This window comes from Polypterus senegalus, chromosome 3 (assembly GCF_016835505.1).
Source record: "Polypterus senegalus isolate Bchr_013 chromosome 3, ASM1683550v1, whole genome shotgun sequence".
Lineage (NCBI taxonomy): Eukaryota > Metazoa > Chordata > Cladistia > Polypteriformes > Polypteridae > Polypterus > Polypterus senegalus.
The window spans coordinates 94,213,020-94,285,108 of record NC_053156.1 but is presented as its reverse complement, the minus strand read 5'-3'; the positions used below and the strand labels follow the sequence as shown (position 1 = coordinate 94,285,108).

General features: G+C 38.3%; 1 protein-coding gene across 4 annotated transcripts; it reads right to left on the bottom strand.

Annotated features, from left to right (window-relative positions):
- Positions 1-31,595: 31,595 nt before the first annotated feature.
- On the bottom strand, positions 31,596-61,204 carry vgll2a (vestigial-like family member 2a). Of its 4 annotated transcripts, XM_039747625.1 has the most exons (5): positions 60,897-61,204; positions 58,437-58,743; positions 44,682-45,185; positions 37,156-37,220; positions 31,596-31,703 (listed from the first exon to the last, which is right to left on the bottom strand). In XM_039747625.1, exons 1-5 carry the CDS (start codon positions 60,978-60,980, stop codon positions 31,611-31,613), a joined length of 1,053 nt encoding a protein of 350 aa, XP_039603559.1. In that variant the 5' UTR covers positions 60,981-61,204; the 3' UTR covers positions 31,596-31,610. The 4 variants fall into 4 exon arrangements, with proteins under 4 accessions (XP_039603559.1, XP_039603562.1, XP_039603561.1 ...); XM_039747628.1 differs by lacking the exons at positions 31,596-31,703; positions 37,156-37,220 and adding an exon at positions 41,186-42,006 and having other exon boundaries at positions 60,897-61,202; XM_039747627.1 differs by lacking the exons at positions 31,596-31,703; positions 37,156-37,220 and adding an exon at positions 41,186-42,160 and having other exon boundaries at positions 60,897-61,201.
- Between the last annotated feature and the right edge of the window lie 10,885 nt (positions 61,205-72,089).

The following is a 72,089-nucleotide window of genomic DNA, read 5'->3' as shown; positions in this document are numbered from 1 at the left end:
CCCTTTTGTTTTTTATTTTGGGCCATGTTGATCTCACTTGGTAGGCACTGAAGTTGACTTTATGTTAATATACAGTTCCATATTATCTGTCTATGGGGAGCCCAGGTTAATTCCTATCATGCTCAATGTTTATCAATCAGCTGAAAAAGCAAGATTTTATCTCAACTAGTTATAGTAATTGTATGCTCATTCAGCTATTATCTTGAAGCAAGTGTACACTAGGCTTGTCAGTTCTGCCAAATGTCAATCATTTCTCTTTCTGTGAATAACCAGAAGATGACACGTATGAAATCATCATTCACAATGTTATGAAATAGTTTTAGAACCTGTGTTTCCTGCTAAGTGCACTTTTACAAATATTCAGTTTTGATAACAGAAACCCAATGCTAGCTTTAGTATGTTTTACATCTGAACTACTTCTTCCTGAAACATTGCAGGCACAGCTTAAATCTCTTATTTGGGAAGCCTTTTTTTTCTCCTTTGCAAATTCGTTTTTTCTTAAATGCTGTTACTGGCATGCTTGGCTGCACCTCTGAAAGTGTTAACAAAAACAGAACATCTCACTTTACATCCTTATCATACACCCACAATTCCACCTTACTATGTTACCTACAAGATTCAAATAAAGATTAAACACACACAGGCAGTGGAAGAGTGGAAGGCCATTACAGAAAAAGAATTTCACAACATTCACTCAGGCTCTTTGACTTTGGGCTGCATTTTCTGAATATTATAATATGAGCTAGATTATTGAAAATGTTGGAATTATAATACAGATTTTAAGAAAAAGAAAGCTCAATGCAAAACAAAGCATAGCAAATGCGACTATTAAATTCTAAAAAGGATTCTTTTGTGATCTGCAGAGATCAATCTTTTAATCATGCAGCACCTTTCAAGCCAAACCACATCTTTAAATGACTTTACCAAACATTTTACATAATTTAAATAGAAGAATAATCACTCAGTTTACGGATGTATTAAATGCAGTTAAGACTTAAGATATAGGCAATAAGATGAGTGAACAGAGACACCATATTGAATGACAAGCCTGGCTCTGTCTTGGTCTCGCTCTTAACTTGGGAGCCAGCAAGCACAATGGAAAGTGTAATTTTTCTTTGGCAACTAGGAAAGCATCTGGACACTGTGAGCCCTTCAGAGTGTTTGAGGGTCTATAAATGGATGTTTAGGGAAGAACGGAATGTATAAAATGCTTGTTTAATTAGATGGTGATAATCATGAGTATTACTATGTAAGCAACATGCTAATCAAAAATAAATTGTAAAGGAAACGAGATGGCCCTCTCGGGTGACTACAACAGTGCTAAATATGAAATATTTGAGCTCTGATTTCTCAACTGCTACTTTTCATTTCAATTACTACATATATTAATAAAAAGTAGCTAAAAATTGCTTTATTTACAAAAAATGATATAGTATAAAACAAATAACCTGTATGTACAGTTTAAATATATTATTTAAATGTATGGTGTCATAAAGACACACACACACATACAAACACATATATGTATATTGTGGCCAATAGGGCATAATACTAAGCTCCAAACCCCAAACACAACCACACAAAGGCAGTCCCGGGTTTCACCAAAGATTATTTTTCTTGGCAAATAATACTTCTGCCAGGCTTCTTGAGTGAAAGAATATCTTTAAACTCCGCACCCAAGGGTACTTCCGGTGCTTAATTTACTGTCTCCATAAAGCACTTTTTGATCAGACAGGACTGCAGCAGCTCTTGTATTGTCACAGTTCGAGAGCCCCCCTTGACGACCCTCACAGAACCCAACAGGCCTGGCTCATGGGACCACAACTCCAATGTTGCCCTGTGGGCATCGATAATTGGGCTCTCCAGACAGGTGCTACCACCCATTGTGCAGGAGGAGGCTCTGCCCATAGCAGACAGTCATCCACTGTGCTGTTCTTCCTGGGGGGTCGCTCAGAGCTTGTTAGGCATCCAGCCTCAATGTAGCTGCTGCAATTTCCTTCCACATCTGGGTACTGGCACAGAAATAATATATTGTCACTCCTCCCTGACCTTTTGTTATCAAGACTCTCGCCTGAAAAGTAAGCAGAGTCCACACCGATTCATCCCTCACTATATATACATACACACACACACACTGTGCTGAAATTCCAAACAGAGAAACCAATCCTGAATTATGGTACAAAGTCATTAAACACACGTTTCACTGACCCCATTTAAAAGATGCAGCATAGTGGGACACAAAAGATTCCAAATATTGTTTTTAAAGAAGTTCTGAAATAAAGGTGAAAGAAGTAATGAAATAGCAGCAATTCAAATACAAACAAAATCTTAAAAGTGTGTATCTGGAAAAACAAAAACAGGGGTTGGCGAGCTTGGGGTGAAGCCCCCTAGTGTATATATATATATATATATTGTCACACACGTGCGAGTTGGAGGCAGTCAAAGAGCCTAAAGGTGAGTGAAATCTCGCGAGACAAGAGTTTATCACGTGGTGCTTACCTGAATCTCTTTCTATCTACAGAAAACCGGAAGAAAAATAAACACTTCCAGATTCAATTCCAAAATGGCGCGATGACGTCACTTCCGGTTCCAATCTGATGACGTCACTTCCGGTTCCACAATCAATTACTCGGTCTACTCATGATGATGTTGGTTCCGTGGTCCGCCTCAATCGTCATTTCCTGCCAACCATTTCCTCTCCCATCATCCCATCTGTTATATAAACGCCATTTTGTTGCAATACATTATTCACTTTGTACTGAAAAGTCATTTTGAATCATCTTCTTTTCATTTCTGTCTGACGACAATATATGGGGACAACCCCAAACATTTTTCTATTTTGAAAGGACTCTTTATTTATTACTATATATATATATATATATATATATATTGTCACACACGCATGTTTAGGAGGCAACTAAAGGGCTCGAATATATGTAATTCCAAGTTCATTAATTCTGTCTCTTAATCTCTTGCAGACCATTCTAGGGAAACCCCGCCCGGCTCTGGGGCAGCTAACGACGCCACTTCCGGTTCTGGTATAGATCATGCAATTGAGGTTCTGTTGGTCTGGTGCAGGCCACCACTTGCTTGCACCACCGGTGGGTTACTGGTTGCCTTTGCTGGTTCATGTGTGCATTCACGAATTTAAAAAGGTTTCAACTCTCTGCCCAAAAAAATCTCACTACACAATACTATTCAACAATAGTGCAATCCCACAGTGCAGTGTCCATGTTCATTTGACCTTGGCTTCAACGGGACTAACAGCAGAGCTCGGTACTGTGTTTGTTTGAACTACGCAAAAACCATTACAAATGTGTTGTATTGCATCAGCTTCTATCAATTTTGGTTACTATGTCATTTTTAAATTACCATTACCTTATTGCAGAGGTCACTAACAGGCGGACCTCGGTCCGCATCCGGACCGCAAAGCTGTCTCATACGGACCTTGACTTACAGCCAAAACAAAAGGTTATCATTTAAACATGATGGGGCGCTTCTATTTTTACCCGGCACAGCTTTTGTAATCTTTACGGTAATGGTGAGGAAATACACAGTATACGCGCTAAGCCATTTCACGTGATACCTCTCATCCAATCAAGTCTGCGGATTCTAGTCGGTGAACGTTGTTTTACGAATCCATGTACGCAAACAGAGGAGGGATTTTTCAGAGATACGGTCGAAAAGAAGAAAGTGAAACGTGTGTTAGAGGCAAGGTCAGGAACCGAAACGTTCGAAAGAAATGTAGCGATAAAAATAAAGACTACTGAGAAATACTGTGAGACTGTGCTGGATAAAGAAGAGACGAGTGACACGGCGAAAGGGACAGAAATATACGGAGCAAATGGCGCTCTCTAAAAGAAGGAAAGTGGACAGCGAAAATAGGGTATTTAATCCAGAATGGACAAACTCATTTCTGTTCATACTTCCCACTGGAAACACTAAACCTGTGTGTCTCATATGTTCAGAAACCGTGGCACTTGTAAAAAGTGCCAATGTGAAACGACATTATGAGACGAAACATAAAGATTTTGAACACCTCCACATGTCTATGAGAATGGCTCTGACTCCATTCAAGCCCAGGTTTAAAACCCTGGCAGGACAAGCTAGAGCTCAATTCTCTCACTGAGCAAAAAAGTGTGGCAATGAATATAAGAGGGAAGAAAATGGGCATTTAAACCTGTTACATTGTTAAGATGTGTTGAGATTTGTTATCTGTGAAATTGGTTGAGACTTGAGTCAAAATGTGAAACAGAAAAGGGGAAATGTTAAGCTTTTTCTCCATTCCTTTTGTATTCTTCTGAAGTTTAGCACTTTATTTAAGCATGCACAGTTTTCATAATTTATTTTTGTCTTATTTTGAAGTGCAGCCCTACTTTTGTTTATTAAATTAAAGAAGAAATTATACACTGACAGAACAAAAAAGAACATATTTGCAGTCATACATAAATGTTCAGTTCTGTGTTTGAAAATAAATATTGTCAAAAGGATTATGAATTGTACTAAACTAATTTGATTTGAAAGTCTAGTATTAATTACATGCAGATGTTGATACAACTACTAGGCTACTTAAATAGACATGATACTAAATAGTTAGACAACATGATCTTCAGACGGACCGGACCTTTGCTTCAAGAAATTTTCTCTGACTGGACCTCGATAGATTTTAGTTGAAGACCCCTGCCTTATTGCCTTATGATTTACCCTCATATTGAAATTTTACTTTTTAGCTAGCTCTAGGTTGACTGGGTTTTTGATCTCAGTGTAGTCACTGCTTCTGTCTACTTTGCATGTCCTCTCCATATCTGGGTGGGGTTTTCCTCTGTCTGGTCCAGTCTTACTTTCACTTTTCATGAATGTGTAGATTAGGTTAATTAAAGAGTCTTAATTGACCCCAGACACATGGGAGGTCCCTGCAATGGACTGCTGTGCTGCCCAGGGAGGTTTTCAGCTTTGCAACCAATGCTGCAGAGATAGACTATCTTCCTAGTGAACTGGGTGAAGCAGATTTGATGGTGGAAAGATGAGTGGACTTCAAAAAGTAAAACATGCTAGTGTAGTCTAATGAGCATTGTAACAATAAGAAAATAACAAAATCTAGAATTTGTAAGCATAAAATAAGACCAAATTTGTATGATGCAGACTAAAGTAAAATTAGAATGCCTGTACTTCAAAAGAAGAAAATGTCAGTGCATTTTCGCTGCTAAATACCACCTTAAAGTGTATAACAGAAAATAAGAAAATACAGCAAGTATTAGAAAGTAAGAAACTACCTGATTCCCTGTCTCGTTCTTCTTTTCTTCTTACTCTTACTCCTCACTCCCTTACCTCCTTTAATACTTCATTGAGATGTCTGGTCTGTCTCCTTCCTGCTACCTGAGTTATTGCCAATTTTTGTCTTCCTGACTTCAAGCTCACCTGACTTCTAATGCAGAGGTGGCTTTAAAACTCCACCAGGGGCCACCTCTTGTCTAGCACTAGAATTACTTCAGTGGTCAAACATGGTCCCATACTGCTTCCTGCGATATTATAATAAAAATAATTTGTCTACACTATAGAAATTTTAATTGTACAAGCAATTTGCATTATATCAAATAACCTATGCAATTGAAGGGTTTGGTCATATTTGTGAGTTTTGTTTATAAAGTAATACTTCAATTAACTCAGCAGATGTATTCATTGACTCTAGTTTGTTATAAGAAACTTTGTTTTTGGAGATTTTACATAGGGGGAATATGGACACTCATTGTAATGACCAAGGTGGGGGCAGTTGGGTTTGGTAGTTGGGACCGGTGTCATGTGCTCTCTCCTTATCCACCCTGCAATGCTGCTGCTGTATGCAACTATTGGCAGCTCCTACTATGTACCTTGTGAGCGCTGAAGCCGGAAAACAACGGAAGAACTTAAACCCAATTTAAATAAAAATAATTTCTTTATTCTTAATTCTTGGTGAGTAGAGAAAATGTGAGACTACCTCTTCCCAACTCAGTCGACTGATTTGGGTTTTAGCAGAATCCCTAAAGTAAACCCGTTCTCTCTTTTATATCCTAGAAAAGAAAAAAAAAACCCTAGCAGTTCATTCTGAGGTTATACACAGTTAAAATTAACTCTTAAGTTATGACATACTGGAATGTCCTAAACCATTAAACAAAGAGCCATTTGCATTCCTAAGGAATACACCCTTCTATTTATACACACTTAGAATCAATTTAAACATTCTTATAGTCCAAAAAGATCTTACATTCTTCACTGGGTCTTCTGATAGTATCAAAGGTCAGCCTTTCCTCATAAAGAAATGCAAGCTAATAATGTTGTAAGTCTTTTTTTTCTTTCTCAGTTCCCCCCTTTTGCACAAAAAATGTGCACATGAGGATGAACAGACCCAATATCACCATATTCAGAAGAGGGAGAAAGTTCCGAAAGCAAAGGGTTGTAATCAGGGTTTTGGGAATTGTCAGCATGAAGAAAATAGGCTTTTGTGAGAGAGGTGTCAATAAGCCTCTGAAGAAGGCCAAGAATACAAGGAATGAGGCAGCAACCACAAATAACCATGATTGCAAGGGAAATGAGGACAGTAGTGAAAATAGTTTTACACCATCCAGCCCAAATTCCGAAACACAGTTCAAATAGTTCATCAAGGGGATTGGAGATACCAGAATTTTCTGCAAGTTCTACAGAAAGGGCAGTAAGACCAGCAAGTGCACAAAATACTGAGCCATCAGGAGCAGTGTTATTAGGGATGAAGGTACAGCAATTGTCTCCAAACATGGCACATACACCGCCTTTCTCAGCTAAAAGCATATCAAGTGCTACCCGATTTTGCCAGGTCATAAATACTGTACAGGGTGCGATGGAGAGTCATCAGGAAGGACAGTGGTAGGGAAGGTTAAGGAGGTAGGGGTGACAGAATCGGGTGTTGGTGCTGTGACTCGAATAATGAATTTCCCAAGAGGATCTTTTCCAGAGACATCTGCCCCTAATATGTAAATACCCCCATCATAGGGTGACGGATCTTTTAAAGTGATAATTAACGGGTTACAATTATTATGTGAACACGTTCTGCTAGTATGTCCTTTAATGATAGAGAACCTTGTCTTGAGATCATGTTGCTGAGCCTTCCAGGGCTGATAACCCCAGTCATAGGTACCTGTATTTGCAAATACCCACTGCCATTTTTCACAATTACTGCCATAATGAGTGAAGACAGTAATCACACACACATATTTTTCAGCCCTAGTCCATTGTTCATGGCTGCCGGTTCCACAAGGAGCAACAGTACAAAAGTCAATCTGGAGTGAAGTGGTCTTCCCTACTTGGAAAGTTAGTGTGGGAAGGTCCCCATAAGTTTGTTGTCCCATGTTCAAGGGGACAGAAAAAGTTATTAATAATAGAACTAAGAATGCCATTCTTTGCAATGTGAGACGTGGATCCAGGCAGGACGTCCTTCGACTTTAACAGCTTGAGGTGTAGATAATAGCACCTGGAATGGTCCCCTCCAGCGAGGTTGATGCCAATGTTTCCTTCGGGTGTCTCTGACCAGTATCCAGGTTCCAAGGGGGATCTGGAACTTTATTGGTGGGGGACCGGTCCGCCAAGCCTTGTTAACTTGTTCGTGGACTTCCTTCAGGGAGGCTCGGAGACCTGCAAGACTAGAGAGAAGATCATTGTCCACAGTATGCAGAGTAACATTTCCGATAACCATGCCAACGGGCATGGGGCATCCAGTTAAATTTTCAAACGGTGATAGTCCCAACTGCCGATGTGTTCTTCCTCTCAACCCCATCAAGGCCAGGGGTAGAGCATCTGGCCAGGTTAAGTTTGTCTGCTCACAGATTTTTGCCAATTTTGATTTTATGTTACCATTGCATCTTTCTACAATACCTCCACTTTGGGGATGGTATTTGCAGTAATGATGCACATTTATCTGGAGCCAAGTAGTCAGCTCATTTATTACAGAATTCACAAAATGGGTTCCATTATCGGTATGCAGTTTCTGTGATATTCCCCATCTTGGAATGATTTCTTTTATTAAAGCTTTAGCCACAGTTTTTGCATCTGCATGTTTAGAGAGAAAACTTCCACCCATCGGGAGAACACATCGACAATTACCAAGCAATAACGGTAGCCTTTAGACGGTGTTAACTCAATGAAATCCATTTGGAGGTTTTCAAAGGGACCCATTGGGTTAGGAGTGACGGTGGGGCTTACCTGAGTACCTTTACCTACATTAAACCTTTGGCATATGTAGAGAACCCTGTGGTTTCCCAATGCCACTCGACATCCTGAGTCATAGTGTCTTTTCCTGCATGATCCAGGCTGTGTGAGAATTTGCCATTCCTGGAAAAGAAGCCTTTTGGAGGAAAGGTTTGTTTAGTTAATGGATGGATCTAAATTCCTTTCAGAGCTTTATCTGATCCCTCTTTCTGCAACGTCTTTATCTCCTTTTCCGTTGCTACAGTTCGTAGAGATAATACTGCATCCTCGTGTGACTCTTGTTCCTCCTTCTGTAATAGAAATAAAGAAGTTAGTGGTGAAGTAGGATCCTGGGTAGCTTTCTTTGCCCACATGTCTGCTTGCGCATTTTCCCTACTCACTGGATTCATTTTCCCCTTGTGAGCTTCACACTTCACTATCGCAAGCGCACCTGTCAAATGAGATGTTTTTGTCTGTACTAAGATGGAATGTACAGCATGTGGTACCTTAACAGTTAATAAACTCATGAGAACAACATCTGAGCATGCTAATATGGCCTCTGTTATTGCATCAGCTGCTTTCAAACAGGCCGGGATTGTAGCAGCCACTGGATCCAGTTTTATTTGTTAATTTTTTTTTTTTAGAATAGTATGTGACCGGTCATTGTCTATTTCCTTGTTGTTGAGTTAATACTGCAGTCATACACCCCCCTTTCTCGTCCACAAACAGAGTGAAAGGACGAGACTACCGTAGTCCGGAACTCTTAACGCAGGCGCAGACATCAAAATTTAGTTTATATCAGTTAAAGCCTTCTCAGCCTGCTCCATTCATGAAATTTCATCAGTCAAAACCAAATTAGAAAAGTTCGCTAAATCTTGGAGTGGCTGTGCTTTTCAGCAAAAAAAAAATCTTTTTTAACCCATTGCCAGCAATATCAATATCATAACATTCCAAGAACAGACATAACTTGCCGTCTTGCAGACTGTGCACATTCCCCTGAAGTCAAATCATGACTCAGGTATTTCATTTTCTTTCAACCCGTTGCAACTTTTTCCGGAACACTTTGTGCCCGATTTCCGCTAGGAAGACCAACAAAGCCTTTGTGTCTTCTTTGCATTATTCCTGAGCCTCAGAACATAAAAGCAACTCATCTACATATTACACCAGACACCACCCCCCTTTGGCCAACAGCCTTTCAACTTTTTATCTTTTCTAGTTCTTGTCCATACACACACACACACACGTACACACACTCACATGCACGCGCACAGAGCCTCTGTATATCCCTGCGGCATCACAGTTCAGGTCCAACGCTTCCCTTTAAAAGTGAATGTGAACCAGAACTGAGACTCAGGGTGTACAGTAATTGAAAAGAAAGCATTCACAAGATCAGTAACAGAAAACCACATAGCAGTGGCCGGGACAGTACAGAGAATAGTGGAAGGTTTCGAGACTATAGGAGTCCTAGGGTGTATAGCAGCATTGACTCCACGGAGGTCCTGAATGAATCGTCATGAATCATATGCTTTCTAACTGGAAGAATAGGAGAATATTGGATCAGAATAATGGCACCCCGCTTAACTAAATCAGCATAAACAATTGTAATACCAGTCCCAGCCTCAAACGAAATAAGATATTGTGCACAATGTAAACGGAAGGATGACTTTGGGAAAATGACCAAGGGGTTCAGCATGAGCTATTCAGACAAAATATTATTTCCCTTGTACCCAGAGAAATGAGTGGAGCAACTAAAAAATTTTAAGGGTAAACAGCATGGGTTTAGGTGGAGAAGTGAAAGATAAATGACAGAACGGATCGGGTTACAGGTACAACTAGTTCTGCTGTTATTTTCTTAACAGATCTATCTGGGTGAACTAAATGTTAGGTCCCACATACTCCCAATCCTCACCTTCTGGACATGCTATTACCAATTGTCTCACATTATGCCACTGAAAACGAGAGGATTTAGCAATGAGGATATGTGGTAAAACCACTTTAGAAGAAAAGCGATTGTTGTAAAAGGAGTAATACTGCTCCAGCCAGTTTTGCTGAGATATAACAGTTCGTTAGGCAGTCTCTTTTTCTGAAAACAGCAGCTGAAAAGTCCAAGAGTCAGACTTCATCATAATACAGTCCAAAAATCATGCAATACAGTAAAATGATTTTGAATACTGTAATCCAAGAGGAACCCAGGACAGCAGAGATTGTTGCTGTTTTTGAGACAAACATGAACAATCAAGGAAGCATACAAGCATGTAATGGTGGTGGTCAGTGCAATGGCGGTGTGGTGTTCTGATGCAACCTTCACTTCCTTATTTGTAACTGAAATGCAAAGGCACAGGCGGACCATCAAGTCTTGTCAAAGTTCACTGGGCATTAGAGGGCTGATATATTTTGCTTTTATTTGTGCTCATAACTGTCCACTGAACACTGAACTGGCCACTATCAACCCGCTGTCGTCCCAGAGTCTCTGTCCATTGCACTCTCACATCATTTCAGCCTGAAATGAGCTTTCCTTCTAAGGACCTGAATCCATTCTGCAGCATTTGGCTTATATATGTCATCTAATTGTTTCTCCATTGTCATGAACTGGTTCAGCAATTCCTGCACCATCTCTTTTAATTCTTGCAGGTCCCAGTTTCTTTGCACCATGAAGGTGCGACAGTTTTAATCTGAGTCAGGCCGTTGTACATTATATTGCAGAAAGGGCACTTGTATTAATGGTGCTTGAAATTCCATCCTTTCATATTCATGTTTTTTGATCCTGAGGAGTCAGAATCGGGTCATATTAGGCATCCCTTTTCCCGCTTCTTCATCCCTCTCTGGCTGAAACTGTTCATTTTTAAAAATCATCGGGACCATCTTCTTCCTCTCCCTCATTAATTCCTCCAGCTGCCCCAAGGGGTGGTGATGGACTATTGTCCTCAAAGGGAGTTTAAACACATGCTGTCACTAAATCAAGGTATAATCTGTTCTTCTTCTTTTTCATATATTTTTATTTATTTATTCTTCCATTTTTTATCCGGACTTTTGGGACAGTTCTTGCATTATCAAGGACAACTTTTCTCTTTCTGCAATAAGTTTAATTTGGCTTTGCAGTCCCTCATTGCACTTCTGCATCTCTTTCAGGGCTCTATCTTTAATTATCAATTCACATCTATTAAAACATTTCCATTTTCTCTACTAGCACCCTTGTGCTTTTCTATATACGATCTTCCTAACTTCCTGTAGTTCACTCATACCACCAGAGCCTTCTACTGGCCACCTGCCCCTGCTCTGTTTATTCCACCGTTTACATTATTTTTTAAATCTAAGCCTGTTTTCTGTTCTATGTAGCATCTCGGAAAGCCGTTTTTTTCCCTTGGTACGTTTTCCGAGAACAATCCTCTGAACAGAGGCTCCTCATTCACACCCTGTTTTATCAATTTCTTTCTTTAGCGAATTCCCGACCGGGAGGTACTTTCCCTTTTTATTACACTTCCACCTCTCCCTTCTAATTACGAGACTGCTTAAGACTCTCTCATTTCAAGAGGCTCTCTTATCATTACGTCCCAGTACCTCTCCCGGACGGTAAAGCAGTTGTACTCAGCGGTCACCGATCTTATTCCTGTCTGCAATTCGCACCTTCACTCAGGTTCTCCAACACGAGTGGAACTGTTCGGGTGCCAAATAAACAGTGGAAGTAACACCTGAGGAAGACAGGAATAGTTCAATCAATTAGTTTATATTCAGTCACAGATGAGTACATTGATTCATGCTTTCTGTTTCCCAAAGGAGTTTTAACCGGTTTGCTATTAGTTTTCCCCATGGTCAGTGAGTTTTCCGCACTCTTTTTGCTAAACCAGCCTCAATTGTCACTTCACTCCCGGTCCCTCCTGTTCTCTGGTCCACCGGGATGATCAACCTGATTAGCGGACTGACAGTTTCACCCGAAGGCCGCTGGTTACCGCTGTTTAGGTGATCATTTCCCTGAGTGACCCGTTGAGTTCAGAATATAACCAGACCGTTAGAGCAAAGAGTCCGCCCTCCCGCAACAGTGCTTTTTCCCGATCACGAAATGTTTAGTTATTTATCTATTCTTCCCACTCCCTTCCTTTATTTTACTTTTAAGCCTCTAAGAGACTTCTTCTTCATTTCCTAGGAGTGTACTAACTCATGTCCTTAACATTCATAATCTTTACACTGTTTTATTTCCGAGAGCTTATCTATACATTCCGGTCCACTCACTGCCTGGTTTCTTTTCCCCGGTCGGACTCCTTCGGTCTACTCACCAAGAATTTTTCCTCCGCCTGGAAGTTCCCAGTTTACTCGACATTCAGGAAGAATCAGAGGAGGTCAAGGATTCCCCATGCAGGAGTCGCCCGAGGCAGGCCAGTCCTAACTTTTTCCGGATCTGGTCCTCCCGACCCGGCCGGTGTCGGTCCTTTACCGGTCCTCTGGACGATCCTGCTCAAGGAGTCGCTTGGCTCTGCCCCACGTTGCCAAAACTGTGAGCTGAAGTCGAAAACAACGGAAGAACTTAAACCCAATTTAAAGTAAAAATAATTTGATTATTCTTAATTCTTGGTGAGTAGAGAAAATGTGAGACTACCTCTTCCCAACTCAGTCGACTGATTTGGGTTTTAGCAGAATCCCTAAAGTAAACCCGTTCTCTCTTTTATATCCTAGAAAAGAAAAAAAAAAAACCCTAGCAGTTCATTCTGAGGTTATACATAGTTAAAATTAACTCTTAAGTTATGACATACTGGAATGTCCTAAATCATTAAACAAACAGCCATTTGCATTCCTAAGGAATACACCCTTCTATTTATACACACTTAGAATCAATTTAAACATTCTTATAGTCCAAAAAGATCTTACATTCTTCACAGGGTCTTCTGATAGTATCAAAGGTCAGCCTTTCCTCATAAAGAAATGCAAGCTAATAATGTTGTAAGTCTTTTTTTCTTTCTCAAACTCCACACACTCAACTCTACCTGTAACACTGCCTAGATATTCACTCTTGGTGTCAAAGGCAACACCATCTGCTTCACTTTCCCCTTCTCTGTAAGACAATCAAAGGCAGGATCCTTAAGGAGACTCTCTGGTGGCCACGCACATAGACTTTCGCAGCAGTGAAGCAATAATAACAATAATACACAAACTGTATTTTAAAGAATCAATGTCTTAATTTATTAAGACGTTATACTCTAGTACCCTTGAAAATGGGAAATAAAAGGCAAAGATAATTTATTATAATGTGCTAACAATTTTTGGGTCACCAGCGAACTATATATTTAATAAATCACACATTAAATAGCATTCTGTTTCATCACAAACATCAATTAATTTAACAAACCTGCTTTTCCTCCGTGACAGAGTGACAGGGAGGCTTGACAGCACTGTCGTTTGAAAGTAGGCATGTTTTTGGAATTAAAACATAGAACACTTGGGCTAAAATCTTTTTATTGGTTAAGAAATAAGGCACTCTACAGAGGAACCTCTTAGGCCAAAAGACAAGTTGGCACCAACAATGAACAAGTTTGTAGAAAATGTAAGGTTGGGAGCATGCGTTGATAACACGTTGCCACACCCATCACACAATGAACCACTTAGTATGGTGCCCGAGTGCAGCGGGTAACGCCTCAGCAACACACTGGAACATTGTAAGGTAAAGAGCAAATGGAAACACACATTTTGCTGATAGGGCAGCAGAGACTTTCATTTTACCAGACAGAGGAGCAGCTTCAGCAACAGACTGCTGTCACTGTCCTGCTCCACTGACAGACTGAGGAGATTGTTCCTCCCCCACACTATGCAACTCTTCAGTTAAACACTGGGAGAGTAAACGTTAACATTATACAAAGTTACTGTCTGTTATACCTTTTATGCATTTTTATCACTCTTTAATTTAATATTTTTTTTTATCAGTATGCTGCTGTTGGAGTATGTGAATTTCCCTTTGGGGATTAATAAAGTATCTATCTATCTATCTATCTATCTATCTATCTATCTATCTATCTATCTATCTATCTATCTATCTATCTATCTATCTATCTATCCCCCAACATGTTTGAAGATTGCATATCATCCTCTGCTCCACTGTGCTACCTATTCTATCCCAAAAGCAGTATAGCCTATTGAACAGGTGAAAACTTGGGCAAGGACAAAAAAATATGCAAGCTAAATTTTTTAAAATATATGCAATAATGAGCACTTTACTACTGGTTTGATATATGAAGAAAACTACTTAAATTGAAATTAAACAAGAACATGGAATTCTACTGTGTTTTTACAAGGTAAATGTAATAAGTAAACACATAATAGTTTTAGCCTCTGGTATCATAAGTAATTTTTTATATAACTGTGGTTTCTTTTTAATATAAGGTCAACTGGAAAATGGAAGGGAATTTTTATCCCAAAATTTGCCCGTTCAACCCCTACCTCTAACTCACACTGTGACCTTTTCTAAGTCACAATTGTACCATAAGTCTGCATTTGGTGAATTAAATCACACTATGCATGTTTCAAGTAAACATAATGTAGTGAGAAGTCAAGCAAAATGACACCTTTTATTCGCTAACTAAAAAGACTACAATTTGCAAGATTATGAGGCACTCAGGGCCCTTACTCAGGCAAGATGTAATACAGAAACTGGAGTTCCCTGTATTTATATACACACTAGGATAGATACAACATTGGGGAACCTTTAAGTGAGATATTTTAAATGTAAAAAATTAATAGACCTCTCCTGGCTAAGATTCATTTAGAAAGAGAGGAGAACAATGTATGGTCAAGATCTTTGGATAAGATAACTGTCCAATAAAGTCTTTTGAAGTTTCTGATCAGTAAAGTGTTGTACAGTGTTAGCCATAGATTGATACAGGAGAAAGTAGGGTGAAATTTTATTGGCTAACTAAATAGATTACCAATGCAAGCTTTCGAGGCAGCTAAGGCCCCTTCATCAGGCAAGGTGTAACAAAGAAACTGAAAAATACTCTTGCTTATATTGGGACAGCAAAGTGATTTTTTTTCTTTCATCTTAACAACCTTTTTGTTCAGATGTTAGCAAAATGAATACACCTGCGATGAATTATCCCTGAAAGAAGAGAACAATGAACTAATAAAATGTAGAGATAAGATAAACATCACTAGAGAAAGTTCTGTAAGATTTTTTGGAATGGCATTGTCTGTAAGATAGGCCTCTGATGTAGTCAGCTGGTCAATCAGTCTGTTAGTCCACATATCTGCTCATAAAACTCTTGTCTATATTAAGACCATTTTGTAGAGTGTTGAATTTAAGCATAAGTTTGTATTCCCATTCTCTCCGCTCCTGTTGGGTCTTGAAATTACCCATAAGCACAGTGATTCTCAGATCCTTTATCCTGTGGCCATTACTGTTAAAGTGTGCTGCCACCAGAAGATCAACACTGTTCTGTTTCTGATGAGTTTTTCAATACAATGTGGATCTGTAGTCAGGTTGTCTGTGTCAGTCTGAGAGATGCAAACAATCCTGATATCTGGCCATACAACTCTTGTCTCTATTTAAATCATATTTTAATGTGTAAAGTGCATGAGCTTAACTTCCCATTCTTTTCTCTCTTGCTGTGTTCTGAAGTTGCCCATAAGCACTGTGACTTTAAAGTCCCTCTCACGGTGTCCATGGCTGTTAAAGTGGGCTGCTACAAGAACATCTGCGCAGCCATGCTTGATGTGGAACCTGTGTAAATTCATTCTTTGGTGTAGTGTTTGTCCGGTTTCTCCCACATACAGTTGTGCTTGAAAGTTTGTGAACCCTTTAGAATTTTCTATATTTCTGTATAAATATGACCTAAAACATCATCAGATTTTCACTCAACTCCTAAAAGTAGATAAAGAGAAACCAGTTAAACAAATGAGACAAAAATATTATACTTGATCATTTATTTATTAAGGAAAATGATCGAATATTACATATTTGTGAGTGGCAAAAGTATGTGAACCTCTAGGATTAGCAGTTAGTTTGAAGGTGAAATTGGAGTCAGGTGTTTGCAATCAATGGGATGACAATCAGGTGTGAGTGGGCACCCTGTGTTATTTAAAGAACAGGGATTTATCAAAGTCTGCTCTTCACCACACATGTTTGTGGAAGTGTATCATGGCACGAACACAGGAGATTTCTGAGGACCTCAGAAAAAGAGTTGTTGATGCTCATCAGGCTGGAAAAGGTTACATTACAAAACCATCTCTAAAGAGTTTGGACTCCACCAATCAACAGTCAGACAGATTGTGTACAAATGGAGGAAATTCAAGACCATTTTGTTACCCTCCCCAGGAGTGGTCGACCAACAAAGATCACTCCAAGAGCAAGGTGTGTAATAGTCGGCGAGGTCACAAAGGACCCCAGGGTAACTTCTGAGCAACTGAAGGCCTCTCTCACATTGGCTAATGTTCATGTTTATGAGTCCACCATCAGGAGAACACTGAACAACAATGGTGTGCATGGCAGGGTTGCAAGGAGAAAGCCACTGCTGTCCAAAAAAACATTGCTGCTCGTCTGCAGTTTGCTAAAGATCACGTGGACAAACCAGAAGGCTATTGGAAGAATGTTTTGTGGATGGATGAGACCAAAATAGAACTTTTTGGTTTAAATGAAAAGCTTTATGTTTGGAGAAAGGAAAACACTGCATTCCAAATGCTAGTATGAAAGAATAGATTGTCTTAGTAAGAGAAGGGTGGATGTCTTATTCAAAGCTCCCTCTTTCCTATTTGTATCATTCTAGTCTCTGTCCAGTGGTAACAGAATACAGTAATCCCTCGCTATATCGCGCTTTGACTTTCGCGGTTTCACTCTATCGCGGATTTTAAATGTAAGCACATTTAAACATATATCACAGATTTTTCACTGGTTCGCCGCTTTCTGCGGACAATGGGTCTTTTAATTTAGGTTACATGCTTCCTCAGTTTGATTGCCCAGTTGATTTCATACAAGGGACGCTATTGGCGGATGGCTTAGAAGCTACCCAATCAGAGCATGTATTGCATATTAACTAAAACTCCTCAATGCTATAAGATATGCTTCCCGCGCGGTGCGTGTTTGCTTCTCTCTATCTTTCTCACTCTCTCTGCCTGACGGAGGGGGTGTGAGCAGAGGGGCGGTTTGGATAGAGGACACGGAGGCTCCTCTACAAAATGCCGCTTTATCGCGGTGCTTCTGTATACTTAAAAGCATGTATTGATTTTTTGATTGTTTGCTTTTCTTTGCGAGCTCTCTGACATTCTCTGCTCCTGACGCGCTCCTTTATGACGGCGCTCCTTTGAAGATAAGATATGTTTGCTTTCTTTTAATTGTGAGAAAGAACTGTCATCTCTGTCTTGTCATGGAGCACAGTTTAAACGTTTGACTAAAGGGTGTTATTTCATGTCTAGAGGGCTCTAATAATGTTAACAAGGTGGGAGAGTTTATAAGGGCTTAAAATATATAAAAATAACCACACAAACATATGGTTTCTACTTCGCGGATTTTCACCTATTAAGTGGTGATACACAGAAACATCAAATAAACAAAAATTTAAGGTAACTGCAGAATAATTCAAGAAAGAATAAAGGTAACAAGTGACACATGTCATACCAAAAGGAAAGGGCAGCAGAAGACTACCAGTTGTAGAGAAAAATGCCAGGCATACCAAAGGAACATAACTGGCAAAGAAGATCAGGGTGAAGCCAATCAGATGATTTTTATGAGGAATAGGATAATATAGTGTCCCATAGAAGAGTCTTCACTGGAACAAAGAGAAGTTGAGGAGAGACTTTTGTAGGATGAATTGCATAATACTGTGATGAGGGTGCAAACAGAATATTTATTGGGAGAGAAAGAACAAAATGAAGGGTACAGTGGGTGAGGTGCTGAGTACTGATCACAGTTGTAGGCGGAAAGAATAAACTAGGAAAATTACAACAAGTCTGTAAAGAGCAGAACATTATGAGTCCTGAGCTGTCAAAAAGATCCACAGATGACCTGATTAATTTATTTTTATTATTCATTTTCAGACTTATCAATCTGCGTCTTTTGTTTGTTTGTGGACCAGTTTCAGTCTTTTTAACAAATGCTGCCCTCTTGCTTTGTCCTGGTAAATGCTTCGATACTCACAGCACCAGGCGAGGGTACTGTATGTAAATGGCAGGTTGCAGTCCTCAGCTAGGTCCTTCTGGGTTTCGGCTGTCTGTTTTGAGAGTGATATTTTCAGCTTGGTTCGTTTTGATTATTAACTTCTTTATAGAAAAGTATTTTGTGCTGTGCTCAGATTTTTATGATTTCTAATTTGAATCTATCTTGCATTTCTGTGCTTACTCTAGCAATCGATCCTTGTCTTTTGTTTCTTTGCAGACTAGTTTCAGTTTTGGTCTTTTTCTCAAGTGCTGCCCTCTTTTTTGTTGCTAAATGCTTCAATACTAACAGCTGTGTACAATCAACTGCTTTAAGCATAAGAGCTCTTCAGTGCTGTCATGATGTGTCACCCCTCACATGCAGCCCACCTCATGTGAAGATCTACTTTTGTAAACACAGCAAGTGTATGTAAGCGAGGCCACTGAGCAAGGACACCGATCAAGGCTGTGGATACTCTTCTACGAACAGGTACACTTTTTCTCTTGTTCATCAGAAGATGTTTTCAGTGCATTCCTGTAATTAACGCTAGGCGTCTCTCTTGTTCCAGAAGAGAAGGCATTACACAGGAAATCTTTAACCAACCACACCTTTAGTGACTCCCTTCTCCATTGGCATGTGGAATTGTCAGTCTATAGTGAACAAAGTGGATTTCATTCCAGAGTTTGACGCCCAAAGTGGACTGCAGGTTGTGGCACTGACTGAGACGTGGATCCGTTCAGGGAGTATGGAAACACCGATACCCATTTCTTTTGGATTCCACATCTTTCATACCTCATATCAGTTTACTGGAAGAGATGGAGGGACAGATACACCAGTCTCCAAGGACTGGAGATTCAAACCATCAGATAATGTATGCAAGTACACCCCTTTCAGTAATCACTGTCTCTTAACCTATTAACATTAACACTGTTATTCTTTATCTCCCTCCAGGTCCACTAAATAACTTTCTTGGTGAGCTGGATTTTCTGCTCTTCTCCATTCCTGATTATGGCAGTCCACTTCTAATCCTTGTGGACCTGAATATCCTCCTGGAATAGTCCTTCTACAGACTTCCGTTGTCTTCTTTGCTCTCTCAACCTTAAACAGATCCGCACTCCTCTCACCCACAAAGTGGGTAAACTTCTGGATCTTGTTCTCTCACGGAACTGCTCACCTACAAACACAACAGTCACTCCACTACCTACTGTACATCTGACCACTTCTTCATTCAGTGCTCTCTGCTCCGTCACACTTTTTCCACCACCATTCCTCCCATACAGTCCTTATACCTTTACCATCACCCCTCTTTCCCATCTATTTCTCTTCCCTAGTCTCTATTCTCCCTCCTTCTAACCACTTCTCCTCTCTTGACACCAGTGCTTCCACTGACATTCTATGCTCAACACTGTCCTCCTGATTTGATGCTGTGTGTCCTCTCTACTTCTGGCCTGTATGCAAAAGCCCCCCTTGACCATGTGATGTGATGGTCTACATAGTCCAAGGACAGAGGTTAGGGCAAGTGAAAAGAAATGGAAAAAAAAACAAAAGCCCAAGCTGATCTGGATAAGTATAGATCTCTTCTTTCTTCTTTCTTTTCTGCTACCACCAGCGCTAAGGTAAGTTTCTTTCAAAACACAATTAGCAACACATTTGATAGTCGTAGCTTGTTGTCTAACTTCACCCCTCTCTTCAACCCTCCTCCACAATCACCCTTCAATCTACTTGACTGTTAATGACTTTGCAACCTTTTCTATGAAATGGTGGCTGCCATCACCAGTCAATTCACATCACCCACTCTGGGATGACTGCTGACTACTGAACATATCACAACATTCTCCTCTGCCTTTTCTCCCTCTACCCTAGTCACCCTACTATCTGTCCACTTGACCCCACTACTAAACCACACTTCCGCCTGCCTCTCTTGAAATTCCTTCTTTTCTTTTACCATAATCTGTATAACAATTTTAATATCTATGCTCACTCTATAATTAATGTGCAAGCACCATCTAATTAGTTTTTTTACCACTTTATGTAGAAAGACATTAATTCATAAATAATAACAATAAGCAAAGTATAAGTGAACACTTGCAACCATACAACCTGATAAATGCTAATGTGTAGTTTCAGGCAGCACACAGACTTGTTAGTTACTTAAAATGTCTCTAGTTAAGGCATCATTTTTGGTCAGCTGTCTTCAGAACAGGCCTCATGCCTGTCTCAATATGGCTGCCGAGATGTGCTTTTCATTATGTTGTCTTTTGTCAGTTCATGGTGTGCGAGATGCACTTTCATCAGATATTTGTAAGAGAGAGAGAGAGGTAAAGCAAGCAAATTTATAGATTCTCTGTCAACACCCTACAGCCAAAAGGGCGTCATGGTACTTAAAGGTGTCTAATACAAGCTAATTCCAAATAACCATATTTCAGACCAATGGAGCACAAAATACCTTCACACCTACTCCCACAACCATGTGTTGAGCTGCAGCTTGCCAGCTAGGCAGTCTGGCATTCCTGTGGGGGTTCGTTGAGAGAGTCCTACAGAGAAACATTTGCCAAACTGATTTGAGGAACTTGCACCAACCATGTTGTAAAATTGCAAAGACTCAATCCTAAAAGGGGGGAAGGCGTTCTTAACCATCAAACCATTGCTGTTCTTATTAATTATATACAGTACATTAGTGTTATAAATTACAAATAAAGACATACAAAATATTTATTAACTTATATGCAAAATTTCACACCACAAAAGCTTCAAATTCGAGTCAATTGAAAGTAAAACAATAAATTAACTTAATGAATAATGAAATAATAATAATAATAATGTTTTGTTTATATAGCACCTTTCCCAAACTCAAGGCACTTTAATTGCAATGCTTCATTTGGCACCTTTGTAACTTCAAGGCTTGTAGCCCTGGAAACCGTTAGTTTTATATTAGCTGAAGTCATGTCAAGAATTAAGTCATGTTAAGGAAAGCAAATCTTTATGGGATCGTGTATTTCTATATATATAAAATCCAACGTTCGCCTGTCTGTCTGTCTGTCTGTCTGCTTTTCACAAGAGAACTGCAGTGGACCGAGGGGAGAAGGGTGGGGCATTCTTCACTCACGCGCCAGTCACAGGGTGTACCTTACCTCCGCTTAACTACCAAATGAGAGAACTACTTAACGAATTTAGATCTGGTCTTTTCTATAAGTTGCTTGAACATTCCAGTTGATTTTGCGACTTCTCTCATTGTGCTAAGAATCATAGTTCACAGTGTTCACAGATGCTGCGGCTGAGGGGAGGGGGAAGCATGATGTCAGGGCCCTCCACACTGTCCTTTTTCAACACTACGCTGGCGGAGTCGCGGGGGACGGCTAGTTCTTTAACTATTTGAGGGCTGAATATTTCTTCCAAAAAACTCACAAAAGCACGCAAGGCAATAGTTTCATACATGAGTCAACATAAAAAGTCTGTTGCTGTGTGCTGTGGCTGCTGTTGGCGCCTGTATGGCATCTTAGACAGCCGCAGTTGTGCAAGGGTAGGTGGCTGGCTGGCTGGCTTCACGTGGAAGGATGGTGGTGGTAGCAGTTGATGTGCGATGCAATCTGGTTTGTATCTTTGTCTCTGTATGTGGCAGTCCTCCCAAATGAATGTTGCTGAAGGTGCATCAGCTCCATGATCAGCTGATGCTGGTACCTCACTTTCGTTCTCCATCTCCAAATCACTTGCATCAGAGTCAGATTCGGTGATGATACACAAAATGTTGTCTACGGAATTATTTTGGTTTTACACATTGGCTTTGCTCTCTCGTTGGATGTCAATGCCATTTTAGATGTAGTTTGTTCTGGGCTGCTTGTACACACACAAGGAATCAATGTCAAATCAACAAAGCTAACTTTCATTCTAGCAAAGAGAGTCGAACTAAAATGTAATGTCGAGTTTTGTGAAAGTTTATAGCCAATTATCGTCTGCCACCCCTGAATTTCGACAAAAGTCAACATCCGCCCTGAAAGAGTTAATAAAGGCTTGTTTCATCCATCCATCCATTACCCAACCCGCTATATCCTAACTACAAGGTCATGGGGGTCTGCTGGAGCCAATCCCAGCCAACACAGGAGGCAAGGCAGGAAACAAACCCCAGGCAGGGTGCCAGCCCACCGCAGAAGGCTTGTTTCACCATTTAAAAAATCACTTAGGTCAGTGTCTGGCCAGAATGTTCTATTAACTGGTTCCATATTTCCCAGGACTAGGGGCAAAGTAAAATCTTATGATCTCCCCAATTAATTAGAGGAAGTAAGCTTTTATTTATTTTGAACACATCATATTATCAAAAGACTGATGTTTAATCAGTCAATCACAATTCCTATTATAACTGCCATGGGGTCTGATGCTCTTTTCCAACAAAGCTGTTCATTGGTAACCTTGAATTTGATTTTCTCTTTTTGCCTCCACAATACTGAGAAAATCCAAGAGCTTCTAAAAACCTGCTAACATTCGACTGCAACAAGCAGTTGTCAATATTTACTAAAATAAAACACAAAATTATGAGTACACATTTTGAGAATGCATATATTTTAAAGTAAGCCTCACCTTTTATGGCTTCCCTGTTCTCAGGGAAGGGAAGATGCTGAAGCAAAACCTTTCACTAAAAAATGGGGTAGAAGCTGAAATTGGCTCATGTTCCATAAGGCTACACTCTCAGTAATATAATTTATATCATAAATAAACACAAACACACAACAAGATAGCTTACAGCAGCTGCTCTCATTTAACACTCCTAGGACGAAATAATCTTCATTTTCTCAGAATTATCTGAAAATAGCTTTACAGATAGTGCAACCTTACCTCGAACAGAGCTCATTATGGTATTATATTAACAAAAATGAGTAATAAATAGGAAAGAAAAACATAGGCTCTCCAAACAGCTATGCTAGCTATGGAGTTTTATAACAGAAATAGGAAACTGTAACTAGTTCAAGGTCTGTCCATAAAAACTTGCTTGATCAACAAAGGAACTCTTGCCATAATCAGGATTAACTGACCCTCTGCACTGTGGCTACGCTGAAGCATACACAGGGTGACAACTGCTTGCTGCTCTCAGACTCTCTTTCCTTTTTAGGTCGTAAGGGACTCTGTGTGTTTATGGTAAAATGATTGACAGCTCCACTCCAGCTCCAATTAGCACCCTATAATTTATTAGCCTCTGCTTTCAGATTATGCGTTAACTTCACAAATATTCCAGACACGGAAACAGCAGCTATCAAATGTCCTGTCGCTGAAACTGTACTTCAGACCATGGAGAAGAGAGAGAGGCAAAGAGAGAGAAAGTGCTGCTGGCGGCTTTACTTACTGATTTTCAGTTATGTGAGAATGGTTTGTTTTGAACTGTATACCATTTGAAATTTATTTGTTTTACTTTTTGTAATGCATTTTTTTGATGCTAAAATGTGAACTCATAAAAACTATAAGAGTTAATGTAAAATCTGGTATTGGGGTTTATACCTAGAAATCATAAAAAAGAGCTTTAGAAGAACTGCAAGCTAAATTTTAGGAAGGTGTTATAATACACATTCTGTTCTTCTGTTATCAGACTGCTTAGTTCAGTATGGAGGTCATGGTGCCTGACAGCATCAGGTACAAGGCACGGTCCTGGCTGGGGTTACAGTCCATCACAAATTAGTATATATCCCAGTTTCTTCAATATCAAGGTAAATATTCTGCCACCTGAATGATGTTTCTAAAATGTACAGAGCTTTGCAAGGTGCAGAAATGTATCTGTAAAGTTGGTGCCTCTTTTAGTAATTAAAAAAAAAGCTGTGTTGCTCTTTAATATCATTCAGAGTCAGTAAAAACAGTAATAATCGACAATACTTTAAAACTGAGGATAATTTAAACAGGACTAGAGACCAGCTTCAGCAGTGATGCTTTTTGTTTGCTCCAAACACATTGTTAATCCTGGAATGGTGCCAGCATGTCCAGCTTCTTACTAGTGCCGAAACTGTAAACTGGTGGCAAACAAGATGTGTGCCCTATTTATAGCGTGAACTAAAAAGTGCATACCTATTTTATGCCAATTACAAGCAGACAGAACACATAAGGCCAGGGATCTAAATTAGTTGAAAAGCTTGTGTCCATGCAAGGGAAGAATAGTTGGAACACAGGGCACCCCTTTTCATACCCATCCTGTTGCCTTTATTTAAAAATGATGTGGTCTTGCCAGGCTGCTCAGTACTATACAATGACTGTATAGTGTGACACACATACCAGTTTGTATAGAATAGAATCACCCCCTTCAAAATATTCACATATTGTTGCTTTGCAACCTAAAAAGTGCAGACAAACACACAAAATATTTCTCCATGCAGCTTATAACAGCCAAATGAAAGATATAATAGCAACTGTACAGAAAAAATATAAATAAAAAGCCAGAATCACTTAGATGGTTAAAGGATCACCGTCACCATCTCAGTACTTTGTGGAATCACTTTTTTTCTTTGATTACATCCATGAGTCTGTTGGGATACCTCTCTACGAATTTTACAACCCTCGTGATTTGTCCACCCTTCTTTACAGTACTATTCAAGCTCAGTCAAATTGTTCAATTTTGGTCTCATCTGACCATAACACCTTTTTCCATTTGGCCTCAGAATCTTCAAGATGCGTTTTCGCAAAACTTGATCAAGACTTAATGTGGCCTTTCTTGAAGAATGGCATTTTTCTTGAAACCCTCCCATATAAGCCATATTTGTGGAGCATTTGTGATATTGTTGTCACATGCACAACATGACTATTCTTTGCCAAAAATTCCTGTGACTGTTTCAAAGGTGCTGTAGGCCTCTTGGTAGCCTTTATGCTTGATTACAGCCATGAGTCTGTTGGGATACTTCTCTACCAATTTTACACCTCTAGATTTGCCCACCCTTCTTTACAGTACTATTCAAGCTCAGTCAAATTGGTTGATGAGCATTGGTGTACTGAAATCTTCCAGTCATTCTACAGGTTTTCAATAGGGTTAAAATCTGGTCTCTTACTAGGCTACAGAAGGACATTCACCTTTATCTCCTTCTGCCACTGTGTGGTCAACTTTGCTGTGTGCTCCGGGTCATTGTAATGTTGGAAGGAGAACCTTCATCCCATTGAGAACTTTCTGGCAGAGAGCAGCAGGTTTTCCTCAAGAATTTGATGGTATTTTGTCCCATCCATTTTTCGTTTTATCTTGACAAGTGCTCCAGTCCCTGCTGCAGACAAACACCCCACAACAGGATGCTGCAACCACCATGCTTTACTGTAGGTATGGTGTTCTTTGGATGGTAAGCTGTATTGGCTTTCTGCAAGCTATACCATTTAGTGTAGAGGGCAAATAGTTCAATTTTGGTCTCATCTGACCATAACACCTTTTTCCATTTGGCCTCAGAATCTTCAAGATGCGTTTTCGCAAAGCTTGATCAAGACTCAATGTGGCCTCTCCTGAGGAGTAACTTTTTACTTGCAACCCTCCCATACAAGCCATATTTGTGGAGCATTTGTGATATTGTTGTCACATGCACAACATGACTATTCTTTGCCAAAAATTCCTGTAACTGTTTCAAAGGTGCTGTAGGCCTCTTGGTAGCCTCTCTGACCAGTTTCCTCCTCACTCTTCCATCCAGAGTTTGGAGGGACAGCCTGACCCGGGAAGGTTACTGCTAGTACCAAACACTTTTCACTTCTTGATTATGGACTTTATTGTGTTTCTATGGATTGATAAAGCCTTTGATTTTTTTTTTGCATCCATCTCCTGACTTGCGCCTGTCCACAACTTTTTCCCAGAAATCTTTTGACTGTGCCCTGCCACCTACAGTTGATTGTTTGCTTTCAGATTCACTTCCAAGCACTGGAATGCTCTAGAAATAGTTGTTTTTTTTATGTTGAACTAATCAGAATGATTACAGTTGATCATAGGTGAAAGCCAATTAGCTTGGTGTGCAATGGAGAAGGTGCCTAGTTACACCTGATTGAGTTTACAAGGAATTTTTAGGGGGAGGTGATCCTTTAACCATCTCAGTGATTCCTGTTTTATTTTTTATTTTTTCTGAAATGTTGTTATTATATCTTTCTCTTGGCGTTATATGTATGTTGCATTGAGTAAATACAGATGGAGAAATATTTTTTGTGTGTGTCTTCATTTTAGGCTACAAAACAAATAATGTAAACATTTTAAAGGGGTAGTTCTTTTCTGTAAACACTGTATATATTACAGTGCTTTAATGTACAGGTGTTGAACTCCGGTCCTGAAGGGCCACAGTGGCAGCAGGTTTTCATTCTAACCATCTTCTTCGCTAGTGACCAGTTTTTGCTGCTAATTAACTTTTATGCTTTAGTTTTAACTAACTTGATTCAGGCCCCTTAGTAGTCTCTTTTTCCTTAATTAGCAGCCAAACAACAATGAGACGCAAAACAAGCTGCCACATGACCAGCTCACCTGTGCCCATCACACAATATCTGAAAATAAAGAAAGGTGAAGGTCTCAGCAAAGTTGATCTCTCAGGTCACCAAAAAATGTTCTTAGAAAAAAACAGAAAAATCAACAGTTTTGGAAATGTCTTCTTTGGCAGAATGAGAGCAGCAACAAGCCATGGAATTAAATAACGGGTTTAATTAACAGCAAGAATCAGCTTTCTATTAAGAGACTGGTTGGAGTGAAATTGGTGGAATTTGAAATCCCAGTTTATGTGGTCATCTGTTGGCTCGTTTCACATCTCATTTCTGTTTGGCTGTCATTTAATGAAGAAAGGAATACATTCAGAGGACTGAATCCTTAAAAACAAGGCTAATGAAGGCAAAAGAAGTTAATTAGCAGTGAAAACTGGTCACTGATTAGGAAAAGGTTTAGAATGAAAACCTGTAGCCACTGCAGCCCTCCAGACCTGCAGTTCGAAGCCCTGCTTTAATGGCACTGTTGTTACAAGTAAGAGGGAAACTAGCTGCCTGAACTACAGGTTACTTTACTTATCTCATCCATATCTGCCATTTATATTCAGCACGTGAAGTGGTTTAGCACACTACGGGCAGGTTATGATCCTAGACAGTCAGATGCTATAAGCATAAAACATCTGGAATGCAAAATGCTGGAAAAGCTGATGGAGATGCCCAAAAATATCAGTGAAGAAATCAACTTTGCATACCAATATAGGAAACAGGGGTCACTTGGTGGTGGTAACTCATGCATTTAATGGTTCCATGAAAGTCCAAAATCAATGAAGGTGAGAAAGAGTGGTGCATAGGGAGGAATCACGAAATAATCCCAAGAAAGACAGGTTGGCAGGTGGCCCTTTTTAAAAGAAAAAAGATGTTATGGAAGGGTGACAAGAAGTCACAAGACCCTTCGACTGACAGGTGGCGACATAGTGTTACTAGCTGGCAGCGTTGCTCATTTATGTGAGAAGTCAGGGAACACTGGCAGAATGATCTCCCAATGACCTCTAATGAACAGCATACAGACCCCAGAATAGAAAACTGGAACCAAGTAATGAGACATTGGGACATATTAGTTATAAGTCAACTAAAGTGAATAGCCTTCCCTGATTTGAAAAAAAAAATGTGCTACCTTGGAGATGTAAGAAGGAAACATATAGATAAAAGTGAATAGTCCATACTTGAGGGCTTGGGAGCTTTTTGAGTCAAGAGAAAACACGAGTTGATTTTTAATGTTTAATCAACTAGCATTGAACATTTACATTTCTTTAGGTATAATTTAAGAATGTGCATCATTTGAGACATCTGTTAAAAATCTACACACCCATATTGATGAAATTGAAATGATTGCCTTAGAATAGGGTGGTAGTGACCATTTGGAATTTCAGAAAGAAAAGGTAAGGTGATTATTTTAAAAGAGAAAGCAGATCTTAGGTCCTGTCCATACTACTACATTTTCATTTAAAAATACAGACATTTGCCTTCATTTTCATCTTTCGTCGACAATTGTCATCCAGGGAAAATGAATACTTTCAAAAACACTCTCCAGAGCTAGAAACATTTGAAAATGTCATTGTGGACAGACAATAAACAAAGATGTTTTGAAACACAAGACTCCATTGTGCTATAGTTTGTTTGTACATATTGATTGATTGGATCCTGCTCATCACAACACCTTATTCCCTGACTGGTCAGCCTTCATAGAACAAAAACATATTTCAAAATAGCAGGCACAAAAAAGTTGCTTTCCATGGTGCTTATTGTGTTTATTACCTGTATGCATCTTAATTCCATTTAGAAATTGTGGTCAAGCAACTACTAATGATAGAGCTGACAGTCACATATGTGCTCAAACTGCAAAGTACGTTCAGTCTGATTGTCATGCACAGACCATATGAATACAATGCACACTCACTGCAATTACCATACAATGAATTTCAGGAAATGTGATGGCAATATCAGAAAACTGGCTTGTGAAACCACTAACGCTACAAGACAGCTGACTGAAATATTTGACATGACAGAAATTCTTCTGTTCATGTGACAGCCCAATCGTGAGATGCAACTGGGCTTCGCAACCACTCTCCTATGGTCTCAAGCAACAGCCAAAGACGCAGAAATTCAAACTGACTCCAAAAATCACTTGATTGCTGCAAATTGGGCTTAAAATCGTGCCAAATCACACAGTACATGCCCGGTTTAAGAAGTTTTTACTATGCATATGCTTAGTGTAGATGGACCGTAGCATCACAGGCATTTTTGTCCATTTTAGTATGGACAAAAATATTTAAATGAATTATATGAAAATGTTAGTGTAGGAGGGCGGCACGGTGGCGCAGTGGTAGCGCTGCTGCCTCGCAGTTAGGAGACCCGGGTTCGCTTCCCGGGTCCTCCCTGCGTGGCGTTGCATGTTCTCCCGTGTCTGCGTGGGTTTCCTCCGGGCGCTCCGGTTTCCTCCCACATTCCAAAGACATGCAGGTTAGGTGGATTGGCGATTCTAAATTGGCCCTAGTGTGTGCTTGGTGTGTGGGTGTGTTTGTGTGTGTCCTGCGGTGGGTTGGCACCCTGCCCAGGATTGGTTCCTGCCTTGTGCCCTGTGTTGGCTGGGATTGGCTCCAGCAGACCCCCGTGACCCTGTATTCGGATTCAGCGGGTTAGAAAATGGATGGATGGATGTTAGTGTAGGAGGAGATTATTTTCAAATAAAAGCATAGTAGTGTGAATGTAGCCTTAGTCTGAGGACAGATTGGTAGGTTAAGTAAAATAAATAGTTAAAACTGATGATGCTTTGGTTGCATAATTGTGCACAACCTATACCTAATACCGTTTAAAAGCACACTTTTCTTTGATTACAATGGTAAATCTGTTTGTTTAGGTATCTGTCAATTTAGCATACCTGGATGTTGGAGTTTTTTGCCTGGTCTTTGCACAACAGTTTGAAGTTAGTCAGACTGCAAGATTAGTGTCCGTGTTTAGGTGAGTCCACAGCAGTTTCAACATGGTGATCTCTTTTAGTAAGTCATTTATTGAATGAGATTGCTGTATGCTTTGATCATTGCTATGGTAAGATGTGAAATTCTGCTTTAACATTGTTTTTCTCGTAACGGCCAACTAACTCTCCAAAACCAGCAGCTACACTACCAAGACCCATGGCCTGGCAAGTTGAAGACATTAGACTGGACAAGCCGTACTTCTTCGAAATAAACTTAACTTAATTAGCCAAAAAACAAAGAATATGTAAAATAATAAAGTGAGTATATATTGATAAAGAAAGAAATTAACAAACTCTAAACAATATATATATCATACCCCAACCAACCCCGACATAACATTCAAACCAAAAGTGTCCAGTGGAAATTAATAATAAAAAAAAAAATGTAGCACAAAGTTAGTATACAATACAAACCCTCCCGCGAGGGCTGGTCTTCTCCATAATGGGGAGTTCTTGTCCTCAGCACTACAGTTCTGCCCTGTGGAAATATAAGCAAATGGTCTGGGAGTGTTGCCACTGCCACTTGGATGTCCTCACAGGACAACACCGCCAGATGTGGCCACAGTTGCTGCAGCTGTAGCACACTCGACTCCCTTCAGCTCGACCTTTGCGGGAGTGGAAGAAGGCAGGAAACTACTGCCCGTTCATCCGCTCAGTTGAGGGTTCCAAGCGTCCCGGGGAAATGTACTGCGGTGTTTCTAGTGGCTCACCCGGAACATGAGCAGAAGGGCCGGTCATGGAACCTGGCCATCCATTACATTGCCCCTCTCCCAGATGAGAGTCGTGGGGCTCATCGACCTGTCCTGCGAGGGTCAGTCCTCTCCTGTATAGAGAATCGGTGTCCTCTGCTCCACGGCTCCACCCTGTGGAAATATAATAAACAGATCTGGGGATGTTGCCCCGAAGTCCCTGCCACTTGGGCGTCCTCTCTGGACAACACTTCCAAATGTGGCCACAGAGGCCGCAGTTATAACACATCCGATTCTCCTTTGCCGGACCCCAGCGGGAGCGGAAGCAGGTAGTAAACTCCTGCCCCTCCTTCCCATCAGTTGAGGGCTTATGGCGACTTCGCCCCTCTGCTGCATAGCCTGTCCGTTATTTCCCGTCAACGGGCTTATTCTTCCGGCTCATTTTCTTTCCCTGAAGTGTATTGGTGGTTTGAGTCCCTTTTTGGGAAGAAGAGGGACCCTTCACCGTCTGTACCCCTCTACACACTCGTGAAACCAGCACCGGCAGTTGAGGCAAGGTAGTTTGGCAGCTGACATCTTTCAGCTGCCTTTCAGCACACGTTATCGGTCAGTGTGGCAACATCTTGTTTAGGGGGGGGGTCGGCCTGGCAAGCTGTGTTAATCGTGACGGCAGCTTCTGTGCTCCCCCCCTCCTTTCTTTTACATCACAGGCTTCACTTACTTGTACTGCTCTGTCTTGCAGGCTGGAGGATGATGTACCGCGTCTGCTGAGCCATCCAGCAATGGTTTCCAACGGCGCGCCAAGCTTCTTTTCCAGACCTCCCTTCACCTCCTGCAGGACCTGAAAGATCTGGGCCAGAGACTGCAGCGGTAGGAGGACCGCCCCCACCTCGCATGCAGCCCAGGAGAAGTCAGTTCTATCGGTCGGTGACAGACTTGAACTCACCTCGTCTTGCGCCGACCGTGAATCGCGGAGGCCCTGCGCTTCCTTTAAAGGCGCCTCCAAGACGTCTTCGGGAGCGGGTTGGAGGTTCGTCGCCCCCATCTGGATACCGCCGTCGACGGGCAGCCGACATATCCCCCCACCCCTTACCTATTACAGAGAGGGGTTCCTCTTGCTCCGCTGGGACAACCGTACCAGGGACGTCTTCTGGGCTCTCGTCTCTCGACTTTTATCCGGAGTCGAATAGGGCCCTCAGGTCAGCGTCGCTACCCTCAGAGCTCGTCTCACCGTTGCGCCACGGACAGGCATTAGCCGGCCATTGACAGGGATTCGGCTCTTTTGTACCTAGGAGGCAGGCAGACGGAACAAATGCATACGTCACCCATGGTGATTCTTCTCTGGGTCCGTCACCGGCCTTTCTATGGATCCCGTTGCTCTTAACAGCATGGCCGTGTCTTTTCGCTGGCTTTCGAGCCCGTCCGGCTTTCTTTTTCCCCATTCGGTATGGTGTTCCTGCGGGCGTCTTTCCTGCGGTTTCCTGCCGCTTGTGCAGGTGCGTGCCTCGCACCTCTGTGCTGCCTCGGGAGTGTGCTCTGCGCTTGTAGTGCGCTCTCTGCTTCAGGAGCAAGCTCTGTGCTAGTAGTGCGCTCTGTCTTGGGAGCGCACTTTGCACTGTGCTGTGTCTGTTCACCCGCGGTTATGTCGGGTGCGCACTACTCGCTGTTGTGTCGCGCACGTGCCTCGCTTCGCTGCATATAGCAGCATGCTGCTATGCCAGGCCTCCACACAATATTTTTGTACAGGTTCCGGTCCAAATGGACCGACTGGAATCCTGCCGGCTACGCCAGTGTGAATATGATGGCCCGGACACACACAGGCGGACACCGTTTCAATCATCACCCCACATTTATTTACAGTATATTACAAAAAGTCAAGTGCACCGCCACCAAAACCCCCAGTTCTCCAAAGACAATAACCGCTGTCTTCACACACAAACCTCTCCTCGCCTCCTCTGCCACGAGCTCATCCTCCTCCTCACCCGACTCCAGCTTTGATTGCAGGGCGGCGGCTCCTTAAATAGGCGGCTGATTGCCGACGCACCCAGCCACCTGTGACAATATGTAAGGCTACACCTTATGTGACTGAATGCTATCTGTAACCATTGGTACTGTCAAATAAAAATGATGCCATACAAGCTACAGATTTTAGCAGGCTGCTTCATGTTGCATTTCTTTTCTACATAACATTTAAATCTGGCACCATTTACTATGTCTGAATTCCTTCTTATTTATTGTTTTGTAGAAAAAAATGCAAATAATAATTTTAGTTAAAGGTTATATAGGTTATTAGTTGAAAGTGCCACCTTACCACTTCAGTGACCCAAATTAGATTCCCATCAATCCATGTTTTTATTTTCAGTTGCTTCAGGCTCCTTCAACAGTCCAAAGGTACACATGCATGCATTATCAAGGATGCTTAATTCACTTGAGAGTGCCAGAGCATTGGGTGAAATGCAGGACATCAGTTTATCACAGGGTACACATGCAGACACACCCATGTTTATACTAAGGCCATGATGAAAAAAGTGAGTTCAAAACATGTCTGAATAGACATTTGTGTCATATTATGCTTTAGTCAGATAGGATAGATGCATTTTGCTTTCATTTCTTGGCACTGTTTTAAGAAAGCAGATGGTTCAGTGCTAACTAATAGACATAATACATCAAATAATGATTAAGCCTATCATTTGCATTAACAATGGTATGCACCAAGATTAAAGAGTCTCTAGAGTCAGAGGATATTTTGGGTATTGAAACAAAGTGATGTCGCAGTGTCATGTCTTGTGAATGGAATGGAATGTTAGAGGAGAACAGTAGCAGTAGCATCACCCATCCCTTATTATTGTTAGCACGCTGAAACATTCCATTGGAATAATTGGGATCAGAAAATGAGTGAATGAACTGTCTATTTTCTTCTGCAAGTAATTTATCAATCAATATTTTTCATTGCCACTTTTACAATGAGCACTACAAATGAGCATTTTATACGAAATTCACACTTAAGAACAACAGCAACACCAACAAAATGTATTACTATAGAGTATTTTCATACACAGGATGTAACTTAAAAGTACTTTACAGGCTCTTGAAGAAAATGTTTCAAGAAAAGAAAAACAAATTAAAATGAGATAAGAAAAAAAAAATAAAATCAATATGCACTTACATACTATTTATACTGTGATGAGCTGGCACCCTGCCCGGGGTTTGTTTCCTGCCTTGCGCCCTGTGTTGGCTGGGATTGGCTCCAGCAGACCCCCGTGACTCTACAGTTAGGATATAGTGGGTTGGATAATGGATGGATGGATAATATTGATATATAATTAACAGAAAAGTAGAGTCCTTACATAGATTCATTTTTTAAATCCCTAAAGAGTCTGATGATAAGATCAGATGGCTGGGGAGGACAGAAAAAATAAAAAAACAAAACTCTAGAGGTGAGATGCTGTTGAAGCAAATGAAATCTGCAAGGATTCCAAGACCAAAAGAACACCCAGCCCTCACTGAGCATTGTACCTAACATAGAAGTTCTTAAGTTATTAATTTCTTTTTTATTTGTAAGGCTTTGTCTTAGAGGATTTGATACAGTGGGTCTCATCGACAGCAACAGTATCTGCTTTCAATTTGAGCATCACAGATGGCTGCACAAAATGCCATGTACTGTACATCTTGTATCAATGAGCTGCAGAGCTGTTCGCTTTACCACCTCTTTCCTGTGTACTCAGTTGTGGTGTTACTAGCAAATCCCTCACTAAAGCTAGTAGCTGGGTTTTCACTTGCGACTGGGTCATCATTGACTGGAAGGTGTTGCAGTTCTGTTGGTTTCCTTTCAGTAATAAAACCTTAAAAGGTTTTTTGATGAAACAACATCCACAATCATTTTGCTTTGTTCATTTTAACTTCCAACAGGACCCGCCAACGTAACTAGTAAATTCAGTAGGCACCCGTTGATAGCCTCCTGTTAATGTTATGTTTTAAGTGGTAGTGACAGACATCAACCTTGTTTTCTAATCTTTTTTAGGTAGATGTGTGCTGTAAGATTGTTATCCATATATGTGCTTTCCAAATAATTTAACTTTTAAATGAACTCTTTTAGTAATAAAGTAATACTGGCAATTTTGCTGTGACAGTTGATATTTCAATCGAGGGAGATGTATATTGAAATGCATATATGCAGAATGTATTCATTTTCTATTTTTTAAAGACAAAAAATTAAAAGAGCTACGTTGCAAAATAGTGTAGACCAATGAGTAAAGTGAGGGGCATAGGCCTACCCTGGCCCAATACTGGCACCACACCTGCTTCACAGGCATTAAAGATTAGATTATTAGTGTAATTTTACATGCAGAAACTGGGTTACATAGCAAGTCAAAGAGTTTTATGTGTATGGTATATAGCAAACCTGTAAAACCATAATGGGAGTGTGGAGTTTAGTGTACATACTACAGAAAAATCAGCTCTAAAGAAATTCCAAAGAAGAGACACCATACTGATTCCTCTGCTGTGGGTATTTCAAGGTGTGAGGGAAGAATGAAGAAACTGAACCTTCTAAGTTAAAGAAAGCAGAGTTTAAGAGTTGACTTGAGAAAGGTATTTAAAATTATGAAGAGAGCTAATTAGTGGGGGTAGGGGCTTTCAGCTGATACTTTAAAAAGAGTTCTTCAATTGAAGCACCAGGGCACACCTGGAGTCTACTTAAGCATAAATATTGGACATTAAAATGACCCAGATGTACCATATGTTATTATATGTATTGTGGCAGGTGGCTGGCGTCCATGCCCAGCCGGGACGCCCCTGCACACTATATTCAGGGGGAGCAGCCCTGGACAGTGCAATACCTCCCCCTGGACACTAGATGGCTGCCCCCCTGGGGTGGATTAGTGCCTCGGTTTCCCACAGTCCTCCATGGGAACTGGAGTTGGGTGCAGCTCTGTTGGATCCAGCAGGCAGCGTGGTCGTCACACCCAGAAGTGCAGCCAGAACTCTGTGATCAAGCACCTGGAGCACTTCCGGGTGACCTATAAAAGGAGCCAGCAACCACCACTCAGTGGCCAGAGTCGGGTGGAGGAGGACAAGGTTGCCTGGGAGAAGTGGTGGTGCCGAGAGGAAGAGAAAAGTGCTTTTGTGCTTTGTTACTTGTATGCTTGGGACTGTGTTATGCCTGTGGGGTTCACGGGGACGACATGCCCCACAGGTGAAGAAATATAAATAGTTTTATTTTGTTTACACATGCCTTCCATGTCCAGTCTGTGTTGGGTCAGGTGCTATACAGCATCCATCTTACTATATATATATATATATTGTCAGGGATGCCAGGGGCAACAACCCGGCTGGGACGCCTTGAGGGACCCGAAGAGGGTCAATGCCCAACCTGGATCACGTGGGGGCTGCCTTCCTGGTTGCTTTGGGGGCCACGGGTAGAGGGCTTGGAAGCCCAACCCTGTAGGGGCCCGTGGTCACTGCGAGGGGGCGCCCCAATGCCTTGGGGAACCTGGACCTCAGCACTTCCGGCCACACCAGGAAGTGCTGGGGGGAAGAAGAGAAGGGACACCCGGAGAGCTTCTGGGAGAACAGCCGGCATTTCTGCCACACTGGGGCGTGTCCAGGGAGGAATGCCGGGAAACACCTGGAGCTCATCCAGGATGATATAAAAGGGGCTGTCTCCCTTTATTCGAGGCTGGAGTCGGGTGGAGGCAGGACAAGGCAGGAGAAGAGAGAGTGGAGGCGGCCTGAAGAGAAGGCATTGTGTGGCCAGGACTGTGTTGGGGTTTGTGTGCACTGGAAACTTGTAAATATTAGTTGTAAAATAAACGTGTGGTGGTGATTAACAACATATCTGCCTGTCTGTGTCTGGGCCACGTTCACATCTCTCTTCTCCTGCCTTGTGCTGCCTTCACCCGACTCCAGCCTCGAATGAAGGGAGACAGCCTCTTTTATATCATCCTGGATAAGCTCCAGGTGTTTCCCAGCATTCCTCACTGGACACGCCCCAGTGTGGTGGAAATGCCGGCTGTTCTCCCGGAAGCTCTCCGGGTGTTCCTTCTCTTCTTCCTCCCACCACTTCCTGGTGTGGCCGGAAGTGCTGAGGTCCAGGTTCCCCAAGGCATTGGGGCGCCCCCTCGCGGTGACCACAAGCCCTCTACCCGTGGCCCCCAAAGCAACCAGGAAGGCAGCCCCCACGTGATCCAGGGTGGGCATTGACCCTCTTCCGGTCCCTCAAGGCATCCCGGCCGGGTCATTGCCCCTGGCATCCCTGACAATATATATATATATATATATACAGGGCCGGATTAAGACCTTTAGCGGCCCTAAGCACTTAAAAGATTTTGGTGCCCCCATATATATCTAACTCAAAATATAAACAATAATAAACCGTAAAATAAAAATGTACATTTTTGAAATGAAACTAAATTTGCAGTATGATGGAAAATGTTTATTTTGCATTAATGCATCATTTGCTTTATTGTAAATGGAAAATTTTTGTGGTGCCCTCTTTCCTTGATGCCCTAAGCATGTGCTTATTTTGCTTTATGGTTAATGCAGGATTTTATATATTTATATATATATATATATATATATATATATATATATATATATATATATATATATATATATATATATATATATATATATATAATTTCTTTTACAAAATCCAGTTTGCAGGGGTAAAGTGACTTCCCCATGGTGACAGAGAGGTAGTCATTGAACCAACACCTTGGCTGCTGCACCACATTGCCTACCTGTTCAGAGATGGTTCCGGCACTTCTCCAGGATCCTGCAGTTATGCTGTGGTTCCTCCATAATGCTGTAATAGAGTGATCAGAATGGCTTATTTATAACTATTTTGTTGTACATTGGTATAACATTCTCAAACTGACTAAATCCAGTTCAGGGTTGAAGAGAGACTCAGGCTTAGCCTGGTTGCATTGTGTGTAAAGTAGGAACCAACCTTGGGTTGTGTGCCAGTCCATTGTAGTCCATTCATAAACACAGCCATGCTTATACAAGGCCAATTACATTAACATGCACTTTAAAGGTACAAAAAGTTTCAAGGCTGTGGAATTGTCAAGGGAACTGAAGTAAGAAAAGGGAAACAATGATATATCAAAGAACATGTACTTTCAAGCAAAAAAGTACCTTATCTGTGCATAGAGTGTCATGGAAAAATTGTTCCTTTCAAGCTGTCCATTTGAATGAGTTAATGTCATTTTAGCGGTCCTTCTTGCTTGGCTTTTTTATGGCAGCTGCTTGTTATAATTTACACATTCCCCACCACCCCGTGTCCCTTGGGATCAAATCCAAACACTGTACCATTGTTTCTCTTCTATTCGGAAGTCCAGCAAAGGCTGTTCTTTTCATAAGATTCTCTTACTCTTCAACCTCTTAACGGTGCTTTCATTTTGAATTGATTGCCAGCTGCCATGCATTAGCGCATGAAATAAAAATCACACCAGTGACAATGTGCATATGCTTCAGCCATTGTGTGTCCCATACATTACAGTATTTGTTTAGCAGCTGCATTGCCAGCTTTCTTCTAAGATGAATGTTCTTTTTTCTCTTTCTCATTTTAAAACAATTTAATCTGTTTAAATTGTTTCAACCATTTATGGTTATTTATCCAATTAAAGTCAATTGAATGCATCAGTGTGTATTCATAATATTTAAAATGCTTACAGTTGATCAATTTGGTGCTATACGATGCTGGTAGTCCTATTACTTTTCATTGTTCTTTTTAAAATGGGTTCAGGATGTGGATAGCCTACTATCAATTGTGACAATCAGTTATGGTTTGCACTGCTGCCTCACAGATCCTAAATTTGTGGATCTGAACCCTAAACCTATCATCAACAATGTGTGTGCTTTGCTGTCTTCCAAAGACATGCGTGTCAATTGGTAACTACAAATTTGCTCTGTATGTGAATGTGCCTTGCAGTGCAGTGATGCCCCATGAATTAATGGTTCATCCCTGCCAGCATTAAAGTCCTGCACAACCTTCAATTATTTTAAACAGGTAGCAGTAATAGTAGTCATTTAGTCATGTGAGCAGAATACAGCGAAATTCTTACTTGTCCACATGTCCACATCAGCACTCTCTGGCACCATGATATACCAGAATATTTTAAGTAACAAAAAGAAACAATTAGTTTACCTACGAAAAACACTGTGTCACAGAAAGAACATTGTTTGAACAGTATGGAAAAACCTAGTGATATGTTTAGCCTCTTGTTTGTCTTCATGTACTTCTCATTTTTAAATAAACGTATTTGTTTAAGTATGGAAATTTAATTGCAGCCTGAACAATCTATTAAATAGCTACATGTAAAATGTATATTATTGATCTTTAAGATCTATCTAATTTAGTAGTTGTGATAGAGATAATTGTGTCAGGAAGATAACAGGGTGCTTAAGTGTCTAACACTGTGGCCTCATGGATCAGGTGTCCTGAGTTCAAATCCCATGCGCCTTTGCTGTCTGTGTGGAGTTTTCCTCCCATTTTTAGTGAATTAAAAAAAAGACAATGTAATCTTTCTTCTGTGTCCCCAAGTGTTTCTCTTGATGTTACCTTTGCTTCTGCCCATCCTTGTCCTCAGTGCAGGTGCTAGGTTATTTTGCACCCTAGGCAAAGTATTTGTGTGCCAACCAACTGTTTAGTAACTAACCCGTGTGGCTTGGTTTTTCCACCCTCTTATGATCTGCACCCTAGGTGAATGTCTAATTCACCTTAATGGTGGTGCCGGCCCTGCTTGTCATTTAGTGTTATCATTATTTGGCTATCTTCTATATCCAAGTCAACTTACGATATCTGAGATGCAGTCGGTGCATTTTATTTTTCATTTCTATTCAACTGAAGTACAAGCAGGTGAAGTGTCAGTGGTGGGATTTGAACCCACAAGTCCAAAGTGTTGAAATCCACTGCACCAGATGCCCTGCATGTGTTGTCGTTTACAGGAGGGTCACAATGGTGACAAGCTGTGAATGGCCATCCAGACTTATTTATCCATGTAGGTCTGCTAGACCCCACCCTCAAAGCTATGATGATAGCATTGGAATCAGCGGATGTCCCCCACTACCCCAAAAGCCGTTCTGACAATCACACCACAATTACCAAGGGATTATGAAGAGATTTACATAAGTAAAGTGGGTCTCAACATCAAAAGGGTTAAGAGACACTGTGTTAGGGTATTCCAAGATACTCCAAAGCTAATCAGAAAAGATTTGGGGGTATATAAATATCTCTACCAAATATTTGTAAAAAAGGGATTAGATCCTACATGTAACGTATGCTTTTGTTATGCACATTTCTTTATGTTATTTAACAAGCAGACAATAAATAAACATTTAGTCACTGTATATAGCACGGTACTATCTTAACTTTATGTCTAAGTTCACAATTAAATGCAATAATAACAAATACAGTATAGCTGTGGCATTAAAATGACGTTATATGAGAACATAGTTCCTTCAAAATTTAAACTAAAAAAAATTAAATCTATTTAATTAAGGATGGCATAGCACTGTTGCCTTACAATTCTAAGTGCTACAGTAGGTCACTGTCTGTGCGGAGTCTGCACATTCCTTTCCAAGTTGGGTGACTTTTCTCTAGGTACTCTGGTCTCTTCCCACTTCACTAACATAGGTCACGTATAGATTAATGGAGGGCTAACACAGAATTAATGTAATTTTCAAAAGGAGAAAGTAAAAGGTATTCCCACACTGAAAATATAAAAATAGAAAAGATGAATAGACATACAATCATTCCTCCCCTACACTATGCGACTCTTCAATTCCACCCGGAACGGTAAACGCTAACATTATTCAAAGTTATTGTCTGTTTTTACATGCATTTTTATTACTCTTTAATTTAATATATATATATTTTTTTTGTTATCAGTATACTGCTGCTGGATTATGTGAATTTCCCCTTGGGATTAATAAAGTCAGCTTAAATGTGTTTTAAGTGTGGGGAAGCAAAGTGGGAAAGGGAAGGTTAAATATGCGCTGAAAAGTTTTAAGAAATTCAGTGAGCTGTAAAAAGTTTCGTTTGTAGGATCTGCATAGCGCGTGCAACGGGCTAAAAACGTGATGCCTTGCCACATCCCTGGTTAGTTGAATCTGTGTGTGAGTAAAAATAAAATCTATCTATCTATCTATCTATCTATCTATCTATCTATCTATCTATCTATCTATCTATCTATCTATCTATCTATCTATCTATCTATCTATCTATCTATCTATCTACAATATTTCAAATATGGGAGTAAAGTTTACTGGCGAGACCAATCTGCCCTGTTCTGACAGAGTGTGATTTGCCCTGTGATGGCCTGTTGTCCCATTTATTGTTAGTTCCTGCCTTGCACTTCATAAGCGTTAGTTCCACATTATCTTGTAATGGAAAAAGCGGGTGCAGAAAATGGATGGATGTATTTAATGATGAAATAAATATTACAAGATAATAAGTCATAATTTACATATTTTATATACCATAATTACATCATAGTTTCCATTTTTTAATTCATAAATACAGGACGCCAAGTCTGAACGTTTCAGTTTTGAAAACATCATTACAGACGATACTTTCAAGTGGAATCAGTCATTGTGATGACATAAAACTTTAAATATTCATGTGAAAACCCATATCTCTGAAAGGTTTATACTAGTTCTCATAAATGGGCTACGAGATTTGTATGCTTGTACCATAAATACACTTTATAAACTGCCACAGACTTAGCTGTGTTTGGCATGCATGCAACCACTGAAGACTCAAACACCTTTGTAATAAAGATCTTTAATACAGCTCACTTCTAGTTACAAATGTCTTTTTGAATATTTTCCAATAACTAAAGTGACAGTAAGACAACAACACGCACACAGAGTAAAGCGCAGAGTCACAAAGCTCATGTGTCGACACAGTGGTCTTTGCAGATCTTCCTTCCTGCTGCTTTGTCCAGTTGTTCCCTATGAAGGCTCTCTTATTTTACGAAGGGGGAGGGTCCAGATTTCACAAAATGCTCCTTGTCCGAGGCCCGGAGTGCTTGTTTGCTCAAACTCAAAGAAGTGCCACCTTAATTGTAAGTCTGTTGAGTTTGAACAGTTGTCTCCGACAGCTGTGCGGGAGTCATATGAAGTCAGGTGGTTCAAGTAAACCCCCATCTTATGTCAAACCACAGCCATACAGCAATTTGTTTTTTCTTTTTCCCTCAGTGCTTGTCTCACACTTAAACTTTTTTTCACAGTGGATCAAAATTCATTTGACCTTCCTCCAGAAGTGTCTCAATCCACATCAGTTTATGACAGTTTGTAAAAAAATATCATTTTAGGAAATTCCCTTCCACATATATTTCCAGGTTTAAATTGAAACAATCTTTTAAATTAAAAAAAAAAAGAATTTTACAGTCATCAAAGGATGCAGCAGATTTGCATCTTGAATGCATTTGAATCCGTTGCCTCTGGTTTCACTTCGCACTGATCAAGCACACTGTATGATAGGTGATCAAATGATCAATTTCACCTTCTTTCCTTCTCTCTGAAGCATTTTGACGGCAGCAGAAATCAGCTCAGAAGAGTTCCTCCACAAAGAGAATAACGATGAGCTGAAACCAAGACCAAAATCTGTTACAGAAATTGTTTTGTATGTTTTTTTTTTAACTGTTTCTACAAGAAGATTTACAAGGCAGCCAAAGGAGGTAGGTGTAGTAGTACTTTAAAACCAGTACAGGTCCTTGCTTTTGTCCGTAGGCTGCAATCCTGAGAGAAGAAATGAGAGAACAAGGACAGAAAAAAGTATATTAAGGACAGGGAGACAAGCAGAGGAAAAAGCTCTCTCAAGCAATGAAGATGGAAGGAGAGAGAAGGCACACCAGAAAAAGAAGTAAAGTATATGAATGATGGCATCAAGCAGCTGCAGGATTTTCATTTGACAGTGAGAAGACAGCAGTTGCGTTCACAGTTGGAAATTTACACAGCAAGTCTGGCATCTCTGGTTTGGAATCGTATTGTTTTTCTTCAAGCAGAGTTTCATTTAATAAAAAAAGTATATTTATTTTATTCCAATTATGCACTTAGCATTACCACTTTACAGAACAAAATGCTTTTATCATATGTGCATGGAAGGAAAAAGATCAAGATTAAAAGTGTAACCTCTAACCGTTATGTTGTGAGACTTCTGAGTTTATAAATATATGAAATAATACAATGGTTAGTATGGCTGTATGGATGCTCCAACAATGATGGACGGATTAAAAGGCAGAAGTCTACGTGACCATCATCATCATCAAGCCCTTCCGTGAGAATCCTAAATCCAAAGAGGACTGTTTCATTTATGTGAGGTAGAATGCCCAGAGGGGACTGGGCGGTCTCATGGTCTGGAATCCCTACAGATTTTATTTTTCTCCAGCCGTCTGGAGTTTTTTTGTTTTTTCTGTCCCCCCTGGCCATTGAACCTTACTCTTATTCGATGTTAATTAATGTTGATTTATTTTGTTTTATAATTGTGTCTTTTTTCTATTCTTTAATATGTAAAGCACTTTGAGCTACTGTTTGTATGAAAATGTGCTATATAAATAAATGTTGTTGTTGTTGTTGTTGTATTAAAGAGATTTAACATCCTGAGTTTGCCTGTCTGGAGTCTACACGTTCTGCCTTTGCCTTTGTCTTTTTCCAGGTACTCTGACATTCCTCCCTCATCCCAAACAAATGTGTATGAGACTGACTGATTGTTTTACATTTGCCTCATGTGGTTGTGTGTGTGATCTAGCAACCAACTGCCGTCTAGGGTGGTGCTTGCCATGCACCTCATTATGACAAAACAGGCTCTGGTTCCCCGCAACCCAGAAATTTATTAAGCAGAATGAGAATGTAATGTTATGCAGTAGTGTCCACACTAAAAAAAAAAATCTTCATATACATCATTTTAATGAATCAGATTTAACCAGTTTATATACTGGCTGCACAGGTTGGCAGCAGTTTTGAAAGGAAATGGAATTAAGGAGAAAAGAAACTGTATAAACTAGCCAAGCTCAACTACCAGGAGATCAAGAATCTAAAAAATAAGTTCAGTGTATAAAAACACTCTGATTAGAAAAAGAGTCAAAATCTAGGATAGGCATGTAATGTAAGCCAAAACGTAATATGAAAAGACATGGCCAAAGGACAGAAAATATTTTGAAATCAAGGATCAGGATGAAGGACAAAAAAATAGTGAGACTTTTTAGGAAGAATAAATACAAACTTGGGCAAACCAGGAAGTGTACGACAGTGACCTTTTACATGTCACGCGTCACACATTCTCAGCCGTCCTAACGAACAATCGCAAGCAACCCTCAAAACAACTGTTTCAAAGGTGAGTCAAATATAATGATGTTAAAAACACACCAAATTGGCAACAAACCTGAACGCAAAATTCCCTGACCTCTCAAACACACAGAAGCAAGTTTCAAATATTTGAACATAGCCATAACTGAATTTACTTTGTATAAATAAAAATGTGCATTTTAAGCAGGAAAATGTCTGAATATAGTAATATAAGCTATAATAATTATATCTATAATCAACATATCTATGTGTTTATTATTAGCTGTTTGTATTTTTTCAGTAGTATCCTTAAAATGGTTTAGATTCAAGCATTCAAAACCTATGCTGAGTAAAGTATATACAGTAGTATGTGCTACAGAATTAAACTGAAAGAATTTGACCTCAGCAAGCTCTTGACTCAATGTCTGCATTGCGAATGGCTTCAAGCAGATCAGTTGACATGCTGCAGACAGGATGTGCAACGAGAAGCCACTGCACCCTTTCCAATCTGAATTAATGATGTCAAATTGGTACTTTTCAGGGGAATGGTATGCTTGCTAGCTGTACACTTTTTGAGGGCCATCTTTCCTATTCCTTAAAATAAATTTCACGAAGCCAATACTGTGTTGAATAAGCCTGTGAGTAATTTATTTAACAGGCAAGAAGAGAGTGATGGTTAATTCTTCATGTGATGCGTATTATTTTTTATGTTTGGAAGAAAATTAAGGTTGAGCTAGAACTGATAGTTGCAACGACAGATGAGCCACATGGACCTAGATATAAACATCACAGACATTTTCTATAACAATAGAATTCTGACAAATACAATAGTTATGTCTGGGCATAAAACATATAAAAATATCCATTTAACCATCATGGCAATAATACTAATTTTTGAAATGAGTGGGTGAGTGATGACCTCCATGCTACTGGAGCTGGTTCTGAATTGCATACTGTACACAGGTTCCCAGTTTACCTGCATCCACATTTAGGCCCAGGCTTTGTCCCATATCTGCCCCTGGTCCAGAGAAGGCACCTGGGGTTGTCCAGGCTGATGTTCCTGGTTCACTTTTTCCAATGTCACATTGCGATGAGCCAGGAGTTGGAACAGTGGCTGGAGTTAGCCGATGTGGTCTCATCGATGGCACTAGCAGAGAGCTGTAGCGAGGGTCAAAATGAGTACTGTAGACATCATGCATGCTAGGCCGTGGGTAGGCAGAGCTCTGTGTGCTGATGGCCCCACCCAGAGAGTAGGGGTGGTGGTGGTGGTGAGGATGATGCCAAGGTTCTGGAGGCCCCTGGTGCAGATGACTGTGTAATGAGGCAGATGAGTAAGGGTCTGTAGGGAAGGGAATCTCAGTGTGAGAGGCCCCTAAAGCACTGCTGAGACTGCTGCTTAAGGTGGCCGTGACTGAGGGCTGGTACGTGCTGTTCCAGAAAGAAGGTGGAAAACTTCTTTGGCTCATTGGGAATGATCCATCTGCAATACAAGAAGATTTAGGAATAAATGAATAAATATGTCTAGACTTCTCAGTGAAAATACAATTCTAGAAAAAAATATTTCTTTCAAAGATAAAAAAAAAAATTAAAGGGCTATGGAGAAGTCCCTCTAATCCCTATAACATCCCCCCTATGTTTTCCCTCTGGACCATCCACCTGTCGTGATCACTCACCTGAATTTCTGCTTTCGTCTCAATTTCATGTCTCTTTTAAACCAAAGCCACTATCATTTTGATTTTTTTAACAAAATTAATTGGTCCATCTCATGCTACATTTTCATTTGTAGATACATCATGAAACAGAAACCTAACAGGTTGTATGTTAAGATAAATTACTTTCAAATTCATTGGCTACCAAACTTAAACCATAAAAGCGAAATTAATACTAGCCTAATACTTTTTAAAATATGCTTATAAAAATATTTTTTATAACGCAAAACATTTCATTATGCGTAAAAGAACTCAGGCATGGCACAGATCATGTAAATGCACTGTTGTTGTGGTGAATAATTCATTTCTCATACCTGCTGGATGTCAGACAGGCTCATAGGGAGCTGGAGACAATCCTGGCAGTGACAGCTGTAAGAGTTACAATGAGGCCAGGTCATTCAGGCCAACATAGGCAGTTAATTTCGATTCACCAAGTGTGAAAACGGCGATACAAGCTAAATCATTTTTTTTTTAGTTAAATGCAAAGAATTCTCAATGTGGAAGGAGTGTAGTGCCTAAAATACCTAATGGAAATTAAAAGTACAAAAATACTGTGTGAAATTCCACCACTTCATTTGCTATGTTATCCAGCGTGCTGTTAGCGGAAACACATGAAATCAGATGCATACCAAATGGTGCCAAACACAGGAAATACTTAAATATTTAGTGGCTTCTTAACGTTCAACAATTTATAATAACATTTATAGAAATAACATTTTGAAACCTACTTAATTACATTCAGGGCCAAAGGAGACATGCCCCAGCAGCAGCATAAGGAAGGTTGATGCCAACCCTGGACTGGCCACTAGTCACTATCATAGCACCCTCTCACATATACATCCACACAGGGCCAGTTTAGGGAGGATGGTATTCGTAACACATATATTTTAGTTATGTACAAAAATGCAAAAAAAAAAAATAGTACTTGAATAAAGAATGGCTTAAAATACGGGAGAGCATACAAACTCCATGGAGACGGCGACTGGTTCTGGGTAATTCAACCATGCTGGATCTGAAAGGCATCAGCACTAAGACTGCACTACCTATAGAATGCATTAGGGAATCAGTGACTTTATCTTTAACCTTTTTCATTAAAGGAAGAAGAAGCCTCTCACCATTGCCATAATGACAGTGGCTCCTGCTGCATACTTATGGGATGATGGGATGAAGAAGACAGGGGTTGCACTCTTTCCAAGCAACCCCTTGCCAAAATGGTTTCACAAGTCACCCATATTAAGGGCTGTTTTACATTCTGTTTACTTTGACTATGGTAAGTCATTTTATCATTAAAATCTCTTTTTAATATCAAATCCTAAAATGGTTTGCCATATATACCACAGACACATCCTAGGCTACTGCTTATGTCATCTAGGCCACAGGCCAGCTCTTTCGTCATTCATATATATTGATCTAAATATTCCCAACACGAGACTATTGTATTCAGAACATTCAGAAAAACAAACAAACAACCAAAAAAAAAACTTATGAGCAATGGAATCCATGATACATAACTTGTAATCATTTTGTGCTGGTTAAGCTACAGTATGTAGACGTTAAATATGACAAACCCCTGTACTGCTGGGTCAGCATGCAGATGTCTAAAGACCCTAGCATTAATGAGAACAATGATCCAAATTTTTGCCATATACCCTGGAACTGCTTCTTCCACTTTTCCCAATTTAAGCTGTGTGTTCCAAGATATTACTAATTTGACTATTGCAGTGAGGTGAACAGTTGTTTATATTACTATTCAAGATCAAATTAAATAAAAATACTTTTATTTGCCTGATAAAACTTGCTATTTATCAGTATAAAGGAACATCTATCTGTATATCAATCTAAAAGAATACTTTAGAAGAAAATTTTGCGTGGTCTTCAGAAATTTCAAAATGTACCTCTTTACAAACTCAAAGGGCAATATGATAAAACAGTTTTATCCACTAACATCAACATCATACACTTTGAAAGGCAACATTTTAATTAAAATCATGTTCATGGGAATGGAAAAAACTGTGGAGTTTATTGTTTGTTATTTATTAAATGTTTATGTGAGGGGCATCATTGGCTGGGAGATATTTTTCCAGGTTCTTTTTGGCATGAGAAAGCAACATGCGCTTTCAAAAACTCCCAACCTCTATATTACTACCATAAATGCAGCTAAACATGGAGGTGACTTTTGCTGGCCACCATCTGCTAGAAGATAATTATAAGTACATCAAGAGAATATACAATTAGATTCAAGAAAAAGATACTTTAGATGTTTAATTAAACATTCATAAAGTATACTTTTATTGAATATTGTATTCATATTTTAAATATTTTTTTTTCCTGGTGATGTCAACAAGGGCCACTATATACTATAGTACCCCAGCAAAATGGGATGAAATCTCAACATATTATCTATGTGTGTACAATTTGTGTGTTCTACTGTCTTGACAGAGTTTTTTCCTTTGTGCCCTCAACAACCACAACCTTTCGTCTATTGGTGAGGAGCAAAAGCTTTAGAGTCGTCAAAATTTTCGATCTCCGGTTTTCAATGGATCTGCGATGTTTTAGAGTATCTTGATACCGAAAACATCGATATCTTGATGATGGGTGAGTGCCTGTCTGTGTGTGTGTTTGTGTGGGTGTCTGTGTGTCACAGTTTCTTGTGGACGGTCTAGAGCCAGAACGGCTGGACAGAAAAATTCCAAACTTGAAATTTAAGCCGGTTTTGAGATGATGATGTATTGATTAGTTTCTGAGCCAAATCGTTCAAGAAAAACAAGCACTTTAGAGGAACCCTCAAATACCACAATTCTGTAATTAATTATTAATTTTTCTCATCATTTGCTATTGTAATGACCTATTTTATGATCAGAAAGATTATCAGAGCAGTAAATAATTACTGAAATGTTATTGAATAGTTCTGGTAAATTGGTTCCTAGGGCACAAAGCCTATTGACACTCACGTCCAGATTTTTATTTCTCTGTGTACTGCAGTTTTACTCCCACATTCAACAGATGAGCACATCTATCTATCTGCAAAAAATGTTTGTACTGATCGAACATTTCCTTAGTTTATTATGTACAAAATACTTTCAATAACAATTCAATAGAAACAACATTTTAAAATATCTAATATTTGTAACTTTTTTGAAAAAAAAAAGATGAAAATTGTTGTAATTTATAGATTACATCCTTAATAAAATGCTGTGCTAAAAGAAAAGGCAAACTAAAAAAAAAATGTAAAACTAATTAAATGACGGAATAAAACTGATTTACTCTAAAAGAGTCTGAGACTTTCTGAGTTGATGTTGCAGACCGTGTTTCGATGTCGGTATTTTCTTTCGTATTTTAGAATATAAGATGAAATAAATAAACATCCTACCTGAGACAAAACTCCTATACGTAAATGTAAAATGTTTATATATTACCTGTGTCATTCAGGATTGACTTTAAAATTCTGCTTATGGTTTATAAAGCCTTAAATAATCTCGCTCCATCGTATATATCGGAATGTCTGACACGTTATATTCCAAATTGTAACCTCAGATCCTCAAATGAGTGTCTCCTTAGAATTCCAAGAACAAAACTTAAAAGAAGTGGTGAGGCGGCCTTCTGCTGCTATGCACCTAAAATCTGGAATAGCCTGCCAATAGGAATTCGCCAGGCTGATACAGTAGAGCACTTTAAAACACTGCTGAAAACATATTACTTTAACATGGCCTTTCTATAACTTCAATTTAACTTAATTTAACTTAATCCTGATACTCTGTATGTTCAATTTCCTCATAATAAGTATTCATGGTGGCTCTAAAATCCGTACTGACCCCTACTCTCTTTTCTGTTTCTTTTTCCAGTTTCTTTGTGGTGGTGGCCTGCACCACCTCTACCTACTCAAAGCTTCATGATGCTCCAACAATGATGGATGGATTAAAAGGCAGAATTCTACGTGACCATCATCATCAATGAGGGGACTGGGCGGTCTCGTGGTCTGGAACCCCTACAGATTTTATTTTTTTCTCCAGCCGTCTGGAGTTTTTTTGTTTTTTCTGTCCCCCCTGGCCATTGGACCTTACTCTTATTCGATGTTGATTTATTTTGTTTTCTTATTGTGTCTTTTATTTTTCTATTCTTTATTATGTAAAGCACTTTGAGCTACTGTTTGTATGAAAATGTGCTATATAAATAAATGTTGTTGTTGTATCTATCTATCTCTTGCCTTTAATTTAATATCTATCTATCTATCTATCTATCTATCTATCTATCTATCTATCTATCTATCTATCTATCTATCTATCTATCTATCTATCTATCTATCTACTAGACAGGTAATAGTATAATTAAAAAATATGCAGCTGCTTTCTTCAGCATTTGCGTGTGTGTGAATGTTTCTTCACCGGCGCTCCCTCTCTTAAACACATTGCCATTAAGCCTGCTTCTCAGATATTGTCAATGTTTTTGAGGCGGCTTTGAAGATGACTTTTTGCATACCTCCCATGCCATTTCTCCTTATCTGTCTCACACTCACACCTCTATTAAGATCTATCTATTGTATACATATTCAAACACATGTTAAGCACATGCTCAAATTAAATGTTAAATGTGAATATAGAAATACATATTGGGGTTTTGCTAATAAACATTTACTGGCACCATTTTGTCCAACTCATGTATCTACAACCTTTGTTTTCATAGAGAGCATTCACTGTGATGAACTTAAGAAACCTTCACTTAATACAGAAGACTTTTTCCTTTCATCATCACACCTTTTCTAGAAGAATAATACATTTTACTAGATACATTTTATTTTGACAATTGCTTCCTATAGTAGGTAACAATGGACATCCCAATGTCTTTTGCAGAAGTGACTTGTGTCCACTTTTTAGATTTTTACTATTACAGGCAGCCTACATTATTGTGTTTTGAACATACCTTGTTTAATATATTTCAATAATATATTATTATGAATCTGACCTCTCATTTTGTATTGCATTCATCATTTGCCAGTCAGCAAACATGAAACAAAACATTTGTTAGAATTTATCAGCGTGTCTTTACTTTTGCAGATTTCAAATAAGCAAACACTCGTGAAGGGGCAATGAAGTGTGTGGACTGTTAGTTTGAATTCTGAAATGAGATTAAACAGAATGCATTTGTTTTTTCACACATATCATCACCTTACCGTTTTAAAGTTTTTTTCAAAGCTACTGAAATAAAATATATACTGATTCTTAAAATACCTACAACTGGAAACTACTGAATTTATAGCCTGCACAAAAGAAATAGGATCTTACAATTTAGTTTCGCATTATGCTGTAGTGGATTGCAAAGATATCGCTTGTGTGTAATGTTTTTGAATAGACTATTAGTAGCGTTTCAGTATGACAAAATGACTGGCTCTTTAACAATATGAAGAACAAGTGCAAAGCACACGCCCACTGTTTAAGGTACAATACCTGTAACAGAGTGCACAGGTCCCACAACGTTATGGATCTAGGATCTTCAGATATATTACAGTACAAATTATGTATTTCATACAATTTTCTATGGAGACAAAATGTGTGGCAATCCTGCAAAGCAATTATTTTGCTCTCTTGTTGGCCAAGATAGGGTTCTTCAAAGCACATATGGACAAGTCATGTTTTCCTGTCATTTCAATGTACTAAATTTCTCACTGTAATGTCTATTAGTGTGCTTTCCTAGTAGTATGTAATTAACAGCCTTCTTTTGAAAATATTTTCTGCTTACAAATGAATCCAAAATACAACCCATTAGTGCAAATGATTAAAAACAACCTAACTAGTAGTATTATATTTAGAATGGATGTTCTGGGTATATGACAACATGGTGGCATAGAAATCATTTTGCTGCTTCATAGATCCATTACCCTGGGTTCAAATCCAAGACTTGGTTATTGTACGTATGGTTTTTCCTCAAAGTATGTGGGTTTTCCTGTCCAAATTCCCAAAAAGTGCTGTTTGAGAATATGAGGGAGAGGACCCTGAGATGGACTGGCACCCATTCCGGGTTGTTCCTGCCTTATGCCCAAAGCATTCTGTAGAAATTCTCGACAGACTCCTGCACACTGTGAGCCTGAATTGGATTAAGAGGGTTTAAGAATGTTATTATCATTGATGATGTGTTTATTTCAAAACATGGAATCACAATTATGTCATAATTAACTTGCTGAATATGGTTTCACAAATGTTTGAAATGTGCCTCTTTACAAACTCCAAGGGCAGTATGGTAAAACTTTATTATCTATTAACCCCAACCTTGTGTACTTTCAAAAGACAATATTTTAATGAAAAATGTGTTTATGGGAAGAAAAAATATTGTTGAGTTTACTGTTTGCTATTTAATAAATGTTGATGTAAGGGACAGCATTGCCTGGGTTCTTTTATGTGTGAGAAGGCTGACCTGCCATTTTAAAATCCCAACTTCTGTATTACTACTGTAAATGCAGTGGAACATGGGGGTGCCCTTTGCTGAAGCCACCATCTGCTAGAAGATGATTATAATAAGTAAATCAAGGGAATAAACAGTTTCAAGAAAACAACACTTTTCCATATAATAAAATGTACATAAACTATACCTCAACTGAATACTGCAAAGTATTCATTTTTATTTTTTTCCCCCTGTTAATATCGACAACTCTACACTGCAGTGTTTGGGACTGCTGTCTCATGGCTCCATCAAAATGGGATCAAATCTCAACATGGTGACTGTTTTTTTCAGCTTTACTCCCACATTTCACAGATCTTTATACCACATTAATTCACCAGCACGAGTGTGCTAAATCCAGAGTTGGCTCCTATCTTATACTGTGTACTATGGGAGTAATGACTCTGGAGATCATTAGATTGGATTTGTACAATAAATGGGCATTGAATCAATGCAAAATAATTAGTTTAGCTTCTCATTTGACTCTAAACTGCTAAATAAAAACAGTTCAATTATAATGTACATTACTTTTTGTTTTAGTAAAAATTGTGAACAGAAACAGTAAAATCCTGTTCATAATGCTGTTCATAAATCAATACTGTGTGATCATACCCTTCAATATGGGTATGTTTCCAAATTCTAGAAAGAAAAATGGATCATTTAATATCAGCATGGCCCGGATTAACATTTTCCTTCACAGTTTAGCCTCAAAATAGAAGAAACAGCAGAATACTCAAAAGAACCAAAACTAGGCAAAAGAATGGAATAAAAAAAGAAAAAGTGTAGAGTGTAATACAGCTGCTAAAGGTGAATGGCAAGTAAAGCAAAACATGTAATAGTGAAAATATGGAGCACTCTAGGATGCCATAAACAAATATCAAGTATCATCTAATCTATAAGTTAAACTGCGTCGAAAAGGGCTGGAGAAAAGTCAGACAATCTGGCCCTTTTATTGTGAGAGTGGAGGAATTAATGCATTCTGGTACTTAAATACACATTCTACCACCAAAGATTAAATATGAATAACAGAAAAAACTGTTTTCTGCAGTAAATAAATTCTGGAATTTATTTGAATATCAACTATATACTTTAACTAACCAAGAAAAAAATTACATACTCCTTATTTAATTAAAGACACATTATCTGTTATATTGCAACTAAACTGATGGAAAATTTCTCAACAAATTTAAATGTTCAATGTAAAACAACTTTCATGTTTTAGTACATCAAAATAAAACTGTTCATCCTATTCTTGTGATATATTGTAAAAGCCTAAAAAAAAAATAAGCTAGCTTCTGGTTATGTGTTTTTATCAAGTTTCTGTTATATTTTCAAATATAATTACCAGATTTTAACAAAATCACATACAAAAATAAAAAGAACTACCTATGTGATGTTTAAAAAAATGATGTAAAATGAAATATTAAAAGGCAGAACAAAAACAATGTTGTAAGACCCAACTTAGTTTTAATGCAAAAAAAAATAAAATGGGACTCGGCTGGCACTGGAGTGTGAAGATAGTGTAGTGGTTGGCACTGTTGCCTCACAGTTCCTAGGGTTTGAGTGCCTACCGTGACTCGGTCTATGTGCAGTTCGTAAGGTTCTTATGATGATCATGTTGACTTTCTCTGGTTTCCTCCTCCCACATCCCAAAGTGTACATTAGATTGATCGGAAACTTTAAATTGTCCAGAGTGTCAGTGGATGCCGCAGTGTGCATGAGCGTGCCAGGTGCTTGGCTTGATTTCAGCCTTGCATTTGATGCCACTGTGAAAATGGATGGAGAAACAGATGTTATCCAAGAATAAATTTCATGAAGATGTCATTGAGAACGTACTGTGGAAGCTAAACAAATTTTGATATATTTAAATTCAGTTTCATGTGTGGATTTTTCAGGCTTCTCTGTATTTTTTTTTACTGTTTTGTACATTTGAAACATAATTTCACTAGAATTTGCACTTTTTTGAGTTTGATGTAGTTGAACTAAACTCTGGCCCCCATAACCCTGAACTGGATTTGTAAAGAAAGGACAGGTGGGTTTTCTTTTTTCAAACACAGCTGTGGTGTGCCATCACTTCTGCTTGGCAGATACCACAGGTATGCTTCAGTGAACTCAACATGTGATTTAATGTGCTGCTTCATTCAAAGAAAACAGTTATTGCAAGTGCCAGTTTGCTAAAACATGTTAAAATTGCTAATTCAAAATATTATTTAAATATTTATATTATATGGTATAGTGATATTTCTTTTTGTTTTCAAATCACTATGCTTTACAGCAAGTACTACTGCTTGCCCTCAGGTCCATTGCTACTGATTTTGGACCATTGTTATTGTGCCAACAAATTAAAATTAAATAGTGCTGCTATCCCAATATTTGACTTTGCTCTGACTTTAGTCCAGGGCACTAAAATGCGCTTATACCATGTGATCATACTGTTATTGCTATAAAAATGCATGTCTTTTCTTTACTTAAGTGAAGTTTTTTAAGTTATTGCCAAAAATATGAAGAAAAGTAAATTATTTATAAAAAGTTTTAATTTTCCCAGTATTCCTGAAAATGAGAACATTTCCATAAGAAATTTGACATGTACTATTTAAATGTGCTTGGAATGACAGTTTCTCTAAATGTGCCCCCATAGAAAGAATAAAGCCTGTCTTCACAAACAAATCTGAAACAATTAAATGCAACCTTAAATTAAATGTTATATTTTTGCAGATTGAATTAGTAAGCAGAATCTCACTTATATGAGAATGGGAAGAAAATGATTTTCTTAAAAGCTGCCAACCTGGTGCCAGTTTGCTCCCTACCCTCCTGTTTTAGTTGGCATTTAGTGGCCATTGAGTGATGTCCTGCAATACTAGGCTACTTTTTTGCACTAATATGTAAAAAACTGATCTGTTTGGATAAAAAAAATTCATTCAACTTCTAAAGTGCATTAAGTTACATTACTTTAACTCTGAACAAAACACCTCTAAACTTCATAAATTGCTACAGCACACAAGTTTATTTTATATATCCTGGCAGCATCAGGTGCCAACAACACAGAACAATTGCTAGTGTTAAATTAACTCTTACATTGTAAATTAAATCTTTAAAAATGTATATATGAAAAGGGAGTTCCCATATATTTCCTTGTGTTAATATATACAGTATATTAATTTATATATTTGCAGTGTGTGAACCAGCCATGAACAAGGCATCAGTCTATCTCAAAGCCCACTCAAACTAAGCCCAAGACTCAAACTGGGCCAAATGGGAATCATCAATTAATGCAACACACACATCTTTGGGGAAAAGGAAGACAACTGAACTGGAAGAAAACCCATGAAAAAATGAGCTGAACATGCCGTCTACACACAGAGAAGGACCAGACTTCAGATGCTGGATCCGTGAGACCACTGTGCCACCCAAGAATATTTATATTTTTAAAATATTGATAATGCACATATTTTATGAACTCGTTTAATTAAATGAGGTTCACAGTGAGCTGGGATCTGCCTGGCAAAGAGATTAAATAAGGAAAAAAACTAATTCTATATTGTACATGACTCCATTACAAGGTGCAATATGCATATCTCTGTGTTCTATCACAATGAGTCCATTTAATTCACCAGTTAAGTTATTAATCATGATTTTTGAAGTAAATTGGAGTACCAAAAAAAAAAAAAAACCCTGGTGGACATGAGGAAGAGGTCCAGGCTACTAAATTTGAACTCTAGAACTCTAAGGCAGCAGTGTTAATAACTGCACAACTATGCCACTCAGTTCAGTTTGCAACTGTTTACAATATTTAATTCTGATATTTAGCTTTTTAAAAAATGTAAACATGTAACAGTACAATTTGCTTGAATGTAATATGTTACTAATTTATGATCATGGAAACTTGCATTATAATATTATTGTATTATAATATTGTTTAAGGAATGTATATATCATTAAACATAATTTATGAACTGAAATTAGTTTATTTTAGTTTTTATTTTATTTGGACTTTCCTGTTTAGTTAAACCTTCCCATTAACCTAGCAGGCATGGTTTCTGAGGCGTAGGAACAAAACCACAAAGGCCTTAAGAAAAACCCACAATATGAAAACACCACACTGACTGTAACCAGCCTAGACTTTGAAACCACATTTGGAAATGTGGAAGAAGGGCAAAAACCTCAGCCCCTCCATACCTTCCTCCAGCTGACTGTGAGACCCCTTAAATAGTCTTTTGACCTTCTTGTGCTATGTATGAATAAAATAAAGATAAACATGAGCCAAATTTCTTAGGGTTTACTTTATAAAGGTGCTATATCAAATAAAAGTTTCTGTTTAACAATTTATTTAATAGCACTAGCGGTGTGTTATATTAATGATCTCTCTTTTAAAGCAATACCAATGACATATATTCTTTTTCATTTTCATAATATGTATTTATTTATTATCTATCTATTATATCTATTTATTTAAACCCACTTTATCCAATTTTAGGGACGCAGAATCTCTTCTTTAACAGAATGAGTTAAGCAGCACACCAAATGTGCAAGCCTAGGACACTGACTGCTCATAGTATTTTCTTTTTTGGTGTCTTTATATTTGTGGCTGCATAAACTGATGGCAACGGTGGGCTGGCACCCTGCCCGGGGTTTGTTTCCTGCCTTGCACCCTTTGTTGGCTGGGATTGGCTCCAGCAGACTCCCGTGACCCTGTTGTTGGATAATGGATGGATGGATGGGTCATCTTTCATTTCCACTGACTGAACATTTCAAAAGATGCTGAATCTGTCCGAGTCTGATAAGTAAACACCTCATTAGACTTGTATAGGAATGACTAATTTATAGCCTAAACAAGAAGGGTGCAGAAGGGTACTCGCTTCATTTTAACTCAATGAATTATTTGAAGATTTCATCCTGAAAACGCCTTATATGTATAACAGGAAACCCATTACATATTCTTTGTTGAAATAGTGAAAAAGGGGAAAAAACTTTTTCCAAAATTAATTTTATAGCATTTGTGCAATTTGCATATGGTAGTTTTGTGGTTTGATTCATTAACCATGTCTATCAAATCTGATCTTTGTATACCACAGAGGAATAACAAGATACTATACAAAAAAAGCAAATGAGAATCTGCAAAGAAAACTAATGAAATAAATTAGAAGTGAATTCAATGTTACGTGGTATCAGACAAGCAAAAGAGAGGAAAGGTGTTGCAGGCAGTTACACATTTTTCAGGAAAGTTGCAGAATTGGGACATAACACTTTCACAGTATGGAATAAATGTTGAGCATCTATCTTTTTGTCTCCACTCTACAAATAAAATAATACATGACTAGCAAATTTTCTTTGTGACTAAGTGTCGATTTGACAACAAAAAACAAACACAAAGGATCAGGTATCATGATCTGTCAACAGAATGGAAATCGCTCTTGAAATCCGGGCTTTAAGAATGTGTTGCAGCAAGAAAGCCTCTGATAAGATAAGGGGAAACGACTGAGTGGCATACATGCATGCAACCACTCAGAAGTTAAGTTTGGAGAATTTGAATCAAAGGGGCTTTGAACAAATAAGACGACATTTCTTTCATATGTATCAATTGAATGACAATCTTGCTGTTCATTCAATCCTTCATTAGTGGTTTCCTGCAGGGGTTTCCGGTTTCTTCCACCAGTTCAAAGATTTACAATCAGCCTGTTTGGAGACTTAAATATTGTGGGATGTTCTTTTTTGTGGCTTTTGATAAACCTGCAACATTGAGCAAGCTGCTGTCAGGCAAGACTCTTATAATCCAGATCAGCAGAAGCAATTGAATCTATTATGCATAAGTATCCATCCATCCATCCATTATCCAACCTGCTATATCCTAACTACAGGGTCTGGAGGGTCTGCTGGAGCCAATCCCAGCCAACAAAGGGTGCAAGGCAGGAAACAAACCCTGGGCAGGGTGCCAGCCCACCGTAGTATGCAAAAGTAATACTTATAAAATTGAGAGTGTGGTCTATTGTTAACTTATCTGGCAGACACTTTTTTCCTGGACGGCTTGCAACATTTGAGCTACAATTGGTTATATTACTTTTGTTCCATTTGTAGCACAGGGACGTGAAGTGACCCTCAGATGGTCACACAGTGTCATTAACAGGATTTGACTCCACAACCTCAGAGTCTAAAGTCCAAAATCTTAAAAACTATACAACACTCCTTGTATGCCTGCTCTAAAAACTTACTTCATTGTATATAGTTCAGTGAGTACATGCAAGATTTCAGCATAATACATTCCTAGGACCTTCCTTAACAGCTTAAGGTAAGAAAACTGAAACTTTCAGTTGTCATATCTTTTTCTGCACTCCTAAATGTGTTTTACCCATTTTGTATTTGTTGAACCTAACGGTTTGCTTCCTCCTTCAAGTAAACTTTATGGATTCCAAACCTATGGCATAAGCCTTACGGGGTATTCTCAAGGGCAACAGAACTGTCACCTGTCAACGGGGAAAATAACGGATTTACCTTAATCAAGCAACCTGCTACATACTGTTATCTATACGGGTAATGTTTTCACGTATGTGCATTTAAACCCGAGTAGCCTGCACAAACACTAGCGACCCCTTGCTCACCTCTCCAGGACGCTCCACTCCTCGAGCTCTTACTGCTGGGAGCGTAGCTACTGGGCTGGCTCAACGCCCTGCTGAAATGCTCATCCACCACCGAGCTTATATCCCCTTGGAAATAGGTGAAGAGCACGCAGCGGGAGTTGATGTATTCTGCTTCAGGGGGCCGCTCCTTTTCTTGGGTGCATTCTTCCTCTTTGATGGTTGGCGCAGAAAGACTGGAAAACGAATTGCTGCTGCTGCTGCTGCTACTACTGTTGCTGTTGCTGCCACTTTCTGGTGCTTCTTGCATTTTGGGGTAAAAAGCTAACTTCTGCAAGCAAAAAAAAAACACGATTCGAATTAGGTGGCTTTAGTTTTGCATACAGATTTACCAGCTCAACAGACGTAAATGAACTTATCTACTGTAAAAATATTGAAATCAATTAATGAGTGATTAAATCAGAGGGAACAACAACCACAACAACATTGAAATATTCACAATTAAAGGTATATGTGGTAATACTGTATATGCAGGTCCGCGAAACAAACGTGCACGGCCAAACCAACATAGTAAGTTAAGTTTACCTCCGCGAATATCTGGAAAGATTAAAGGTAACACTTAAATGAAACGAAAACCGATTATATTATATTCATTTCGTATACATTGTGATTAAGAAGTGACTGTCATTAATTTCAGTTTTTCATTTTTGGAGATGCATAAGAATCTGACAATTCAGTTAATAGACAACGTATCGAACCACAAGGGCGCAGTGCGGGAGAAGAAACCTCACTTTTGTCGATCTAATCATCTTGTCACACCACATCATTCTGCGGGAGGATTTATTTGTTCTGTAAGATACGTACCGTCAGACTTTATTCCATATCTTGAATCACATACTTTTAAAAATGTAATCGATTTCGTCGAAACAGTTACCAAAGCATTTTAAAACCACCGCGATTTCAACGTCAATAAATCGAATCTTTCAAATTGACTCGATTGCTTATTTAGTCTCCAGAGTTTCAGTCGGAATTAAAATTCTTGTCACTTGACAGGGCTATAAAACGTCGCTTACCCGACGCATACAGAGCGGACACATTTCCACACTTGTTTTTAAATTGTAGGTTTTTCTTTTTCAGAATGAAGACATGAAAAGGACAAATCCTCTTTGGTTTTAAAGGAAAGAGCAATTGGACTTTGAGTGCGAGTGGCGTTACATTATAAATAAACCGTTATATTCAGTAAAATACGCGTACAATAAATTTAGAATGTGTGATATAAAAATTACTATTATATAAAGAAAGAATAAAAACTAAAAAATCGGAAAGTACCTATGCAAGCAGACTGAAAAATCTTTCTTTTTACTCTTCGGTTTCACATAAAAATAAAAAGAGCATATCATTATGAACATTACAATTAATAGTACAGCTGGAAATTATTACCGGTATAGCTAAAACTGTCACTCTGCGGGCAGCTGACAGTCAGAAACAAATGTGTTTTATAGTTAGAATACATTTAAGCTGGGTTTATGGCTAGGGGTTATTTCTGCCCTGTGCCCGGTGTTGTTGTTAAATACCCCGACACAATGCAACATTGAAAGTACAGTAAATTTAGCGAGATGGTTATTCTTATACGCAATAAGCCTTCTGGATTCTTTTATTGACTTTTATTCTTAAAGTATTTTTTCCTTAGCTGTGCACATTATTTACAAAAAGAAAGTCATTGCTTCTATCCATTTTACGTTTTATATTTATAAAAAAGTTTACACAACTTTGCTCAGAGAAATAAACTAATAAAGACATTCTACTGTGCTGAAATTTGACAATTGACAGTTTTATATAAAGTACAATAGCTATTGCTTTAGTATAAACATATAACTTGAAAATTTGATGACTGAACGATCTTTCTTGATATTTATTTTGAATTTGTGTTTTTGTCGGTGTATATATTTCATTAGATAGATAGATAGATAGATAGATAGATAGATAGATAGATAGATAGATAGATAGATAGATTTTATTTTTACTCACACACAGATTTAACTAACCAGGGATGTGGCAAGGCATCACGTTTTTAGCCCGTTGCACGCGCTATGCAGATCCTACAAACGAAACTTTTTACAGCTCGCTGAATTTCTTAAAACTTTTCAGCGCATATTTAACCTTCCCTTTCCCACTTTGCTTCCCCACACTTAAAACACATTTAAGCTGACATAGCATAACGTATTTGCATTACTACTTTAGTCCGTTAATGTTCGCACTTTGATTTCCACTATGTATCCTATAGAAGTTCATTCAAATAAAAAAAATGGATTGATATGTAATAACGAAGGCGGAATCAGCCTAAACGAGACATATCAAGCAAATTAACCCTTGAGTGATTTCCGGAACAGACTTACTCAAAACAGAAAAATAAATCCTATTAGACATAGATAACAGTGCTGTACCGGCAGTTGTGCATTTTTCCAAACAATCTGACAAACGTACCTGGTGGTGGTAAGGGGTGTACGCTGCTGCGAAATAAGGTTGTGGCGGACCATAGACTTGATACATTACATCCAAGCAGCTCATGGCTGAAGACGCCTATACTTTATGGAATAGCGTTCACTGAAGGAAAGTGGTGCTTCATTGGCGACAATGCATCGATAATTCCTTGAAAAATGTTGATCTAAAAAGAAAGAGGTGTTTCGACTTTAGTTGATAATGTCCATGCAACAAGGTAGCTCCCGCTTTCGGCCTCGACCATGCAACATTAGGAATACCGCTAACTGGTCTAAAGCCATTAAACCCCCACGCAAAACGCATTGACGTCTAACTTGAGGATTTTACCAGCCAATCTGAAGCAAGTGTGCGAGTTGACCCTCCTGCCAAATAGGCTGCTCCTTCAGAAGACGTTAACTTCTGTCCATACGGGACTTGCGGATGGCAGGTGTGCACCATTTATATCTGTGTCTAACCACACACATTTTATTTAACAATGTCCATATCCTGCTACCTCATCTTTGTTTACGATACGCTGATAGTTTTAACAGATTTAGTGTATAACAACAACAACAACAACAATAATAATAATAATAATAATAATAATAATAATAATAATAATAATAATAATAATAATAATTTAATGCATGCAAAGTTAATGCAAAGAATTAATATAATGTTGTCCAGTGCGTTGAACTGCGTTTCCAAAAGTTAATGAAAATGCATTACTGCTTAACAAACTATAACAGTTGCAAATTTCATCTGGTAATTTAGCTTCTTTCAGGTGGAAAGGAACCCAAAGAATAATTTAAAACAACTGCTAGAGGTACACAGAAATGGAATGCAATTTGGGCATTATCATAAAACTAGTAGGGCTGGTGTCCGTATAACTTCGAATTACAAATATAATATTTTACTGATACTGATAAATGTTGCAGATATATGGAATATGAAAGGCACTGTAATAGATAGATAGATAGATAGATAGATAGATAGATATTAAAATTAAAGGCAAGAGATAGATAGATAGATAGATAGATAGATAGATAGATAGATAGATAGATAGATATTAAATTAAAGGCAAGAGATAGATAGATAGATAGATAGATAGATAGATAGATAGATAGATAGATAGATAGATAGATAGATAGATATTTCATCCTATTCATTGCCACGAATAACGACTACCGTGGCACACTATGGTTTAACATGTTTGACATATTCTAATTTGTCCGAATTCATAATATATAAACTTTTTATATTCACGTATAGGAGTTTTGTCTCAGGTAGGATGTTAATTTATTTCATCTTATATTCTGAAATACGAAAGAAAATACCGACATTGAAATACGGTCTGCAACATCAACTCAGAAAGTCTCAAACTCTTTTAAATCGGTTTTATTCCATCATTTAATTAGTTTTAATTTTTTTTTTGAGTTTGCCTTTTCCTTTCGCACAGCATTTTATTAAGGATGTAATCTATAAAATACAACAATTTTCGTTTTTTTTTTCAAAAAAGTTACAAATAATAGATATTTTAAAACTTTGTTTCTATTGAATTGTTATTGAAAGTATTATGTACATAATAAACTAAGGAAATGTTCGATCAGTACAAACATTTTTTACATTCCATTTGACAGAATTAGTATTTTTGTGCACAATGAATGCTTTAATGCCATTATATTTACACAGTCTAATAATACAATTTAGGTTTGTCACCCTGCTTTGTGACAAGCACTTATATTGTAAATCAGGTGAAAGTTTTAATCATTATGCCTTCATTCAATTAGCACAAACGTTTTCTATGCATTGGTAGCAGCGCAGATACAATCATCCTTCAAATTACTGTTTCGGAATAACAACATATTAAAATTAGAAATGTAAAATGGACATAAATTGTGTGGCATGTAATTCGATTCAGAAATACTTCTGTTTATTTTAAGAAAAACAATAATCATTGCTGAATCATCTTGTGACAAAAATAATTAAAAAAAGTAATAGAAAATCTGTTTGCAAAAAGCTGAGATGTGTGAAAAAGCATCTTTTAACGTAGAACAATCGTTTACGTATAATTGAATCCTTAAAAACGAAAATAATCAGTTAAGAAATTAATCATAAACACAGTCATAAATGACGTGATCTCATAATAACGCCAAAACCGTCACATTTTGAAAAGGGGGATTATAGAGAATTAATAAATTAAAAGCAATAGAATTCCGCGTTAATGAAATACAGGCGCGCGTTTCTAATTTGCATTCCCTTGTAAAACAGTCCCATTCCAAAAGTGTGAAATATTTGTGCGTTCAGAGGCACCTATAGTGACAGGCTTTCAAAGACGTGCTCGTGCACCCTTGACCTCAATTTTTGAAATATTCAAGGTTGTTGATGTTATTGGAAAAAGTGTGCAAAATAGCAACCTGCCCCCGAGGTTAGTTATTATAACATATACAGGTAAACACTTAAAGAAATGCTGCAATTAGAAGAAAACACTCTCGACGGTTATTGCAGCATTAAGGAGTAGTGTTGAAAGAATGCGGTAAATAGTTGACATTTTTGTTCAAGGAATAGAGTAAGCGCAATAAATAGAGTAGTTACTGCTCTGAATGTAACACAACATAACAAAATGTTCTCGGACCAGCTTAAAGCAATGAAGTGCCGTATGGGCGGAAGCATTTCCAACAGATCAGGACAGGAACCAACCCTGGACGGGTCGCCGGCTGATCCCACGGCGCTTCCACATGTTCATCGGTAGGTACAAGAGGCCAGATAGGATGGTCAAGCAAGTTAACGTGCATGTATGTGATTCGAGCGTGGGGATAAAATGATGCAATGGTCCATATAAATAAATAAATAAATAAATAAAAATAAATAAAATAAAATCGCTGTACTTCGAACATGTGACAATAAACACCCAATGGCTCTAATGATCTATACAATATATATCAGTACATATTTAACACAATTTTACAACTATATATATATGGAATTGAAAGCAAATTAAAAAAAAAAAAGTATTTTTTTGTATTTTGTGCAGTAGATAATAATGTACTAGTTAGATATGGGAATATCAGTGTTGAAATTGGATTAAGCAGATATTAGGCAAAAATGAAGATAGATGGAACATAATTCACTTTCTTAAGTAATATCCTTGTTAAGGAAGGGAAATATAAACATCAAAATTGAATATATATTAGTACTCCATGAAACAGTCATGTACCTGTCAAAGCATGATTGGCAAATTCCCAAAGGTCACACTTTAATGCCCCCAACTCTACACAGGGCCCTGGAGGGTCAGGCTATAATCTGCTTGTTTGTACTCTGTGTTTCGTAGTACTACTGAGAATTAGCAGTCTATTTTAACCATAAACAATTCAAAAACATGCCATTACCTCCCCCACCAAACCACAATCTGCATGGCCACTTCAGTTCAAGATATCTATTATTTCTTCCATTCTAGGAAAAAAAAAAAAAACCATTATGGTTAAACACATAACTTGGCTCATTTGCCTTGCATCTGAAATCTTCAATTTGCCTTAACACAATTTTTATTGAATGTTAAATAAATATTCTTCTTGTAATGACACCCTATTCATTATCTAGAACAAAAGCAGGGTTAAAAGATTTATAAAATACATGAAGAAATTTATGTTAGAAATATTGGCCGCATCACAATATTACTGTCACAATATGTTTATATAAATTCTTTTTTTTTTTTTACTATATTTTGGCAGATCAACACATAGATACTCCAAGTATTTCACTTAATTATGAAAGTATTTCATAAGGAAATGCATACCTTTACCAGACGTTTAAGCCTAAATTCCCTAAAAGGTATTTACATAGTCTAGTCAAGGAAATACCAAATATTATTTATTACAAACAGCACTGTCATTCAAAATAATGTACTCCACAGATTAAACAATAAAATAGTAAACATTCATTCACAGTTGCCTATGTTACTTGATTGACAGCAGCTACATTTTTTCTGTCATTTCATTTCATAACCTGAAAATGCAAAGAATCCATTGAATGCATGTTGAATTCTGTCAAGCTTATAAACTAAAAATAATTGAATAAGCCCAGCCAGTAATACTATAAACCAAATGCCTGTAACTGGATGCCACTGGGAAGAAAGACTGTGAGTATTACAAGGCTTAACAAGGAAGGTGTTGTCATACAAAGAAGAAAGTGATGTGGGTGCAGTCAGTAACTGCATCAGCAGTAGTTATCTCTAAAATGATCTTTTTGGCTTTTTAGGGTAAGCAAAAGGAGAAATATGTAATACTTAAGTTGGATTTGTTACAGTTAAACAAGATACACCTGAATTCATGGCATTAAATTTTCCAGTCCTTGAAACTGTTTAAATGCACCATTGCCACTATTCTGAAATAATTGCAAACATTTACAATAGTAAATTATTCATTCCCTGCATTGGGCTGGCGCCCTGCCCGGGGTTTGTTTCCTGCCTTGTGCCCTGTGTTGGCTGGGATTGGCTCCAGCAGACCCCCGTGACCCTGTAGTTAGGATATTATGGGTTGGATAATGGATGGATGAATTATTCATTCCAGGCATAAACGCACATGGGTGATCCACAAATATTCATTAAACTATTAATGTAGAAAGATTTTGTGAAGTTAAGAAATGTACATGTGGTGCATTGATGTGCTATATACATGTAAAAGCTAAAGAAGCTTTTCTCAGGCTGTGCTTTGGCTCAGATGACAGTGGACTACCCATCAGCACATGTGAGACCGCCTACTGTTCTGAAAGGTTTGCTTGACAGATGTCAACCCAAGGAATGACAGCTATGGTTATGAGCCATAACAAGAAGACGCCACTGAGTCAAAGACAAATGTGAAATTTCAACACCCCCCAACTCTACTGAACCTGATTTAAAAGAGTCTGCCTATAAGATATATCTTTTAGAAGAAAACAACTGGTAACACTGGATACACTGTTCTTGCTTCCATTGCTAATGTAATATGAACTCCAGCATCAATTTATTTCACCACAAAACTGATGTGTTATACTATTTGAAATTGGAAAAAATCAAATACTCAGTTAGAGGATCCGTACAGACTTTTTTCAAAACATGGCAGGATCTAATCAGTAATATTTTAAAATAATCTCATAAAGCACAGAGAACTTATTAATTTAGGTATGTGTACAGGTCTTAAATTTCATGCCGTTTGGCTTGCTCTCTCTCTCAGGGGTGGGGATCGATTTGTTCTTAACTCAATATTTCTTTTTGTAAAAACTTGATTGATTTGTATGGAATGCCATAAAATTAATTTCACCATGACACTTGGCCATTGAAAAAATAAGCTTTGAGGCCTGATTACTGGTACAGAGTGCCAAATTAACTCCAATGGTATAAGGCAATCAAGTTAGAAAATCTAAACCAATTCAATTTAAATAATGCAGTTACACAAAGTATACAGATTATATTCATAATATAGACATACTGTACTTCCTAGAGTTCTCTTCACTTTTATATTTATTTCACTTACTTGCAAAGGAAATGTGTTATTATTAACCAAGTCTATTCCTTTATATATACATATACAGTCATCACCCATTAATTTTCTAAAGCTGTCTGATCCAAGTTTAGGGTAATGGTGGGGGAATGGGAGTACTATCATAATATTTTAAAATGCGGATGTTCTGAGCTTGGCTGGAAGTGATCCCATGAGGGGGTTTAAGGCTGGCTTAGAGCCAGAGGCCTATTAAGTATAAAGTTATGAAGGTAAAAGAGGACAAGGAGAGAGGGAGAGAAGTCAGAGGACAGACAGATAGACAGAATGGGAGAAGTGGAGAAATGGATAAGCTACCCCCACTTCACAGACAAAAACATGAACCCATGCAGAAAAACCTCAAGAGGTAATACAGATTATTTTGGTCCTCTTTGTGTTTATCGTCCACCAAGGGCATTCATCTGGGTCAAGGGCTGCAATGGGGCCACTTATTAGAGGTCACAAACAATACATGTATGACTAATCTTGAATGTCTAATGATTTCAAGTTATATAATAATTAGCCTTTGTTTTTCAACACAAATATCAATCACAGTCTTACGATTAGAATGTGGAACCCTAAATCTTTCAACAAAGGCTTTCACAAACCAAAAATGCTGTTCATCTCTTTGGTTTTGTTTTTGTTTTGTTTACTGTCTTCTCACATTTTACACTATAGCATTATACCAATATACTGTATTTCCCAAAAGATAAGTAATTTTTCAACACAAAATGGAAGTATAAGCCCAGAGAGTGTACAATGATCAATAAAATAACCTAAATCAATTGAAAAATGCAGTGTTTCAGGACCTACTTTTGCTCCTGTGTTTGTGTGTCCACTTGTCCACTTCTCAAGTATCTCCATAGTATTCTCTCTGAACACCTACAGTCACTTTCTTTCTGCATCTGTTATGCTTTTGGGGCCAGCTCTAGGTGGTAGCAAACTAGGTGGTTGCCTACTGTGTCAACGTTTTAAGGGGCTGGCACTTTGATAAGTAAAATGGACCTAGCCGTTGGTGTCAAAAGGAGGTGGCTTTTCATTCAATATGACATCCACATATGACTCGTGTAGTGGGACCACCCCATCCAGCTATTTGATCTTACACCTGTCTGAAACTTGCATAAAGTACCAAAGGGGAAGCCACTCTACAATCTGCAATAATATTTATAGCATTTGCGATCAAGACTTGGCGGCTTGGGTGTAACAGTTTCAGTTTTTCCCAGAGCAATAAAAAAGCTAGAGCAGGCCCTATATGCTTATGCCAGATTTTTATCCCTGGTTATTCATTTTACTTATTTATTTTATTGTTCTTTGTGTATTAATTTTAAATGCCTCTTAAGATGTTTTTGTACAGCTCTAATGTGATGAGCAAACATGAGAAGACATAGTAAAGGAATCTAAACAAGGAAATTGATTCTAATGTGCATCTAAGCTAAATTTCTAAACCGAAGTCAAATTAAAAAAACAATAGGTTGTTATATTCATAAACCAGAGTTCTTTAGAAACCACAAGCACAGCAAACAGATAAATGTCTGCAGTCAAGGATGAAGAGCCTGGCATGACCGTAGTAATATAGTGATGTTTCATGATGCAGCTTTTGATGGGGACTAGGTTAGCAACCAGAACCCATATACTAGCAACCACTGCGTAAAATGGCAGTGCTCATAGAAAGGACAAAAGAGCATGTAAAGAATTCTAAAACATAATGCTTGATTAAAACGATAACTGTAAACATAAGATTTTCACAAAATGGAGGTACAACTGAACTCCCATTTAAAACCAATTCTTGCTTTCCTTTTTCCAGTCAGTGAGCCATTGCCCCAACTTTCCACATGAATATATACTTATTAAACCTCAGGCTCATCTCTGACTTGAACTGTTTCATAGGGTGAATCCCAGAGTTTACAGAGGCCTCAGGCTAATAATTGCACTCTTGGTCTATCTGAAACTCTAAGCATTATTTAGTCAAGAATAGCTGTAATTCTATGTTGGGAACAAGTTCCCTGACAGTTTTGTGGACAAGATTCAACCCCACACTAGTCCTCCCAGGTCTTGTACAGGAAATGTGGTCCCAGCATGCCCTCTGGATTTTGAGGTCTCACTCTCTCATTATTTAGATCATTGCCTATCTAACTCCACCCTGAGAAAGTGTTATAGTTCTTTCTGAGAGGACCAAAGATGTCTTCATCTTATGGTACCCTTGTATGTTCAGTTTTGGGGCAAATGAGATATTTTGCCTGGGTCGTTCACACTGTAGCAACCCTCTCTTTCATAGATTGTCATGTAAGGATCTACTTTTATTGAAGGTCATATTAAGGCATTTCTTCAGCCTTTTTCTTGTCAATCATCTTTCATCTTTCACTCATCTTTATTCACAAAATATTAATGATAAAATGGATGATGGATAATTCCTCACTGAAAAAAAAACATAAAGACATTTTTTAATTAGTTCTTCTTCAAGGGGCTGGAATGTTTGCAATCCTCTTTTTTCATTTTTTCAGCCCAGATTTAATCACCTCCATCCTTTTCTTTTACAGATGTTTTATTGACATTGTACTTATTCATCTTATAATATCATGTCTGTACTGTTGTCTCAAAGAGGGAGCTAATAAAAAGAATAATGACGAGAAAAAAGGCATAGTCAAATTCTGGGGAAAAGTTCTAAACCAAAAGACAGTTCTATTTGTCATCAAAGCACTAATGCTAAAAATAAATCTTAGTCAAAATCTAAGGGGATGATAACAGAGAATTTGTACATCAAAACACACAAATAAAGAGAATTTTTTTTGTTATTATGTGTAATTTCGAATAATCAGAAACTGTATGGTGCTAACCTTTGAAACCAGTACATCAATTCTGTCATGTGCCTCGTACTTCTGGTCATTCCTGCTTAGGAAAATCATAACAACTGTAAAGAAAGATGGCGATGCCTAAAATGACGTCTGGACAGGGTGTTACATATATTTAATGTAACTAATCTTTGTTTAAATAAGAATATAAATGACAAAATTGGACTCTCTGTGTATAAACACATGTAAGGAAAAGAAAATAGTATCCAAAACCCTGACTGATGCCAGAGAACCACTCCTACTTTCATTTGACTTCAGAATGCTAAAGACAAATCCAAGTGAAGAAAACAAGCTTCAGGTTGAAAATCAAAAGTCTTTTTATGAAAAATAACACACTAACAGATAGGTATCTTAGTCTGGATATCCCCAGACTTGAATACTAGGATGTCAAAGATGCTGACCTGTACCCGACATGACTTCCAGTACTTGAACCGCACAATAATAACAACATGGCTACAACTAAAATAGAAACAACATGCCTCTCGTAAGACGTGAATGAGATTCAGTAATTTTCTTCATGTATAACAAATTACTTTATTCTAATCCGTTAATGGGCTAAAAACAACTTTAATATAATACTGCAGAGACTTTAAATAATAAAACCAAAAATGAGATCATAACACTAGCCACATTAAAGGAAAACTAAGTTCTTTAATTTACTAAATAAATTAAATACACAGTAAATTTAGCAAAGAAATAAAGGAGATCAGAAACAAGAATTTAAAAACTCCAAAAATCTAAAAAAGAATACAAAATTTAAAAAAAGCCCCAGAATGCAGGAAATGAACTAAATGTTCAAAAAAAGAAATAAAGGTGGCAGAAATAAAACTCAACATCAAAAATCCAACAAGCAAGTTGTAATTATAAAGCCAAAGTCAAGAAACAGCCAAATCTGTAAGACAGGAGGCCACAAATGAATATTTAAAAATCAAAAAAGGAGAAGAAGAACATAATTATGAACCTAACTAATGCCAATGCAATTAGCAGTGGCCAAAAGAGCTACTTAAATATTTGTGTCAATTAATGCAGCCCCTGAGCTTAGTTTACAAGTGAGGTATCTTGTCCTTAAAGACAAAAGACATACTGTAATTGTGGTTAAGCATTGTGGACAAATTATAAATAGAAGTGAAAACAAAGCACAAGCAAAAGATCAAAGAGAATAAAAAGCAAAAACAAGAAAACAATAGTGATATGTGTACCTTTTTAAGTAGGGAGGTAACTTTACAGTAGCTTGATTGGCCTGTTTATTTAGGCTTTAAGTATTTCAACAGTTTACAAAATCTGTTGCATGAAAACTGGTAGAAAAAGGCCAGGAGATGAAAATGAAGGCCAAGACACAAGTGGGGGTCAAAACCAGACAATCAAAAGGATCATGCATTACAACCAAATATGTGAATGAAAATTAGAGTCTAAAGGAAGTAGACTTCAGCAAAACTGTTTAATCAAAAAATTGCACACCAGATGGCCATGAATAAAGATTCTTGGACAATGGCATACATATGACAATGGATTAAATAAAATAACACAACAGGTGTTTGTCTTCTGAAGCATGCACCTTACCAATAAGCCTGGTAACACACAATACTTAAACTGGAGGCACATGCTAAAAAACAATAACATTTTAAAAGTTGAGATAAAATAAGAAGTCCAAAATCAACCTGAAAGCAAATGAGAAACAAAGTTATACTTGAATCAAAAGCCCAAAATAAAAAGGCCAAGTCCAAGTCTATAAGAAAAGTCAAAATTCCCAAAGTTCTGACATTCACGACAGTAGCCTACGGTAATTAGGCCAGATGGCATCCCAGGCTGTCTCTGTCACACTGCGGGTTTAAGGTGAGAAAGCATTCCAAGCTATTTATGTTGGCCCTGTATTTTCTCCTAGTGAAGAAATCACAGGTGTTTCAGTTTATATGATTTACTAGTATAGTTTAAAACTGTGAAATAGAAATGCAGGGAAACTTATACTGCATTTCATGACATATTAAAATACCTATCTGAAATCTTCTCACATGAAGCCAATGCTCATCTGGTGTATATTAATGGTATATGGATACAGGTTATTTATTACTTTCCCATATCTAGTGCTAGTTATCATGGGAAAAAAGTAGTAAGGCACAAAAGTAGAAAAGCCATGAAGACTGTAGCTTGAAGTCAGTGAATTGGTATTATGTATTTATAATGTTTATGTACTCTACTCAAGATACAATATTTTAGTGGCATTGCGTGTAGTTTATCAGGCCTGTCTGTGTAAGCTGCTGCAGAAATTGACATATTTTTTGTCTAAAATAATAACATAAGAAGTTCAATGGTATAGGGTGTAAGACTCACATTTGAGACTGCTTTTCTGCTGTGACACCACTCTATGGAAACCCATGCTCCAACGATGACCCAGTCAAAATAATCAAAGTGTAAATTTCAGATGAGGGATAATGGCGACATAAGGAGTTGACAGCTAAAACTAACTTTCCATTGTGTGCAGCCTGCATTGTGTAACAATATTACTATTGAAAGCAGCTTGTGATAGCAGTAGACATTTGTGGCTTCTTTTAACTACTGCAATCCATCATTTCAGTATCGATAATTGATGTTATGTATTTTCAAAGGCATTCAGGCATGGATATTCTTTTTTCTGTAGATTTTCAGGTGCTGTTTTAATCCTCATCTTCTTGAGTGTACTTTCGTAATGCTTTGCTTTTTGGTCTGTGAACCAAAGGGCAAATGACAGGCTGTGCTGAAAACGTGTCTGAGTGTAGCTCTTTTTGCCATTAAGGATTCTTATTTTTTTTGGAGTTAAGGATGATTGATTGTACTATGTATCATGAACCATCTTAATTACT

What these genes read in the sequence shown, in the direction of transcription:
- vgll2a (XM_039747625.1), bottom strand. Translation starts at nt 60,980, where the DNA reads ATGAGCTGCTTGGATGTAATGTATCAAGTCTATGGTCCGCCACAACCT. An exon ending in GAGTGGAGCGTCCTGGAGAG is followed by an intron (nt 45,186 to 58,436) that starts GTGAGCAAGGGG and finishes CTTGTATTGCAG; the next exon opens with ATGGATCATTCCCAATGAGC. An exon ending in GGGCCTAAATGTGGATGCAG is followed by an intron (nt 37,221 to 44,681) that starts GTAAACTGGGAA and finishes ACTCTATTACAG; the next exon opens with CATTATGGAGGAACCACAGC.